The sequence below is a fragment of the Dermacentor albipictus genome, unplaced genomic scaffold, assembly GCF_038994185.2.
Source record: "Dermacentor albipictus isolate Rhodes 1998 colony unplaced genomic scaffold, USDA_Dalb.pri_finalv2 scaffold_26, whole genome shotgun sequence".
Taxonomy (NCBI): domain Eukaryota; kingdom Metazoa; phylum Arthropoda; class Arachnida; order Ixodida; family Ixodidae; genus Dermacentor; species Dermacentor albipictus.
In genome coordinates this window covers 2,140,314-2,212,402 of record NW_027225580.1, presented here as the reverse complement: position 1 = coordinate 2,212,402, position 72,089 = coordinate 2,140,314, and the positions used below count along the sequence as shown (strand labels likewise).

The 72,089-nt window shown below is 44.3% G+C and overlaps 1 protein-coding gene across 1 annotated transcript; it reads right to left on the bottom strand.

The window, feature by feature from the left end:
* Positions 1 to 29,625: 29,625 nt before the first annotated feature.
* Positions 29,626 to 40,264, bottom strand: LOC139052516 (beta-1,4-mannosyl-glycoprotein 4-beta-N-acetylglucosaminyltransferase-like). The gene is made up of 2 exons (XM_070529632.1): positions 39,472 to 40,264; positions 29,626 to 29,832 (listed from the first exon to the last, which is right to left on the bottom strand). Exons 1-2 carry the CDS (start codon positions 40,249 to 40,251, stop codon positions 29,626 to 29,628), a joined length of 987 nt encoding a protein of 328 aa, XP_070385733.1. The 5' UTR covers positions 40,252 to 40,264.
* Positions 40,265 to 72,089: the final 31,825 nt, after the last annotated feature.

The window sequence follows — 72,089 nt, the reverse complement described above, 5'->3', positions numbered from 1 at the left end:
TCCCAACCGATCTACCTGGGGGATCGAGGAACGCCGCAAGGTTCGGTCCTTTCCCCCCTGTTATTTAACATGGCTCTCTTGCCGTTGCCCAAACTTCTCGAATCAATAGATGGTCTGGGCCACGCATTATATGCCGACGACATCACCCTCTGGACTGCGAGGGCAGGGTCGGATGGCTGGATAGAAAACACGCTCCAAAAAGCGGCTGACACGATCAACAGCTATGTGAAGACATGTGGCTTTGCTGTTCGCCTCAAAAATCGGAGCTGACCGTTGTCAGACCACGTGCATCAAGTACCCAAGCAGAAAATATAGAAATCACTTTGGAAGGGAACCGGATCCTCCCGGTACCACAACTCAGGATCCTGGGCCTCCTGATCCAGGCAGACGGCAAGGCAACAGCCATGATTAGAAAAATGAAGCTCACGTCAGACCAAATCTTGAACATGATCAGACGAGTGGCCAACAGGCGGAGGGGTCTGAAGGAATCGGACACCTTGCGCCTCGTTGAGGCCTTTGTTATATCACGAATCGTCTACGCGGCGCCGTACCTGCAGCTCCTCAAGAAGGACGTCTTACTACTTGACGCAATAATCAGGAAAGCCACGAAGCAGGCCCTGGGTATTCCCATAAATTCATCCACGACAAAATTACTTCAAATGGGAGTCCACAACACAGTAGCCGAGCTCGTAGAAGCCCACCTATCCAATCAAAGGGTACGCCTTAGCCAGACCAAGGCGGGCAGAAGCGTCCTCCGCAAGCTAGGATGGCAAGAATCGCACTGCACCCGCCACGACCAATTACCCGAAAAGCTGAGTGAGAAGTTGGAATGCAAACCACTACCACGCAACATGAACCCCACAAGGCATGCCGGACGACGCGACGCCCGCGCAAGAGCCATCTCCAGGACCCTGGAGGAAGACGACACTGTTTTATATACAGACGCCGCTCTATCGAAACGCTCCACGAGGGCAACAGTCATGGTCACCGGGCTAGAAAAGCTGGTCACCTGCGCATCAATCTACACTCCGTCTTCGGAGGAAGCAGAAGAAGCAGCGATAGCTCTCGCACTCCTGCAACCAAACGTCACCAAGATCGTCACGGACTCACAAGCTGCATTCAAGAACTACAGATTTGGCTGGGTGTCCCTTGGGGCACTAAAAATTCTTGGTAAAGCTACGCCTCCTAAACAAGCAATCGAATTAGTTTGGGTCCCGGCTCACTCCTTAGTTGAGGGCAATGAATATGCTCATCAACAGGCCCGAGCGCTAAACTCCCGGGCCAACGAGGAGGAGGCAAGGGGATGGCAACCCATCACAAATTACAGCGATATAGTCAGATATTACAGGGACGGCAGGAAGACCTTCCCGCACCCCCACCACTCCTTGACCAGAGCCGAGCAAACAATATACAGGCAAATCCAGGCAGGATCCTTTCCCCACCCCTGCCTCCAGAACAAAATGTACCCAGAGAGATATAAGAACACATGTCCTCACTGCAATGCATTAGGCACCCTTCGGCACGTCATAGGAGAGTGCAATTTTTCCATAGACCACCCCCCACCTATACCCATAACTAACCCCCCTGCTATCCCCACTCTTTCCGAGCGGTGGGAGATCATGCTGTCCAGCCCCGCCCTGGAAGACCAGCTCCGACTGATCCACAGGGGCCAGGCGGCCCTGGAAGCATATGGAGCCCGCGAAGAGGGAGCCACCCCATCAGACGCTTAACGCGTTTCAGTTCACAATGAACCAGTAAAGTTGTTTCTCTCTCTCTCATATGTGGGTCTATTCTCTTTTAAGTTTGCTATGTTTGTAATTAATTGCTTCTATTTTTATGCGTTGCATATTGCAATCACTCAGTTCAGCCCTTGGGCGCGGCCGGGCAGCCACCATTGACCTTTAGCGCAACCACGTGACGTGACGTCACGACAGGCGGAGGAAAATCTGGGCCCCAACTCGCGCAATATGCAACGCATTCTTGGCTTAACCAAGCTAAGCCTGGCCATTTTTTCTCCTAAATTTCCTTCTAGCCAAGACTGGTCAAAGTAACATTACGCCTTGTCTGGTATGCCCTGCCATTTTTACAGGTTTACAACAAAAAGCAGGTATTGATGCTCTGAAAGGAGCATGTGAGGCTAGGCAGTACATTTTGCAAGTTGTACTCGCAAGTTACAGTGACATGTATTAGTGTGCTCAATCACCCTTTTCTTAATTCACAGATAGCATTGCCTGTAAACAGCATAATTAAAGAAAATTAATAAAAGGCTGTTTTATTAGACTAGTGGGGTGTTTTCATTTAATTGTACCTGATTTTAACTTCTTCATCAGAAAGACAACATGCCGTCGTTCATTTCTGCGTCGTGTGACATTGAAAGTGTCACTTCTTGTTTGCCGAGAGTTGGCAGTTTTCAGCTCATAAGTTAAGAATGAAGGCACACATATAGTTACACAAGCTTTTCACGCATGGATACCATCACAACTACACGTATTTCCACTGCAGTGTGGCTTAGCCTTGCATGATTGCCAAGACTTGGATAGATGATGATGTGGGGCTGCTGAGATCTTCGTGTATATTAACAAGTTACGATAGGGGAAGGGCTGAAATGGCGTGCCCGGCTTAGTAGGTGATGTGGTATAAATCTGGGATTATAAGTTAGTTGTCACATTTGATTTTTTTTTGCATTGGTGTTTTTAATTGTATTTGTCGCCTGGCTTTCTCATATTCATTCCGGATAGCTCGTTGGCATATGCCAAGGGGGCGCACACTAGCAATTGTGAAGAAACAAGGGAGCCCGCTCAAAGGCCCTGGCGGTTTGCGCAGAGACTGCGATCTTCAAGAAGAAATGGAGCTCTCTGAGTCCTTTTTTGTTAATGGCTCGCTGACATCAATAGTGAGTTACGTTTACTGAATTTCATTTTGAGCTCCTCTCATGGCCCAGGACTGGCTGTTTATTTCCCTCAAATACAGTGCAACTGAAAAATGGCTTTCGTGTCTGTTGTTTTTCCAAAGACTATTCTGATTATTCATCTAACCTTTCAGGAGTGTGTATTATTACTGCATGAAAAAGATTTCGTGGTTTTAGAGAGAAAAGGAGAAAGTTCGTCAGCCGAAGTTGAGTTCGTAATACCGATAAAAGAGCCGGAAAGGTGGTTTTATTTGTAATTCGGAGTAACATATTTCTTTGCTAATGAACTCTTGACTATACTAGTTCCACTTTAATTAGATTACCTAACAGACGGCTACAACACTCGGGAATGCTGCACAACACAGAAGGAAAGGAGTCACACACACAAGCATCTGTATTAATCGCTGGTGTTGCGATTCCTTTCCTTCCGTCTATTTATGTTCATGACTTTATGACATTTTCATTATTAATCACAGCTGCTGCATAGCCCAGCAACTATATAAATTGATTATGGTGTCATTATTCACGATGTATCATACGTGACATCCCTCAAGCGTCGGTTACTGTTCCGACCCTGAACTTGCATATTACATTTGTCTAACCGTTTACCGATGGTACGGCATTGACAATTTCTGTAGAGAACTACGGCTTTAAAAGTCTTCGTTTGTGGTAAGGCTTTGGCGATGTTGGGAGGTATTACCGCTTCGGCAGTTGTAATGTTGGTAAAAAGTCTGGCCTCAAAGGTGTTTGCTTGCGGTACGGCATTGGTAACGTTAAGGAGCACTACGATTTCAAAAGTAGTTTCTTGAGTTATGGTATTGGTAATGGTGCTTGGTAACTACGGCTTCAACAGTGTCATGCGTCATTACATTTACTTCCTGGTATCAAGAGTTTGCAAGTTGTTAAACTGTAATGTCACGGGAGATTTCTTAACAGTGTGGGTTAAAATGGCTACTGGGACAGAAATTATTTTGCATGCGCTAAAACCAAGCCAAATGCGATAGACCAAAACAAACAAAAGAAACAAACTGTGTTTTGGTGGCACATGTAGTGGGCGTTTCGAGAAAGACGGTAGTTGAGCTTGGAAGGCGTTATTCACATTATGCGCTTGTTGCGGGCAACAGGCAATCTTAAGTGCGACGCCTCGCGAAGCAGTGTGGTGCTTCTGTGCAGGTGAATCATGAAACTTTGCAGCGTTCTAGACATGCAACTAGACATCTTCATAAAATTACAATGTAGATACAGATCAACACAAATAAGGTAAGAAACAAAATCTTGGCACTTTCGTCCGCATTCTTGACAAGCTATATCAATGAATGGCATGGCAATGAAGGATTTATTCGGTATTTCTGAGTCTAGTAAAAAGTATTCAAAGAAAGGATGAGATGTTTGCATTTTTTTTATGAAGCGTCAGAATATACAGGTATCAGCTTTCTCTACAAAAAGATACCGATGGGAATGCCATTACGACTGATTGCATGGAATGGATGGCTAGAAATAAAATGACGTCTTGAAAGCGAGCATTTGGAATACTCATGCAAAAAAACAAACGTATTTGTCAAAATGTACGCCTGGTTTACGTGACTATAATAGTTAAACAGGTATTAACGAATGTTCAAAAATTTCAAGAATCTAAAACCAAAAGAAAGACAAACGCATAAGAAATGAAACGATCAACTAAACCAATCGCGTAATAGATCGGCACCGTTTAATTCAGTTACATCAACTGCAACCATCATAGCTATTACTCTCCTAAAGTGAAGAATAAAAACATCGCCATCTACATATTGTTCGCAAGATTAGAGTGGTACCTGATTTCTGATGTATCCAAGAAGAATGACGAACCTGGTAAATCAGCGTAGTCATGATTGCGCAGTCATGACTGTCATGACTGCGCGCTCCATGGGCGCAATCCTGGGCTCTTCAGTAAACTAAGACATTTTATTATGCGGATGAATCTTTAGTATTCTCATGGCGGTCCCCGGTTTTATTTAACGCTACAATGAATAATTTGTAAATACTGTAGACTGTATGTCACGAGGAAATACAGACCATGGGAGAGTTCTCCTACCAGCATTGCTTTGGCTGCTCAAGTTGACGCTCGAGCGCTGTGGACCCACCTACTAACCTGCGTACTCCGCGTTATCCTTTTTTTTTGTCTTCCAGGGAGTTCGCGCCTGGGAACGAAGTACATGAGGTGCACTTGGGGTGTCGCTGGGTGCACCGTGCTCAGTGTAACTAAACGGCCAAGCCCACGCAGGGCGCGCCACTATGTTTTTTTCCATTTTTAAGCGCAGCTTTCAGGCGCCTGTTCCTGCGTTTAGCGTCGGAGTGCCTTGGCATTGTACCTTGTAATTAAACGAACGAGCACAGCGAAAGATGAAAGCGAATGCGGAGCCAGCGAGATATGAAAGAAGAGAACGCGAGAAGGAAAGTGGAGGTAGAGGCGGAGGAGAAATGGCCTGCGCATGCGCTGAGTTGCCGGCGGCCACGGAATCCGCAGCAGCCAGGGCGATCTCACCTGCGTTTCCTAGGGGCTTGGGCAGGGTAGCGTTAAGTGGGGAGGGCTAGGCTAGTCCGCGGAATCAGCTCCTGAAGTCAGTCCGCGGTACCAGCGTGTGTGACGGTGATCACTGTTCCTGCATGGGGGCGATGGCGAGCAGCTACGAGTAAGGCTTAATGTGACGCTCCCTTCGGTGTTGTCGGCGCTGTTGCTGGTAGCACGATTGGTGGCACACTGGTGGCACGACTGGTGGCACACTGGTGGCACGAAATCGTGAGAAAAAAAAGCGTAGGGCCGCGCTAGACGAGCTGCGCGATGACGATGGCTACGATATGAAGCCTGAGTAGCGCGCTTCGTCTCTATGGCCACAAAGCACTGCATGAGAGCAGGTCTGTCTGCTGCGGCTGTTGTGAATGGCGCCCACGAGTCACCCCCGCGCTGCCTCTCGCCATCTCCCAATTAGTGAAGAGGCCGCGTCACTCTTGGTTTCGTTTGCAAAGTGTTGCGTAAGACCGACTGTCCGCGCCAGCTGCGCTACTCACAGCGTTCTTTTCGTAATATAAATCGTGTACCTATATGCTCAATTACACAAAATATCTTAATAGGCCAGCCAGCAACAGCGCAGTACGCGCGCCGCGCATGCCGCTGGGTTCCTTTCACCCCCACCAGATGGCGCTCGCCTCTGTGCATGCGCGTTAGCGACTGCGCCGGCGGTGCGAGGCGAAAGAACACGAAACAGAAAGCACGCGTTTGCGCATTCATGGCTGCACAGTAAGGAGGAAGCAGACGCTTCTTGCGGATAGAATGGATTCGAATTACCTGACATAAGTAGGCTCCTGCTGTCTCTCAAGCCATGATGCGTTCAAGGCACCCGTCGTGCTCGCTGCTAGTTGGCAACTCGGCTTAGCAGAACGCTCGGTGTAATTTGTGTATGTGTGTGTGTCTATGCGTGTGTGCGTGCACGTACGTGTGTCTGTGTGTGGGTGTTTGTGTGCTCGAGTTTCGGCTCTCTATACGCTCACGCAGAGCTGCGCTATTAATAGCTTCCAACTCGTTATATCTGCTGCATTTTTTTGCCGCCCTTTTCCTTGCGGCAACCCGTGTTTTGAGGCACCACGTGATAACTAATCGACAACGAGATCATCCTACTTCATCCAGTAACTTAATTAATCTACTCCAGAGCTTGGTAGCATGTGGCACCGCCCGGCTTCAAAGGGCATGCTGATATTATGATCCTCGTCGTCGTGATTAGGTTAGAAAAGCGCAAAGGTAAATTAGTTTTCAAAAAAAAAAATAAACACTCAGGAACATGGATCAGAGTAACTGAGAAGCTAGAGAGCACAAGTATCGGTACCGCAAAAGTGTGCAAGTGAAATCGAAAGAGGACAATAAAAATACAGATCAAGAATAGTGTGACTGGGAGTTCAAGGGCATCCAAACAGTTATTAAGGGTGAAGTGAAAGAAACAGCGCTGGTGTAGAAGGCAGAAGGTAAGCAATGCTGAAGGCTTCATAAATATTGGCGAGAAGGTAGTAACATTACATAATATTGTGACGTAGTACTACAGAAAGTGAAATTCAGAGGCCCGACGCTGCCATGCCGGTAAAATCGCAGGCGGGAGCCACTTACCACGAGGCATGAAGTTAAAGTAACAAGTGGAAAGTAAAATGGAATATTAAATATGGGCTGCAGCTATACATGGCTTGAAGGCCGCCATAAAGTAGTATAAATGTTATGTGAGCGCATTGATTTCCGCTGCAAGCTATAGAACCCGCCTCACTTGCTTACTTTGCGTGCTCTGGTGACATTTCCGCCCTTGCTCAGCAGCCGGAAAATGTATCCGCATCCGCTAGGATCAGCCCGTGTCTGAGTTCGTCAAAAAGGCACCTTCATGTGTGCATGAGTGTGTGGGAAGCAAGGAGTGCTGTCGAGTATCTGAAACCTTTGTTTGACATTTTTTGTTTTCTATTTTATGATTTTTCTAATTCAGAGCTGCCACGCCCATAAATTACAGGTCTAAAAGTTGGTTTGTTGGGCGAAGCGGCGTTCACTTTAGAACAACACATGATGCACCTGCAAAGCATGCTGGTGGTGTAACTAAAGAAAATCGGCTGACGTGGTACAGTGTAAGGAACAACTTCCTAGAGACTTACGAATTATAATAAGGTTGTGCTAGATTGTGCAAGGTGGAGGATTTAAATTAAGTCGATAGAACAATTGCGGCTGTGCAGTTCACGCTCTACAAGTATAATAATTTAATTCTGCGTGAACGCGCGGACAAGATGAGCCTTGCTGAGCGATTTCCTCGTCGTAACAGTAGCAAATTCCGAATTTTGTGTAAAAGCATGCATGTGGCTAACCGCCTAATCGCAGCCAGCGTGAACGTGAAGCAGTGCCTGTCATACTGTTGTTCAAGGTGCTAACTAGGTTTCAGTTACTTTTAACACGATACCGTGAAGGAGCCCGTGTCGCAGAGAATCGGGCGTCGGCGTCGCGCGTCTTCTAAGTAAATATTCCCTAACCAGCCATACCCAGGCTCTCCATGTGACGCAAGGAATTTATTGAATTAAATTTGTCAAGCTAAAATACATGGAAAAATCGTAAAGTATGACTTACACACAACCTAGAGACATGATAGCTCTCTGATTGTAATTTGACTTTACGAGAAAAGATAACTATATTACGCGAAAACTCAAAGAAACCCCTTTTCCAGCGCTTCTACCATTCACAGAACAGCCGCGGCGTCCGCCATTAGCGCGCGTCGGCGCGCGGGCGTCTCGGGGGCTACAAAGCGGCGCGCGCCCGGTTCCTTCGAATACCTCCTGCTGGCGCTCGCCTCCGCCGCATCGCGGCCCAAGCAAGAGGCCGTGTTTCAACCACAAAGCCTGCCATCGCGCATAGCGTTCATGGCCAGTGTTTCCCTGTAAACATTAAGGTTGCACACGCTCCCAGTAGCCGGGAAGCGTCAGAAGCAGTCAGGGATCTTTGAATGCTACCGCCTTCCACTATTAAAGGCGAACCTTAGCAGTCCTCCAAATTTTCGTACTTGCATTCGCTAAATTATTTGAGTGCATCATCGGTAAGCGGCAGCGGTTCTCATATTGTGCCTAAAGCAAATATGCACTCATTGCAACTTTTTATTGCAGCTTTATGTCGTTTAACAGGAGCTTCACTCGAAAGCGGAAGCGTGGAGAAACCACGTATGCTTTACGGGTCGCAAACCTATTCGGCACTGCATGAATTTTCCTTCATTTGTGATGTACACAACTGGTAGGACTCTTGCATATTCAAAAAGTGACAACGCGTTGAAACTGTGGCTATTTGTGTATCGAGGGGACAAGTTCTGTAAAAAAATATAGAAAATAAGAAATAATAACGTGCCACCGGGAAGTGGCAGTTACGTAATGACTGATGTTCCTCGGCCAGAATGTTTGAATTCCTTGGGGGTCCACCAGTTCGACCGCTAATAGAAATTTTTTTCCCACTGAGCATCCACCTCGCCCAAGCTTATCAGCAAGTGTGTTTCTATAATACCGGTCTGTTTCTCATGGTGAACACAATTTGGCTGGTAACGACGACCATTGATTTTGCACATCATTTTTTTTTAACAAACGTGAGGGACTGCGATGGAAATCAAGGACAGTGTCGAAGAGGTTTCAATTGGTATTTCGCTTTTATTAGCAGAGAAATATGAAGCCTCCGTAGGTGACCCTACAAAAGATGATGGTTTATTCGATGACGCGAAGTATGACCAGCACACAGTCACAATACTGCAACATATGCGAAACGTATATTCGCAGAACCCTTGAAGGGGGGGGGGGGCATTCAAAATTCATTGCAGCGCCTTGTATTCATATGAGACATTTATCGGACAAGACAGCGTTGCACCAAGTTACCATTTAAAAAGTATTTCGGCCAACCTCTTTAGCTGACTGTAGTGCGCTCATAGCTTGTGTTACGTAGAGTGAACAAAAACTGCAGAGCGTTTCCTCGCCTAGCGTTCCGCTGATATCCTCACGATGGGACACAGCATGGCGGATGTAGCAGAGTCAAGATAGACTATAACGCACACTGTGCAGTCCCATATTCCTGTGCCAATAAATGTTGTGTGTTAGCTCCATCAAATTTCAAGAGAAGAGCATGCCATACCTTGAACAAACACGCAAAAAAAAAGAAACTCGCAACAAAAGGCAGCGCTCGTTAGCGCAATGCCATTTCGCACGACATGAAAGCTATACAGAGGGTTGCACACTCTGGCTAAATATTGTAACAAAAGCACTAGTCTCTAGTGGTTCCCAAGAGCCACCTATCATATTGCATTTTTTTTATGTACACCTGGCTTTTTAGGACGGCAACATTTTCTCAAAGTGAAATGTTAATTAATTTGGCCAGTATTCTGGCGAATCATTTTTGAACATTTTTTTCCAAATATGGTTTGTTTCCGCGTTTGGCCCCACCTCTCCTAATCGCATTTCAATCGCTCTGCCCAGTACATGATACCTTTAGCAATAAAATTTTGGGGCTGTTTTTCTTTCGAAGTTTCTTTACCTCTGTAGGCAATAAAAAACACAACCTTCAGTTCAACAAATTCTCATAAATATATAGCACAGCGACGCTAAGATCAACAGATCTACCGCGGGCGCATCAATTCATTAGCAGAGGCGCGGCTTTTGTGGTGCCAGAAACCGATAAACGCTGAAAAAAAAAGCGCCTTTGTGACCATGGTTTTTGCAACGCTGCCACGGCAGCGCATCAGTCCTATTGTTAGGATTGATCCTACATGGACGTACCTTGAGTATTTGACAGATTTTAGACACGGAAATGAATTATTTACACAAATTTTTGTAAGTAAATGTCTAATAATGTAGCAGAATATGTTCAAGGAATAAAGAGGTCGAGTGATTGGTAAAGAATTTTTGCTCTCCTCTATTGGAATAAGTTTACGCCATGATATATTTCGTAATTTAATACTTTTCCCACAGCCGTACATGAAACACCATTGGGCCATACATGACACTGAACGTTATCAGCAACCTTTTTATTTTTTCATACTCCCATTTTATGTTAATACTTTTCCATACTGTCTTTCGGTGACTTAACGTTATTTTGCAACCTCATCACGACATTCAATATGGCAGAAAATTTTATTTGTATCTTGACGAAGAAAAAAGTTTCGGTATCGATCAGAATGGAGATATCGCAAAACTAATGTTACAATGGAAAGTGGTGAAGTTTCGTTAGAGAAGTGGCGAAGCCCATTTGATAAGCAGCCAATGAGTTGAGCTTGCTGAGAGCACAAGATAAAATGAAATGCAAGAGAACAAAAAACGAAAGGGGTCGCATTGATTATTTTACCTACATTTGTTTTTCCCTTCACTATCTCGATAGTTTCGTTGAAAATGATGGCACATCAAATTACGCTTTACACAGACCTGTGGGCAATAGTAATACGACACCTGCATATGTTTGCTAAGCACTGATGCGCTAATTTGCAGCCACTTATTCAAGGAAGTCTTCCTGGTCGAATGGCGACGCGAGCGGGAGACTGTGATGTCGATGAAAGCCGTTACGAATAATTGATTTGATTATACTCTTGCAGTTACGGGCTGTTGAGGCCACAGAACTTCCCGCAGTGCTGCCTTAACGGCTGCGGTATGGCGCTGTTAAGCATGAGGTCACTGGATCAACTCCCAGCCCCTGTGGCCGCATTTTAAGGCGGCAAAATGCAAAAGTGTCCACACCCGCTGTGGTTGCTTAGCGGCTATGTTGTTGGGCTCCTAAGCTCCAGGTTGCGGCATGAAAATCCGGCCACGGCTGCCGCAATTCGATGGAGGAAGAAGGCCAAAACAGCGTGTCTTTTTATTTAGGCGCATGTTAAGGAAACCCAGGTGGTTCAAATTATTCCGGAGTCTCTCACTACAGCGTGTCTCATAATCAGATCGTGGTTTTGGCTCGGAAAACCCCATAGTTTATTATTTGTTTAAAAGCGTCGATGTGCCAGGCATTGGGTGCACGTAAACTAGGAAGTCTAAATTAATCCGGAGGATAGATAATTGAGCTTGTTGGTATTGCATTCTCGAAAAAAACCTAGAGTGCAGAAATGACGAGAAACGAACAAGCTGACTCGCAACACAAGCATATTATTGTTGTTGTTGCCTCAAAACATGGCTACAACAAGCGCATTCAGTACTTGTGCTGTGCGTCACCTTCTTCGTGCCTCGTCTCATGCCTGAACTTTAGGTTTAATACGAATCCCCCCCAACCACATCGTAATTTTGGCGCGTGGAACCCTATAAATAAGTTATTTAGGACCATTGCATTCTTCACAATTGACTGCACCAAAAATAGTGCAATCAAACTCACTTGCGTCGTTTGTTCTGCTGGGCGAAGTTTATCTCTGCATACCTTTATTTCCAATATTTCTGGAAGGATATGGCGTACTGTTTGCGTTCACTTGACCAAAAAGCAAGAAAACTGATTTTTTTCTTAGAATTTTCAAGCGTAAGGCCCTCTTTCTAACTTAACAACAGCACCTTCACTTATGATTGCTGTAGCTTGAAATTTATCTGCGATTTTCGAACAACGCAGCACCTGAACTCAGTCTAAAGTATGAAAAGGTTAGATGTAGACACACAACAGAAATGTTCTCTCGCAGTGGCGTTAAACGTTATTTTTGGCTTTCGCGGTACGTGTGCTGCTGAACACAACGCCGCAGGTTCTATTTCTGCCCTCTTCCGCTGTATTTATATGAATAAATGTAAAAAAAAACGCACGTGCACTGGGCTGTTGGTGCACGTTAAAAACAACCTACGTTAACCAAACTATTCTTTTACTTTTCCCTACGCCGTCTCTAATAACCTACGGTGCGGTTTCACGACGGAAAACACTATCTTTTTTTCCTGCCCCGCTGTCTGGCGTTGTTCGGGCCTACGAAAATATGTAGACACCGTTACATGACTGATGTAACATGGCTTTACATAAAATTTGGGTCCGAACACTTTTACTGCGTACGTGCATGAGTCATGGCTGCGCAGTTTTTAATCACACAGGAAACTGGCAGCAATGTCTGCTATTTCGTCAGCAAAGCAAAAGCTGAGGCAACATTCATTTCACATAAGCAATACATTTTAACATTTTTTTACGTCCTGTGTCAGCACCAACGTTCATTACTTTGCGAGCATGTGGAAACGCGAAAATATAAAAACAAATCCTCATGTTTTACACCTGTTCATAAAAACTGAAATCCTCGAGTGCCTCAACCGGATACTATGAGCGGAAAAAACCCGCAGCTGCATTATTCAGTACATGTCGGCTCTCTCTAGGAAGTCTAGGAACAGTAATCTAGGAACAGGAAGTCTAGGAACAGTAGATACGACATAAACTGCAGTTGGAATGCAAATAAATTTTCACTTTTCCGGCCTGTGAAGTTCGCAATCCAAGCCGTTTGTGATTGAAACGCGTGCATAGTTTCATCGATAGGGCTCGAAGATACTTCAAGAAGGCGAGGCAGAGATTCTTTTAGAGGCCTTACGACAAAAAGTCCTCCTGTGATGCTGTCATGTTGGCAAAAATGACGGAATTGCAGTTTCGTTGCTTTGTTCGTAGCCGTGTTGTTCCTATGGTGAAATTGTGCTCATCGTTGTATTCCTCTATGTACTCAGGCGAACACAATATGCAAGGAACACATTGCCGAATTCCTACATGATTGCACTTTCTAATCGTTTTCGATGGGCTATGTATCGCACTCACTTTTTTTCCCGTGGTGAGATATGTCTATACACTACAGACAATCTATTATCTCCATGTTTCTCGTCGCTTTCTTGGGTCCAGAATTCCACGTACAATGCGCAATATCTGCTTTATATATGCCTTCTTTATATATATATATATATATATATATATATATATATATATATATATATATATATATATATATATATATATATATATCTTGAGTGATGCTGCACGGTAAACAGAAAAACTATTTAATTTCAACAGTTCTGACCGGTGGTGGACCGATCTTCTTCTTGGACACCCTGGTGAACATCGCTCCACCGGTCGAAACTGTTAGACATAAATAGTTGTTCTGTTTAGCTTGTCGCATATCTCAAGTTCTTCACGTGTGAAAGTTAGCCTGAAGAATTCTTCTGTACTTACATATACACATATATGCATATATACCGTTTTGCAAGACACTGACCCTGGCAACGTTTAACACCCGAACTCTCTCGAGTGAGGCTAGCTTTGCAGGATTCTTTGAGGAATTATCAGGCATTATTTGGGATATGATTGGCCTTGATGAAATTACAAGCACAGGTGAGGCTTATACAGTGCTAACGGCCACGTCCACTGCTTTGGAGGACTCCCTGATAAGAAACAATACGTCGTAGGATTCCTAATCCCTAATGACATAGGGGGCAACATTGACAAATTCTACAGTAATAATGAGAGGGTGCAGTAATCGCAACAAAACTTTTAAATGTATAGAATAGAGGAAGTAGAAGCCTACAGTCTTACCTCCAGTCAAGATGATGGTGATACAGATCAGTTTTATGAAGAGGGTGAACTAGCGATGAAAAAAGTGCGAACTCAGTATACTGTAGTAATGGGGCAACGTCAATGCAAACGAGGGGAAAAAGCAGGCCGGTGGGCAAGTAATTAGCAACTATGGCGTAGATTCTAGGAACGCTATAGAGTAGATGCTGGTAGAATTCATGGAGAGTAATAAGCTGCGAATTATAAACACCTTCTTCAGCAAGGGCAGCAAAAGAAAGAGCATCTGGAAAAGCCCTAAGTTGAAACAAGAAATGAAACAGATTTCATACTTTCTGCGGTCTCAGCATAGTGCAAAATGTAGAAGTGTTAGGCAGAGTAAAGTGCAGGGATCATAGGTCATTGAGGTCTGGTATTGTTCTCAATTTGAAACGAGAAAGAGTAAAATCGGTCAATAAGAAACGGGTCAACCCAGACGCAGTAAGGGTAAAAGGGGACGCTATAGGGTCGTGCAAACAAATATGCAGCCTGAAAAAGAGAGATAAAGATGACATAGAGGTTATGAATGAAACCTTAACTAGGCTGGCTTAGGAAGCAGCAGTTTAATTGGGAGGCAAGGCATCAAGACAACCAGTAGGTAAACTCTCCCAAGTAACAAATGACCTAATAAAAGAGGACAAAGAATGAAAGTGTCCACCTCAAGAGATCATATAGAATTCGCCGAACTAGCAGAACTGATGAACAAGGACAATATAACGGATATTAGACATTTTAATGTGAGAATGTCTGAGGAAGCAGTAAAAAAACGGCCGCAACATGAAATCAGTGAGAAGAAAACTTGGCATAGGACAAACCAAGATGTATGCACCATGCTAAGCAGGGTAATATCATCAGCAATCTAGAAGATGTAGTAAAAGCAACGTAACAATTCTGTGCTGACCTTTGCAGTACCCAGAGCAGCCACGATACCTCCATTCCAAGTAGTAATGAACAGTTTACAGAGGCTCCTTCTAGAACTAGCGATGAAGCTGGAAGGGATAAAAAAACGACTATGATAGGAGAAGACTGCTCAACACTTATCGCGGTAAAAAAGGAGGTCGACGAGCTCAGGACGCTCGCCGAACAGAGCGCAAATAAGATTGCGTCTATTCAGGCTAAACTTAACGACTCCGAAGATAGGGCGCGAAGATCAAGTCTAGTCTTTTTTGGTTTGAAAGACACTGAAAGAGGAACATGGGCTGCGTCCGAAGCCCTAGTGATTCAACACTGCAGTACACAACTAAAGAGCGCGGTTGAACATTTACACATAGAAAGAGCACGCAGATTACGTAGCTTTAATAGCATCAGAAATAGGGCTATATTTGTCAAATTCGCGCATTTTAAAGTAAAAGAACGCGTGTTGTCATGCGCTAAAAAACTAAAAGGAACGGAATATCGGATCTCGGAAGACTACTCCTCTAACACGCTAACTGCTAGAAGACACCTAGTTCAGTTTGCCAAAGCACAACACAGACCCTTCAAACCACGCTACGACAAAGTGCTAATGGGAAATACAACTTACCTATACGACCATAGTTCCGATAAGGTAGTCGCTCGATCATCGGGTTCCTAGCATCGCACCATCCCAATAACCGTCCCAATAGCTCCCTTTGATTTCTTTGCACCAATATTCGCAGTATTCTTCCCCAACTTGGTGCCCTCCAAAGCCTGCTCAGTACAACGGCATCAAACATTGTTGGTATTGCCGTGCCCTCACAACTGTATTGCTAGTGTCATTGATTGCTGGTCTGCAGTGCTGATGCTTTTGATGTCTGGTGACGTTGAGGAAAACCCGGGGCCAAAGACAGCTGAGATGTTGGAGCAAATCTTACAAAATCAGGCTACATTTGAATCTAAGATAGATGCTATAAAGGAGGAGGTATCCGATTTAAATACTAAAACTGACAAATTGACCGGCTATCTTAAAGTTATTGAGGAAATGGGTGAGCGTATTACTAGCCTGGAAACTATTGTTTGGCAACAGGAACAGAAATTAATTGACTATGAAAACAGGAGCAGACGCAATAACCTTATCGTTTTCGGCCTACCTGAAAGTTCTGGTGAAACCGAATCAGACTTGAGGGGAGCCGTTGTTAGTAATCTGTTCGAAGCAAAATTGGGCGTTGTAGTGAAATCAGTAGACCGAATTCACCGGCTGGGTAAGGAAAAACCAAATAGTTCAAGACCAGTCATTATGAACTGTTATAATCACTCGGAAAAGGAAAATGTTCTCAAAAACTGTGGAAAGCTGAAGGGGTCTACCATTAGCATCAGCAATGATTACGCGAAGGAAACCGTCGATGTCAGGAAGAAGGTGTGGCGAAGCGGTGAAGCAGAAAGAGCAAATGGCGCCAAAGTGAAGCTGGTTCATGATAAGCTTAAAGTAAACGGTGAGCTCTATGAATGGGATCGAAAACGGAACATTCGTTGTCAGTGCAAGCATAAACAAGATAAACCAAAACGTCACAACGGCTCCGAAGCTTCCGCTCATCGCGGATCGCGTATGCCTGGCGCGGTGGATAGCGGGGGCGGGATGCCACCTCAGCCGGCGCGATCATAGCTCAAATTTCTTTTAATAAATTCGCGAAGCATTGTAAGCAAAGTAACAGATTTAGAATGCTTACTTATTACATACAGTCCCCACATTATGGTCATAACAGAGACATGGCTGAATAGTGTCATAACGGATAACTGCATTGTGCCGCCGGGATACAAGATTTTTCGATGGGATAGGGACACTCGAGGTGGTGGTGTAGCGGTGATAACTAAAAGCACAATGGTGGCAATAAAAGTAGATTGCCATTTACCAGAAACAGTGTGGTGCAAGGTGAATTACGCCAACATTACATATCTTATTGGGGCCGTCTACAGACCGCCCAGCACTCCGCCCGAGTTTCTAGAGGACTTAAATATGTTTTTGTGTGATCATGTAAATGGAAACACAAGACTAATAATGGCTGGAGACCTCAACTTACCGCATATTAACTGGGAAAGCTTTTCAACTGGTCATGTAGAAACCCGTAGCGCTGATAGGCTATTAGAGCTAATGTTTTCTCATAATCTCACACAAATTGTAAAAGACTGCACAAGAATCACCCCTACGTCACAGTCATTGTTAGACTTGGTTTTCATATCAAGTAAAGTGGACGATTACGCCGTATCAGTTGAGGATGGCATATCGGACCACAGAATGGTTGTGGTTGACGTGTTCTGTGACATCAGCATTCGAGCAAAGCGTCACGCTCATGCACATGTTAAAGACTACGGTCGTGCTGATGATACGACTATCATTGACTTTTTAGAAACGTCGCTTAGCGAATTTGAGGTGATATCAAGGCTTGAGTCGGTTGAACAGCTTTGGGAACGTTTTAAGAAAACTGTGCAGTACTGTTTAGATAACTACGTACCTACTCGCACTAAAAAAACAAAACGAAGAAACCCATGGATAAACCGAAAAATAATTCAGATGAAGCGCAGAATAAAAAGACTGCGCAAAAATAAAAGGTTCCCGGTGGAAATATCGCGTGCAAAAGAAAACTTGAAGGCAGAGATGGCGCAGTCTAAAAAACAATTTTTTAATAACACCCTCACTAACTTTCTGATGAGCTCTCCACGAAAGTTCTGGCTGTTTTTTAAGGAAACGAATGAAGGAATTGAACAGATTGTAGAAGGAACGGAAGTAATTACGGAAAGGCCTGTTATCGCTGACAGATTCAATCGATATTTCCAGTCAGTGTTCTGTACGGAACAGGATGACAACAAAGAATATGAATCGGCTCCTACATTGCCACTTCAAGCAGGTAATATTAATATTAACCGAGAAGGCATATTTGATCAGCTGCTCCTTCTGGACACGAAAAAGTCATGTGGGCCTGACGGTATACCGAATGAATTTCTGCGAAGATTCGCGGAGTGGTTGTCGTATTACCTAGTAATTATATTTCAGAAGTCTTTAAAATGCCACTCGCTACCTCAAGATTGGCGTAGAGCAATTGTGGTCCCCATTTTCAAAGGTGGCAATAGAACAATGTTAAGCAATTATAGGCCTGTGTCTCTCACATCGGTGTGTTGTAAAATATTTGAGCATATAGTGGCAAAATACATCAGACAATTTCTGGAACAAAATGACTTATTATGTCCGTTTCAGCATGGATTCCGCAGTGGCCTTTCAACTGAAACGCAGTTGATCGAAACGATTTATGATTTCTGTGTTGCTATAGATGCCTGTGTACAAGTCGATGTTATATGCATAGATTTTGCGAAGGCTTTTGACAAAGTTTCACACCGTAAACTGCTCTACAAGCTTCGCAATGTCGGTCTTAGTGAGGATGTTCTCGATTGGATAGGAGCGTATTTAACTGATCGCCAACAAGCAGTCCGAGTGGCAGATACTATTTCAGGAAATCGTCAGGTGTATTCGGGCGTGCCGCAGGGTTCCGTACTAGGGCCACTCCTTTTTCTGCTATACATTGATGATATCTCAGCGGTTGTCCAATCACCTGTAAGAATTAAGCTTTTCGCAGATGATTGCCTAATTTATTGTCCGGTAACATGCAGGGAAGATCAATTTAAACTCAACCAGTGCCTTCAAAACTTAAGCTCGTGGTGTCAAAAATGGGGTATGGAAATTAATTTAACAAAAACCACTTACACACACATAACAAAAAGAAAGGAAGTGTTCTCGTTCACATATAATATTGCTGAGAATATACTGGTAAAAGTATGTAGCTTCAAATATTTGGGTATAACCATAACAGACAAATTGAACTGGCGTCCTCATGTTGAAAATATTTGTCAATCAGCATTCAGGAAGTTGTGCTACTTGCAAAGAAAATTACGCCATGCGACGAAAGAAGTCAAGTTGATTGCTTACAAGACATATATCCGTCCGAGCCTAGAATACGCTGGTGCTGTGTGGAGCCCACATCAAAAGGTTTTAAAACATAAACTAGAACGAATTCAAAGAATGTCAGTTCGCTTTATCTGCTCTAAATATCGACGACGTGACACGGTAACAGAAATGTTAAAAATATGTAACTTGGAACCACTGGAATTAAGAAGGCAGAAGCAGCGATTGAAATTGCTTTTTCAAATACTATACGCAGATGTGAAAATAAACAAGGATGATTATCTGACGCTCTTTCACAAAAGGCTACCACGAACAACACGCAGTACATTCGTGCAACCAATATCAGCTCGAACAGACTTATTCCACTTTTCTTTCTTTCCTGACGCTATTAAAATGTGGAATGAATTACCGAATGATGTGGTACAAAAAAATGCTATGAGTGATTTTGAAGTTGGCCTTGACAAGTATTTCGCTCACACTGTATAGCTTATATTTTTCCTTGCATGTAGCTGTGTGTTCTTTTTCTACAAATGTTCTATGTATTACAAATGTTCTACTACAAATGATCTTCAATATTTGTTCTATGTATTACTGACCCTCCCTGTAACGACCCTCAAGTGAGGGTTAACAGTATGACTAAATAAAATAAAAATAAATAAAATAAAACATCGTCCTCCTTACTGAAACTTGGCTTAATCCGTTCATTAATAATGCAGAAATTCTTTCAAATTTTTCAAATTTTTCTATATTCCGACGCGACAGATCCCACAAAAGGGGGGGGGGGGGAGGGTGGCGTACTGATATGTGCACACAAAAGCCTTCAGTGCGCTGAAATAACAGTAACAACCCCCTTAGAAATGGTCTTTGTGATAGGCAACGCTTCCCGCGCAGCCGTTGTTATCGGTGCATGCTATCGTCCACCCGACGCAAACCGCTCTTTCGTAGCTGACTTCCATGAAGTGCTTCATTTGGTAACAGTGTTTTATTCCCAAACACCTATCTATTCCCAAACACCCAAACACCTATATGAATATTAAACTAGCGGAATGGGCCAGCTCGTTCTTTGCCGGTTTCTTAGAACGTTCTGTTGAAATTAACTGGCTTCTTTTCAAAAATAAAATGCATGAGCTGATCAAAACTTACATACCTGCTATCACTGTAAGGGAAGAGCACTCATCACCTTGGTTCAATACGACACTAAAGCGTCCCAACAATAAAAAGAAAAGGCTTTACCGCGCTGCTAGGCATTCTAACTCCGACTGCGCTTGGCAGAAATACTACACCGCTAAAAAACGTACCTACCCCTTGCTAGTCAAGCAAAACGCTCCTTTTTTTCGACTACCCTATCAAACATCCTGCGAAATAACTCCAAAAAATTCGGGAATATTATAAATCCATAGCGTTCGCAACCACTTGCACTGTGCGACGAGAAAAATAAGCCTATTCCTGATCACAAAATCGCCGAAGCGCTTAATCATGCATTCCCTTCCGTGTTTACGAATGAACCTAAAGGTGAACTTCCTGAATTCCCACTTTTCAGTTACCATACAATGCCCGCAATCACCTTCAGTTCTGATGGAATCAGGAATTGCATTGACTCCTTGAAGCTGTCGTCTTCACCTGGCATCGATGGTATTAATTCCAAAGTCTTAAACATACTAAATATGTTACGAGCGAGATCTTATGTCATATTTTTCAGCAATCTTTATCATCAGGAGTGGTGCCGGACGACTGGAAAGTGGGTAAGGTTATACCAGTCCCAAAAAAGGTCCATCATCATGTAGTAGCTACCGTCCAATTTCACTAACCAGCGTCTCTTCGAAATTAATGGAGCATGTGCTTTACTCCCGCATTGCTACATTCCTAACGTCTGTAAGTTTCTTTCACCCTAACCAGTATGGCTTCCGTAAATGTTTATCTCGTGATAGCCAATTAGCACTCTTTATAGATGACCTAAGCTCTAACCTTGATCGAAACATCCCAGTCGATGCCCTCTTTTTAGATTTCGGAAAGGCGTTTGACAAAGTCCCGCATCAACGACTTTTCCTAAAACTTTCTCGCTTGCACCTTAATCTCCTTGTTTTGGGCTGGATACAAAATTTCTTGACTAACAGACAACAGTTTGTGTATGCTAACAACCACTCCTCCTGTAAAAGCCCTGTTCTCTCCGGTGTACCCTAAGGCACAGTTCTCGGGCCCCTCCCCTTCCTTATATATATTAATGATTTGCCGGCTAATCTTACTTCTGACATTCGCCTTTTTGCTGACGATTGTGTCATTTATCGCCCAATCCTAGCTGATACCGAAAACCACGCATTGCAAGATGATCAAGGCAAAGTTACCATTTGGTGCAACATGTGGCTAATGTCACTGAACACTACAAAGACTTTACTAGTACCTTTTCATCGACGGAAGCTTCACCCTACTCCTAAGTACGTTCTCTGCAACTCGGAGATATCATCTGTGGAGTCATGCAAGTACCTTGGCCTTACACTCTCAAATAACCTTTCTTGGTCCTCTCATATTACGAAAATCACTAACGAAGCCAATCGCACGCTTGGCTACTCCGGCCGCAACTTGCCCTTCGTACCGCCATCCTTAAAGATACTAACTTATCTAACTTTTGTTAGACCTAAGCAACAATACGCATGCTCTGTTTGGGACCCGCACCAAACCATCCTTTCTAACACTCTAGAAGCAGTTCGGAATCGTGCAGCTCGTTATATCTATACTGATTATTCTTACTACACTAGTGTCACTCAGCTAAAATTAAAAGCAGGAATTTACAATCTAGATATAAGGCGTCATGTTTACAGACTGAGTCTTTATCACAAATTTTATCATTCTGCTCCTAGTATTTCAGCCATCACAGTGGGAAGAAACTCCCCGGTTTCGGTGGCAGAGGTAATGGCGCCATCTTTGTATTGGGCGAACCCGAAATCCGTTTCTCTTGCATGGCCTCGTAGATCGTCGCGCGCACGCGCGCCAATCCAGGTGGCCGAGCCCTTCCTCTCCAACTCCTCTCCAATCGCCCTCCCTTGTTACTCCTTCACAACTCTCTCAACTTCGACTCTGTCCGCGCGCACGCCGTGCGGCCCCACCGGCCCGGCGCCAGCTCAGCCCGCTGCATGACGTTTCATGTTTCGTTATCTGCTGTTATCGCGAAGCGTGCGCTGCCGTGCGTTCACCGGCGTGGGTAGTTTCGTCAATTTCGTGGTCCTCGAAAGCTGTGTGCTTGCGCTCCGCGATGTTTCGCCCGTTTCACGACTCGTACCGCTCGTGCATCGTGCAGTGGTGCACAAATACCTCAAAAACAAGCCCTGCAAGGTTGTTCCGGGTGCGTAAAGACAACAGGTAGGCGCTCAGACCCAAGGACATCAGAAGGCGAATGTACACGAACACAGCCCTGTCCATTGGTGTGCTCCATGAGGCTCCGGACGTCGTTGCGCCTTGATTGTGCTACACTTGCCTCTTCCTGGTAGAGAAAGCTGACAAATAGATGTTCCTTCTCAATGTCACCTGGTCTGTGACTTGTGTTTTTCCGTGCCAAGTCTCATTCTGCAACTTCAGTAACTTGCCCAGCTTTCCACCCGCCCTCAGTGCTTTTTTTGTTTGTCACGTTCTGCAAACGTACTAACTGCTGAAAAATTACTGTTCATGTTTGTGTACTATCTCAGTAACAGCCGATGGGATAACCGCGGGAACAACCTTCATGTGTAGGCATGATACGCTTTTTTTTTCTTCTGGAAAGCATGAGCATTGCAAGTGTCCTACATGCAGATTTTGCAGTTCGTGTTTATTATACAAACGAGTGCCCAGTAGATACGCCTTAGTGCCTTAAGTGACGTAATTTTATTGCTAAGCATTGCATTCGGGTCGATAGAAAAGTCGTGTTGTTAGCTTATTTTACCTGGTCTTTGATTTAGAAATAAGGCCCAAACAATGAAACGTTCCTTTCCTTCGAGCGCTTCCTAACTTTACGTGAGGCTTCCTTACAGCGAAAGACCAATGGAGGAAGCGAACGTACTCTGAAAGCTCCCTTCACCCGTCCTTACGTAAGGAGTGGTTGCCGCATGCCTGGGTTCGAGATTATCTCTTAAAATCTTTACGCGAACACCATTATTCAATAAAAAATGTTGTATCGTCGCACAATCTTTAAATTGAAGAGCTAATATAGAGAAGCGTGGACGCTTTCATCTAGTTTTGTTTACTAAACTTAAGAAAAGTAGCGCATTACAGTGCAAAACTTGATGTGCTCCAGCAACGCCGGCACGCCGGCGTCGTACTACTCTGAAAGCTCTCTTCACCCGTCCTTACGTAAGGAGTGGTTGCCGCATGCCTGGGTTCGAGATTATCTCTTAAAATCTTTACGCGAACACCATTATTCAATAAAAAAATGTTGTATCGTCGCACAATCTTTAAATTGAAGAGCTAATATAGAGAAGCGTGGACGCTTTCATCTAGTTTTGTTTACTAAACTTAAGAAAAGTAGCGCATTACAGTGCAAAACTTGATGTGCTCCAGCAACGCCGGCACGCCGGCGTCGTACAACGCCTGGCAACGCTTTCATGCCGCACGCGTGACTGAAAAGAACACGCCTGACAACACGTACCTTGCTCGCGCTTCTCCGCAGGTGGGCGACAGCGCGCATGCGCAAGCAAACGTCACGTGGTTAAGCATTGAGGTGAAGCGCTCGCTCAGGGCCAGGAGCGGCGTAAGGACGCATGAGGGTAGCTTTGGAGCTACCTTATGCTGAGGAAGCACCAAGGAAGCCTTCACCGAGGGCCCCTCAGTAAGGAAGCTTTCAGAGTGACATAAGGTTGCCTCACCGCAATGAAGGCTTCCTTACTGAGGTAAGGCAGATTTCATTGTTTGGCCCTAAGCCTTTCTGCGAATGTTTTCTATGTGCTGCTGCAAAAGCCGACTACCTTCTGTTCCCCTTGCCACCGTTAGTCAAGTTGTGGCCAAGTGCAAAATAATGTGATAATGTGTATTTCAGTTTTTATTACAATGTTATTTTTCTTCTGCCATGTCTTTTTTCAATGAACATGTCACGTATTTCATATACTTTCGTGCAGATTTATAAGTAAGCTCTTCTTTTTTTTTGTATGGCTCCCAATCAAACAATGTTAGCATCTTACTTTATTTTTTAGGTATTTTGCGTGTCATTGTTTTTGCCATTACCAGCAAGTTTTCTCTTTTTATAGTTGTCATGACTATGTCATACATGTCGTCTAGTTTTGTGCAATATATTTGTGCATATGTCAGAAGCTCGTCAACATGTCGTTCTTGAGGGCGTTATATAAAAATCTTGTTTTTTTATGTGTGTGTACATGAAACCGCCTTCGCGTTTTCTAGCGCTTTCTCTTGTTCTTTCACGGTCTGTGAACTTTTGTGTTTAGTACTCTTGTATGTGCCATGCATCTTTCACTTTTCCTCATTTTTTGAACGTGTATCACACCACCTTATAAGAAAGATCTGTTTTCGGAAACGAAGTCAATAAAGCGAGACCAAAGATCAGTTGTGTTGGATGGATGGATGGATGCAAAACTTTATTGAAGGTCCTGAGGTACGTGACTCAGCGCGCTGCGGGCCGCTCCCACGTTGGGACAGTCAGGCCATGCCCGACCGCCGCGTCGTGGGCCCTCTGGACAGCCCATAGTTGAGCCCCGGCATCGGGGCTCTTGATAGCGGAGAGCCACTTGTCCTCGTTGATTTGTTCTGTGCCTCATAACGAGGGGCAACGCCAGAGCATATGGTCTAGGCTAGCGATGTCATTGCAGTGCCTGCAAGAACTAGTGGCATAGGTGTCGGGATAAAGCTTGTGGTTAAAGCCGGGCTGGGATACAAGTCTGTTTGCAATAATCTGAGGGTCAATGCCTGCGCTCTATTTAACTTCTTGTGTGGAAGGGGAAAGTCTCTCCTGCCGAGATAAAAGTGCTGAGGAATTTCATTGTATGTGGTCGGACAGACAATGAAGTGGTCAGTTGATCTCTGTTCACCACTGCGGGCTGGCGTTGGAGTTCCCCATGGTCGCGGAAAACGAGACCTCGCGCCTTGGAGTGGGAAGTGGAATTTTTTTTATGTCCTGGCACATGCTGGTATAATATAAGTATGGGCAAGACTGCGTGCGTGCCAACGCATAGCCAACGGCGCACCGCGCACCAGCTCGCAAGCAATGCCAATGCGCTGCGTAGCGCGCGCATTGCTTGCGAGCTGGCGCGTGGTGCGCCGTGGCACGCGCGCGATAAAAAAAAAACGAAAAAAAAACGTGCCTCGTACAGGTAAAAAAAAAAAAAGGTAAGCGGCATGGGGTAAAGCCCCTGAAACTTCGTAAAGTAGTGCCACTCTCCTCCTCCGCCTTCACTCCTCCTCGTTTCTCCTCTCTTTCACGCTCCTTCCTCGACCATGGCGCCGCCTACGATGCTCGAGCGCAGCAGACGACATTTCGCAGAGTGAATGCACGCATAGCAAGGCAGGGCTCTTTAGTCATTCACGTTGGCTTTCCAGCTCCGCGTAACTTCGTGTACAGCATAGAATTTCTAGTCGGATGCTTATACAAATTCGGTAACGGCAGCTTTTGTTTCATTTTTGATAACTATTTCTTAAAAGTACCTAAAGGAGTGTTAACGCTGTGCGTTGACGACTGCGAATGTATCGCGTGCCCTACAATTAGGTACGCAGCATTTGTCAAGGGCGTGTCGCAAGGTCTTGTTGCGAATGGTTGTAAATAACACGTTTACCATCGAATGACAACCTCTTGGCTTCCAGCAAGCCCTCAGCCTAAAGAATCCGCGCCGCCCTTACCATGTGAATTCGCGGCGCGTATCAGCTATGACGTACAAAGGCTGACGGAGATCACTGCTCTGGAGGTTCGAAAGTGTATTACAAGCTACAGTGCCGCCAACGTGCGTGCTTGCCAACCTAAGCGCGTGCGAAGCCTCAGAGGTGGGCGCTGGTGCTATTATGTTTCTCGTGTCTCAACGCCGACAGAAATACCGCGTGCCGATCATCGAGTCGGGACTGTGCGTACACAAGAAAATAAAATGAGTTTTTAGCATTCGTGCGCGAAGCGGGAGCGCGATAACAATGCTTGGCTAAGTCTCAAACAAGACCACTGTGGCCTTCAGTAATTTTTTCAGGTTAATGACTTATCACGAATAACACTTCATCGTGCGTTGGTTCGTCCGTCTACTAAGTGACGTACGTGTCGCGAACCGAGTTGCACTGAGGTGCATGCATTGAGGACGGTTGCACTCCCCCGAAGTAACATTTGCGAGACATGACTTTATTATTGAAGTCATGATCGCGCGAAAAATCACCCCGCCATGACGCGGCCGAAATTGCGACAAGTGAAATGATGTTTTATCCATAGGTTAAAATGATATGAAACGGCATTCGAGTTGCAAGTTAACAGCTTATTTTCAGCATAGATGCATTACAGATTTGCCTTTGCAGTCACAAGTCCGTGTGCACATTCTATTGTCTCATTCCCTAAATAAACGCACCAGCCTAAGAGTCCTACAGCAAGCGCGTCTCAATTAGGCAGAGTGACTGTAGAAACTAATAGTGGCATAGACGAGCAAGCGAACGACTATATGAGCGCGCGAACTAAACGAGCGAGCGAACGACTAAACGAGCGCGCGAACGAACGAAGCACGAACGACGACTAATCCAGCCAGCGAACGGGCGGGCGACCGCACGTTTTCTTTGCGAGTGCTCCACCGCCGCATCTTAAGCTTCGCACACTTTCAAGCTCACGCGAATTAGCACATACGTCTCAATTACCTATGATGCGGTCGCTCGACGACGAACGCACCGCGTAACACGGTTTCGGGTTTTCATCGGTGCCTCTGTATCGCAAATCCACCGGGCAACCGCCAACGAGGAACACGAACAAATGTGGCAAACAAAGCTAGTCTATCTAAAGAAGGCTAGTAAGTGACCACAAAACGCAGAGAGTTGCTCTCCTGAGGCGCTTTCATGATCGAGACTGAAATTTTATCAAAAGGACTGCGCTGAATCTCAAAATTTCGTAATCACGTTATCGCACGCAACCTCGCGTGCCCGCGAACTCATGCCGGTTGGCATTCAAAACGATTAAGCGCACCAAATATGACTAACACGACCACGTAGTGCGTATATAAGCAAAGTAGACGTTGCATAAAAATCGTGCTAAAGCGTGCGTACAAATGACAATATGCACAGTGAACTGTGCAATATCTACTACTATACGTTATTGCCCGCAGCACAATACGCAAGCCTGGCACATACAATATTCTGAGAGAGCCACAACTTACATCACATAGTCGCGCGGAGGAAGTTGGTCGGAAGTTCTCCCTCCCGATTTGGTGAAGCCATGTCTTTCTTCTTAACCCCTTGCGCTTACCGGACGGTATCGCGAATATAATCTTGCCTTTGCTAAAACTATATTGGCATCCGAACGCGCAGCAGGTCATGGTAATAGAGAATTACGTGAAGCGACGTCGCACTTGCCACAAAACATCCTTCAAGGCGTTCGCAAGATCAAAACAACACAGAATAGGAACGGAAGGAATGTCGCCAACAAGCGCCGCGTCTCGAGAAAAGATGGCACTGAAGCGCGACTGTAAACAAACGAGCCGGCGCAAGGGGCCACGTGATGCCATTAGGCGAATAGCGACGCGGCGTCGGCTTCGGCCAGAGCGCTGGAGGAGGAGGCGGCATTCTTCAAAGCGTGGCACTACTTTACGAAGTTTAAGGGGCTTTAGCATGGGGAAAAGGGGGAAAGTGAGCGGAGGGGGAAGGCATAATAAAACAAAAAGAAAACAAAACGTTTCAGAGAGGAGGCGCCGCGCGGCTGCTCTTCCTGTTGCCATGACAACGTAAACAATCGTGTGCGCCGCCATTTTGCTTCTGCGTCGCCCATTCGTTAGGGCCGTAACTGAAGGGGACCTTGGCGCTAGCGTGGAAGCAGCGTCTGCTCGAAAACAACCAATGGAAGCCATGCGGAGATTCACCCCCCTGGCCATCATTCCAGCACACCGTCAACCTTCCAGATTACGTCACGAGAAATCTGTGTAGCCTCCGCCTGCCCGGACCACTGCGCACCTACATTCTTTCGTTGTGAAGACTACCCAAGACTGGAATGACCTTTCCGCCGACGCCGTGCACCACTCCAATCCACATCATTTCAAGGCTGCCATTGAGTGCACATTCCACTGAAGTGATCACCCATTCCTCATGTAATACCCCACACCGGGGCCTTTGAGGTAATAATAATAAATAAATACCGGGCCCGTTAACCGGCGCCCAGGCGGGGTACTCGACGGCGGAGGCCACCGGACCGTTACTCGCCTGGATAGCAGGCACCGTCAACTTAGCTGGGACAGCTGCAAGGCCTTATGCACTGAACTTGGACGTTTTTTAGTTGAAAAACAAACTGGAGGTAAGGAGGTGTAACAAGTGTGTGACGCCTCCTCGGGCATAATCTTTATTGGCCCGCCAGGCTCGGTGGGCAACATTGGTCACCGCACCAATAAACACCGACGACCACAGCTGCTCGGCGGTCAGTCATCGTTCATCACCACCACGCTGCGGAGCGTCTGCCTATCGGAGGGTTCCTCGAGCCTTCCCTCCTTCACGAACCCGGACGGATCGTGACAATTATCTGACGAAGAATTAAGGCACACTGCACCCATTTATTGCTGATAGTGCAAAATCGAGCTTACAGTACTTCACAACAGCAAAGTCTTTCAAACCGCGTTGCGTAGTTACAGAAATACCCTGAAGCTACTGTTTGGATCTTTGCAATGAAATAGACTAAGTGGTAGTTAACCAGAAATATTATTCATTCAATAATCAACAGGAGCTCTCAGAGCGGCCCTAGTAAAGGTTCAAAACAGTTTTGGCCCCCTCAGGTTTCTTTATGCGGGTGCCATGATATTTGGTACCTATGGGGGGGGGGGGGGGGTCAACACAGCTGAAAAGTGAATACGCAATCTTAAATAAAAGAAAAATTAATTCTGGGGTTTTACGTGCCAAAATAACGATATGATTATGAGGCAAGCCCTACTAGAGGACTGCTTATCAGATTTGATCAACCAGGATTGTTTACCATGCGCCTAAATTGAAGTACACGAGTGTTTTGCAACTCTCCCCCATGGAAACGCGGCCTCCGTGGTATGGACTAAACGCGCAACTTCGACCTCAGCATTGTAACGCCATAGCCTACAAGCATATGGGGCGGCTGACTCGGCGACATCTTGCTCAATAACTAAGTACCATGGCCACTTAGCCAGCGAGTTCGAGCATGGAGGGTCAATAACATGTATATAGCATGTATACATGTACGCGGTTCGCACATCTTGTGCTTCAATTTGGCGCTCATAATATTCGTTAGAAAACCGTCAACGAGACTGCGATGCTTGCGTTTATTTACTTGTATTTGCACTGAGGCGCTTTAGCGTACAGAGGTGACAAATACGACTGGCTGAACTCAGCATACAAAGCTGCATTTCACTCCCAGGAAATATAAAACCTATGTGGCGTGGATGATGTTTTAATAACACACAATAGCTATCTTCTACTACTCATTCACCAAGCCACCCCCAAAACAACACGCCTCCCTCCCCCCACCATACGTGAAGTAGCGCATGCTAATTTGGTCATTTACATCGACTTCTTACTGCTTTCCCTGAATGCTTGTTTTTCTTTTATGCTCCAAAATGCTAGATGAGATTGTACTTGAAAGGCGATCACTTCAGAAATATGAAAACGTGGATTAATTGAATAAGTACGTTTTGCCAATTTTCAGTTTCCATCCCCATGAGCATCGCCCAGAGATGTTCATTGCTAGGCGACCATCAAGTAATGAAAACGGTCCGCATTATTTCTAACGTATGCCGGAGCTGCTTCGTCTGCGTCGCAACTTTTCAAAGGTGGGCTGTCATCAAAATAACGCCCGCTCTTGCGGAGGCCATGTATGTACTCTGTGTCTCTTTTTTGAGCAAAATCGCCCCACCGGATGCCGTCGTCTCTTTGTGCCGCGGTAAGCTTCACCTGCAAAGAGCAAAATCAGAACATGTTTTTCACGCTAGTCACAGTTGTGAGGTAACGCACAAGACGAAAAGGCAATATTAGGTGTGCAAATACCGCGGTATTTTGTTTAAATTGATGAAAGGAAGAAGAAACGTGACAGCACATGCACGGACGGAAATCGCACTACGTCCCTTGCTGCGTAGATCCTAAGCACATTGCAAACTCCGCCGCATGCTTTTTTGCGTTGCCTTACTCTGTTATTATTGCAGTACTTCAATGCCTCTGGGAAGGAGCAAGTTATGGTATCTTGTCATCATAAGTCGCGCTCCCCATCAAGAGATTAGGAGCGAATGCAAATAAATTTTTGTAAATGGTAACCCAACCGATTTTGCTGAAAAAGCCACCTAATTAGTTTTTTGCGGATAGAACTTATGTGTGAATTGGTATAACTACAAATTAATATCAAATAATGGTATTAACATACCAAGACTTTAAGTCGTATTAAACGTGATCTGAGAGCAGTTCAAAAGAAAGTGGAAGAAAATGGTACCGCGATAAGAAAAATTGAGGACACCTTAGCTAAACATTAGCCTTCTTTTTCTATATTTCACAAACCGCGGACAGTTATTCGTCTAAATGATACAGGCACTGTGCTATATAGAAAAGTTGACGATATGGAAAATCGTCAGCACCACAATAACGTTATCATCTTCGGTCTGCCTCAGCAAGAAAATGAAACATAGGCAGATTTCGCGAGAGCGATGCGGGAAAAAATATGTTCTGTGAACATCCAGTGGAAAAAGACAATAGGAATTTCTGTCGCTACTACAGAAATTTCTGTTATACAACAAAAGTTCCTGACATTTCTGCAGTTGCGACAGACATTCCTGACATTAAAACATCAAGAAAGGGGCTGACAAATGGAATAGCACACTGTGGTATAAAGTTTGTAAACAGGGATAAGGTGCCTCAGAAAGGCTGGCCAAGATTTCGTCAAAGGTGGCCTTGTCATCGTCGGCATGTTAGCTTTAAAGGCTATTGCAGTGACGTTACGTGCGGTTGTTGTCGGTGGCGATTGGTTATAAAGGCAGAGACTTCAGAGATAATGAGTGCTGTCGCGTTACGTCTGTGAGCGTGGTTCCCAAGACGAGGGGAGACAAGAGCGGGAGAGTAGGAAGGCGGGGAGAAAAGACGAGAAAGAAAAGAAGAAATAACAGGGGGGGGGGGGGACACCATGAAAAATGAAGAAGAAAGAACAAGAAAAAAATGATAGAAACAAAAAAGTATTGATAGTAATACAAAAGGCTAAAGTCACTCTTTCAACTAAAGTCACTCTTTCAACTCACATTTTTTTTGTAAGGGGGGGGGGGGGCGGATTGTGTTACTCGCGCACTGACCGTCTAACCGGCTCTTCTAAAGCCACAAAAACATGCCGTCAAGCGACAGCCCTGAATGCTCCTCAACCTCTCGCTTCCCCAACGCCCTCCCATGCTCCCTTCTCTTTTTTTTCTTGTTCTTTCTTCTTCTTTTTCTCCTGCTGTCCCCCCCCGTTTTTTCTCCTTTTATTTCTTTTCCTTTCTCCCCACCTTTCCCCTCTCCTGCTCTTGTCCCCTCGTCTTGGGAACCATGCTCACAGACGTCAGGCGACAGCGCTCATTATCTCTGAAGTCTCTCCCTTTAAAACGAGCCGCCAGCGACAACTCCTGCGCATGATGTCACTGCACTAACCCTTTAAAACTAACATGCCAAGGATGACGAGGCCGCCTTTGACGAAGATAGGTCCTCCTATCGAAACATTGGCCAGCCTTTCTGAGGCACCGTATCCCTGTTTACAAACTTTATACTCTAGAGTGACATTACTACCGAAATTCTGGTGCCGCAACAGAAACATTCTTTTCCGAAGACCAAGAGTTCTGAAGCCGCAATAGAAACGTTCTATCGCGTCCACAAGAGTTTATGAAGTCGCAACAACCTTCTATCGCGACAGCCGTTCTGACCTCGCAACAGGAATTCTGTCGCGACCGCACACTTTCTATTGTGGCATTAGAAATGTGCCACTTTCTCTCGCAGCGACTTAAGTTCTGTCGCCGCGACGGAAGCGCTTTCCATCGCCACGCTTTAAAATTGTATGTCAGTTTCGCATCCGTGGCGTACACTGTACCTTTCTCTGGCGCCGTGTTCCGTCGTGCTTCTCTGAAGCAGGTAATGCTGATAGCACCGACACCGGCATTAAAGTTGGCGTGACCAATTGTCATAATTGTGCCCTGACCACGAGGCACCAGCAACGCCCTACCGGCCTCCTCTAAGTTGGCCACTGATCAAAATTATGCGATCTGCGCGAATGGCTGCGTATCCGTTTTGTTTTATTTGGTAAGGTGTGAGACACAGGCTGGTGGACTACCACGTGCCGTTACGCTGACACGTTATTCAATTTCCCAAAAATATTGCATAAGCTTTTGCGAAGCGGAAAAGAACCTCTGGGTTGCTCCACAATGTTGTGTGAAAAGCTGTCTCGCTCGGGTGTCAGTATTGTGGCACAGCGCTGCCATGAGAAACCAGTGTGCCGTCTAAATGGACATCATCCACGAATGTTTATGTAGCTATGCTGCATTGAATACACGAATTGTATGCCCGCTCAAAAGTGTAAAGAGCGAGCAACCTCTGTCAAAACTAGCAGTAGCAACCCTACACAGTGTTCGCGGTTACCGTTGTCTACTTCTGAATTTCTTATTTATTATGGATATCGTAAAGCAAAATCAATGCTCTAGCCATCCACGATGTACTTGTCGATGGTAACAACACTTTTGCTGTTCTAGAGAGGCGCCAGTTGACGCGTTGGAGTAAAAGCGCATCTTGGCTCTCTAAATACGAACGTAAACACCAACGCAGACATTCTTACTGTTGACATAGCCAACATGTACGTGGACAGTAACGTTCGGCGTGGTGCAGGTGTGAAGAAGAGGCTGGTTTGAACGACCACATCTGCGATGAGCTCTGCTGGAAACAGCGCATCAGTCCTCTGCCGAACATCACAACCACCGTCAGCGACTGATTCCAGTAATTATGAAGTCATTCTCCCTCGTCTACCAACCAGCAACACCGTTATCAATTCAGTTTTGCTACATGTTGACCTGGCGGGGCAGCCGTATCAGGCCCTGGACTTTCTCGATGCACTCCATTCAGTCCTAAATGCCACTTATATCCTCGGCGCTGGACAATACCAGATGAGCCATTTGTGGTTAGTGACATGTTGTAACAGCATCGCGAAACGGATACTTCTCGACAAAGGCGGGTTGTTGGTGACGGGCGGCCAGTGCCTTGTTGTAGCCCCGGAACGTAAGAATATCAAGATGAAGCTTCTTTTGCTGCCCCCATACCTGGAACAGAGAAGGATTGTTGAAGCGCTAGAGTCCTACGGCGCATTGCAGTCTATCGAGAGAGAAATGTGTCGGTGTGACGGCATGGAGGGCTGGCAAATGACTGATCGAGACGTAGCATTTACATTGAAGGATCGAGTTTCTGCCAGTAATCTGCCACTTCTATTGAGCATATACGGGCACCAGTGCCTCATCTTGTTTCCTGGCCGACCATCACTTTGCCTTGGGTGCAATAGAGTCGGGCATGTCCGGCGACAGTGTAGAACAACACGCTGCGATAACTGTCACCGCTACGATCCCTCTGCAGATGCATACATCAGAACCAATGCTGACATCACCATCATCATCAGCCTAGTTACGCCCACTGCAGGGCAAAGGCCTCTCCCATACTTCTCCAACAACCCCGGTCATGTACTAATTGTGGCCATGCCGTGCCTGTAAACTTTTTAATCTCATCCGCCCACCTAACTTTCTGCCGCCCCCTGCTACGCTTCCCTTCCCTTGGGATCCAGTCCGTAACCCTTAATGACCATCGGTTATCTTCCCTCCTCATTACATGTTCTGCCCATGCCCATTTCTTGTTCTTGATTTCAACTAAGATGTCATTAACTCGCGTTTGTTCCCTCACCCAATCTGCTCTTTTCTTATCCCTTAACGTTACACCTATCATTCTTCTTTCCATAGCTTGTTGCGTCGTCCTAAATTTGAGTAGAACCCTTTTCGTAAGCCTCTAGGTTTCTGCCCCGTAGGTGAGTACTGGTAAGACACAGTTATTATATACTTTTCTCTTGAGGGATAATGGCAACCTGCTGTTCATGATCTGAGAATGCCTGCCAAATGCACCCCAGCCCATTCTTATTCTTCTGATTATTTCCGTCGCATGATCCGGATCCGCCGTCACTACCTGCCCTAAGTAGATGTATTCCCTTACCACTTCCAGTGCCTCGCTGCTATTGTAAATTGCTGTTCTCTTCCGAGACTGTTAAGCATTACTTTAGTTTTCTGCAGATTAATTTTTAGACCCACTCTTCTGCTTTGCCTCTCCAGGTCAGTGAGCATGCATTGCAATTGGTCCCCTGAGTTACTAAGCAAGGCAATATCATCAGCGAATCGCAAGTTGCTAAGGTATTATCCATTAACTTTTATCCCCAATTCTTCCCAATACAGGTCTCTAAATACCTCCTGCAAACACGCTGTGAATAGCATTGGAGATATCGTATCTCCCTGCCTGACGCCTTTCTTTATTGGGATTTTGTTGCTTAATTTATGGAGGACAACGGTGGCTGTGGAGCCGCTATATATATCTTTCAGTATTTTTACATAAGGCTCGTCTACACCCTGATTCCGTAATGCCTCCATGACTGCTGAGGTTTCGACAGAATCAAACGCTTTCTCGTAATCAATGAAAGCTATATATAAGGGTTGGTTATATTCCGCACATTTCTCTATCACCTGATTGATTGTGTGAATAAGATCTATTGTTGAGTAGCCTTTACGGAATCCTGCCTGGTCCTTTGCTTGACAGAAGTCTAAGGTGCTCCTGATTCTATTTGCGATTACCTTAGTAAATAGTTTGTAGGCAAGGGACAGTAAGCTGATCGGTCTATAATTTTTCAAGTCTTTGGCGTCCCCTTTCTTATGGATTAGGATTATGTTAGCGTTCTTCCAAGATTCCGGTACGCTCGAGGTCATGAGGCATTGCGTATACAGGGTGGCCAGTTTCTCTAGAACAATCTGTCCACCATCCTTCAACAAATCTGCTGTTACCTGATCCTCCCCAGCTGCCTTCCCCTTTTGCATATCTCCCAAGGCTTTCTTTACTTCATCCGGCGTTACCTTTGGGATTTCGAATTCGCCCAGATTATTTTCTCTTCCATTATCGTCGTGGGTGCCACTGGTACTGCATAAATCTCTATAGAACTCCTCAGGCACTTGAACTATCTCATCCATATTAGTAATGATATTGCCGGTTTTGTCTCTTAACGCATACATCTGATTCTTGTCAATTCCTAGTTTCTTCTTCACTGTTTTTAGGCTTCCTCCGTTCCTGAGAGCATGTTTAATTCTATCCATATTATACTTCCTTATGTCAGCTGTCATACGCTTGTTGATTAATTTCGAAAGTTCTGCCAGTTCTATTCTAGCTGTAGGATTAGATGCTTTCATACATTGGCGTTTCTTGATCAGATATTTCGTCTCCTGCGATAGTTTGCTAGTATCCTGCCTAACGGAGTTACCACCGACTTCCATTGCACACTCCTTAATGATGCTCACAAGATTGTCGTTCATTGCTTCAACACTAAGGTCCTCTTCCTGAGTTAAAGCCGAATACCTGTTCTATAGCTTGATCTGGAATTCCTCTATTTTCCCTCTTACTGCTAACTCACTAATCGGCTTCTTATGTACCAGTTTCTTCCGTTCCCTCCTCAGTTCTAGGCTAATTCGAGTTCTTACCGTCCTGTGGTCACTGCAGCGCAACTTGCCGAGCACGTCTACATCTTGTATGGTGCCAGGGTTAGCGCAGAGTATGAAGTCTATTTCATTTCTAGTCTCCTGTATGATGCTGACAAGCTTCGGGGAAATAGACAAGTTCAGGATGAGACCATCCCCGAGCATCTAGTGGACGTGAGCGAAGTTGTGGATGCAACTGGTGAAACACTCGCTAAGACTCATAGACAAGAGCAAATTAAGGCTTCATCAGCTGACAATAGCCTCAGCCAGAAGCCCGTTAGCGCAGATGAGACTAAGGTGCCTGACGACGAACCAACTATGTCATGGGCAAAATCGCCACCAGTTCAAGATCGCCCACTGTGAGGGGAATCTGGATCGATGTGCAAGGCCGGTAAGAAGCGTCCAGCGCCATCTGATAATCCATCGCCCTCGGGAAAGGAGGCTCGCGTTCCCAAAGTGTGAAAGTTGACAAGACTGCTCCGGAGATCGCCTACTCCTGCTGATGTCCCTTGTGTTAAAGTGCAGCAAAAGGTTCCCAGTGCATCACCTCATCAAGAACGGAGTGGTGCACCTCTGGAGCAGCCTTTAATCGCTGCACCTACATAGGTAATCATGGCGGGTACTCTGCCTTCCATTTTGGTACATTAAATGACCGTGGCTTACGCAGTAAGTGACGGCAAGTATAGCTCCTGCATTTGTTACGCAAGAGAAAATTACATATTGCTGCTATGCAAGAAACAAAGATTGAATCCGATGAAAACAGCGGAGTAGCTCTATCTCCATTGCTATCTGACTATATTATTTTTCTAAGCCATGCAGTAGGCGTTTCCGCAGGTTGTATGTTACTTGTTGGAAAACATTTACAATGCGATTTGCTACATTCGTTTACAGATAGGGAAGGGCGTTTAATATGGTGCAATATTGATACCAGTGGTATGAGCTTTAGATTTGTGTGTGTTTATGCCCCGAACAAGTTACGTGAACGCGAATGTTTCTTCTTAACTCTAGAACATCATTACTGTAGGCATCGAGCATTGGTCCTCTTTGGAGACTTTAATTGTGTATGTAATGCGCAAGATCGTTCATCATTGAAGCTGAGACATGATCCAAGTAGTGATGTGTTGCAACACCTGATATTTGATTATCGGCTTGTGGACATTGGGGAAAATGAAAAGGCGGGATGTCGCTATACGCATTTAGAAGGTACCTCGCATGCAAAGCTTCACCGAATTTACTTTTCACTTAGCGCGCTATCTCTTATTTATGGTTCCACTGTGCACCCTGTATTCATTAGTGACCATGGTCTAGCCTCAGCAGCGTTTGGTCGCCGTTGATATCAAAGTCGGCCTATATACTGGAAGTTGTGGAAGTTATATAACCAATTACTTTCGTACGAGTCTTTCTTAAAGCGTGTTACTGAGCTTATAGCTCATGTTTCATGCCGCAACGACTTGCCACTCTTTGCTGTGTCGGAATTATTCAAACACGAAGTTTAAATGATAGCTTTCGAAGAATCATCAATATTGGCCTTTAAAACAAAGAATAAGTACGAAGCATTGTATAGACTTCTGGGTGAACTGCATGAGCTTGAATGTCTACATCCGGGTCAATGTTTTGATTATATTCATAAGGTGAAGGCACAGGTACAAACTTTGTACATAGAGAAATACAGAGGTGCACTAGTACGCGCGCGAGAGCAGCGTTTCCTGGAAGAAAAGCTTTGAAGTAGGTCCCTAAGTGATGAGCGCCGACACGCGCTGTCTAAACAAAACTAGATATGCAGCATGGTGGAATCATTGCTAATGAGCCAACTCTAATAAATGAAGTGTTTTTCGAACATTATCAACAGTTATTTTGGGGCCATAAGCCATTGAATATAGATGCTGCCCAAAAAATTGTATCATTGGTGCCTCAGTTAAATCAGGATGATTATGACTATAAAAATGAAAATATTGATAAAAATGAGGTAACTGCATGCATCAATTCGTTCGCGAAAAGCAAGGCGGCCATCCCGGATGGCCTTACTCTCGAATTTTATTAGTGTTCTGGTTCCCTCTTATCACCAATATTACTTCAGCTATACCATGAGTCCTTGGAAGCAGGATACCTAATGGCCACAATGTTCGAAGGGGAACCGTTTTTATAGCCAAAAGCGATGATGAGACTAAATTGCAAAAACTGGACGGATATAGGCCTTATCTCCTTATACAATGGGGACTATAACATGTTTGCAAAGGTATGAGCTAGCCGTTTGCAAGTCGTAATAAGATCTGTGGTTGGCGATCATCAAACACGTGGCTTCAGGGGCCGGTCCATTCAGACCGGTATTCATGCTGCGAGATTGGCACTAGAGTCTGTAGCTAAGGGGCTTGGTATAGCTAGATCTGGCTAAGGCGTTCGACAGGGTGAATCACTCATTTCTGTTTGCTGTACTAGAGCATATACGTATCGGATCCCTGCTCCTTAGAGATGTCAGAATATGTTGTGCTAGTGGCTCAACGAGGCTGATAGTGAATGGCGTTTCCTCCGATGCGATTAGGCTTCGAGATAATATGATCGGGTGTTGCTGGTCCAACGTCAAATGGGTCGCCTAAATGCCGCCTTTACGTCTCAATAAGGTCTTTCTTTTTTCTTAAAACGCTTGGCATTCGCATATTGTCGGCATCTTTTCCTGCTTGCTAAATTTTATGCAATTCTTTTGTAAGATCAACATTCTGTTCTTGCCAAAAAAAAAACGGGTCTCCATGGCAAGCGTTTCTTCCCCTCTGAGTGGACCATCGACCTTGTCTCGTCGGACATAATTGACGAAGCCTCCTATTGCTGGAGCCCCCATTAACATGCAGCTTCCGCGGCCCGGATCCGACCAGCGACCTGGTACTTAGCACCGTAACGCCATCGCCACTAAGCAACCTCGAGGGGTATAGACTTAAATACCACCTACTTGTTACACTAAATAAAAGAACGCCTAGAAATCACCTATGAAGGATAGCACTAGTAAATTCAGTTCACCTATCTTGTATTCGGAGGCGCAGATTGTTTATTTGTGGTACTAATAACAAAGCTTAATTACCGAAATATAGAAGTGATATTTAACATTTTAAATAATACTTTCACGTCGTTAGAATGCAAAAATTTCAGCATCATATTGGTGAAAACGTGTTCGTGTGTGTTCAACGCTTCCTCCGGTTTCAATATATTCGTCTCAAATCTTCCGCGAATGAACATACATTATGAAAGTGAATGTTGTCTTCGTCCCGAACGTTGCAATAAGCTTAATGAAGAAGAACTCTTGTGCACCACAAACTAGCTTAAGCTCTAAAAAGTATTTACAATTCCGTGCGACGCTCGGGATGACGACAACATTCATTTCATAATCTATGTTCCTCCCGAATGTTTCACGGTATCGCAAAAACTTTTTAGAGCTTCGAAGCTACTTTGAGGTGGAGGAGAGTTTTTATTATTATTATTATTAGGCTTGCTGCACGAAGAAGATTATTGCCGAACTAATTATTTCCAGAAATAAAGTTTCACGCAGAATATTTTTTTAAATCCTTCCTTAGCTCATCGTGGCAAAATTGAGAGAAATGTCATAGTATTGGGTAGCGTAGTTTGAGGAAATAAATAAAAAAGAAGCTCCCAAAATTAGGGTTTAAAATTTTCTTTGTTTCGATTGTGCCTAGTGCCTCAAAACGTTTCTACGAAATCAGGATGCTGATAAATTATTGCGTTTATGTGTTACATTAGGAACAGGTGCGTAGCGAAAATACAAAAAAAGAAGCTAGGCATTCTCAACTTTTATCAGGTGAAGCGCGCTACCAAAAACATAGTATACCTGAATCCCGTGAACGTCAAAGCACCACGAGCAATGCCAGCCAGCGTACCGCGGCCACGTTCCCGTGATGATCCAGTGCTCCTGGGATGTTCCCGTGTAGGGAAGGCGCTTAGAGATGTAACCGTCTGCTTTGCGGAGTCTTAGGGCGTCATTGTCATACACATAGCGCAAGAACGCCACCGTGCAGGCGCCACCGACCTTTACCGGTCTCGCGTTCTCCCAGAAGAAGCCGTAAAGGAACCAGCGCAGATTGACGCCCACCGGTTCGCCGTACCCGTCGTGGTGCTTCAGGAAGAGCAAGACTTCGCGGGTTGGTATTTCATCAGCGTCTGCTATCATGAATAAATCGTCGTCTTGGAGGTTCTTCAGATGACCCTGGCCTTCAAGCCATATGGACCTGCGGAAGTAGTTCTCGGGTGCCCACGGGTCGCCGTCGGCGTAGTTGTAAACCCCTATATTGAGCAGGATTATCTTGTGCGCATGCTCACCCAGGAATCCGGCGCTTAGGTTGGACCGCAGGTGAAGTGGCTTCGGTGTTCCAAAGAAAGTGTAGTTCGACTCACACACAATGTAGTGATCGACGGCGTCGCCCAGCTCGTTGATACGGATTTCCAGTAAGTTTAGTTCGTGGTTGAACACCAAACCGTTGATGATGGCACGTGGTTTCGAGCGGCGCCTGATACGTCCTTCGGAGTACCAAACTCGGAACATCTTTGTGTTCCACACGGCGTCAGGAACGGAACACTCGGCACCGTTCCAACCCCTGCGACAAGCGCACATGGTCGTCGAGAAGCGAGGAAGCGTTCCCTCCGGAAAGCATGAGAGTGAACGTTTGGAATTCGTGGTCGCTGCCTTCGCAGCGACGTCCGTTATGCGTGTTGTTGATGTCTTCGATGTTGTGAAAATACCGGCATTTGCATGGCCGGCATCTATATGAGGACTAATTTTAGCTGCCCCGTCAGTGAGCACTGCGCTGATAAACTTCGAATAGTTCGTTTCTGGTGACCATCTGAAATGGATGGCACAAAAAAACACTGCACTTGGAACTAGTCCTATTAGGCACGAGAGAAACACAACCATACGAAGCCTTCTGGACATGGCACCGAAAACGTGTGAAACGACATGGACAGAATGCCGCGTGATGCTTTCTGTTTCAAAGGTGGTCGCAGAGCAAAATTAGGAAACAGGTGCTCTACCTGAGCGCTTGTGTGCAGCTATGACTGCTTTCAGCAGCTGTTTTGAGTACACCGCTCCCGCTCATGCCAGCACGGGATTACGTTCTCGCGCGCAGCGAGAATATTCAGTTAGGCGCCCGCAGCAGCTCTGCGTAAGCAGGATACCCGCCGAGGCGACAGTGCACATGCACAGTAGGCAGGAGCTCGCATGGTCTCTTCCGTGCGCCCGCAACTTTTCAAAATCTGCGTGGCGACCGTTGTGGGCTTTGCGGGACGTTCTCGCTTGTTCTGGCGTGTCTACGAAAGCGCATTTTTCGACATGGCCCTTGCCAAAGATATGATTTCGGCTTGCGGTTTTACCAGTGGGGGGAAACTCCCCGGTTTGGGTGGCAGAGGTAATTGGCGCCATCTCTGTATTTGGCGAACCCGGAAATCCGTTTCTCTTGCATGGCCTCGTAGATCAGTGCGCGCACGCGCGCCGATCCAGGTGGCCGTGCCCTTCCCCCCGAACTCCTCTCCAATCGCCCTCCCTCGTTACTCCCACACAACCCCCTCAGCTTCGACTCTCTCCGCGCGCACGCCGTGCGGCCCCGCCCGCCCGGAGCCAGCTCATCCCGCTGCATGACGTTTCATGTTTCGTTATCTGCTGTTATCGTGAAGCGTGCGCTACTGTGCGTTCACTGGTGTGGGTAGTTTCATCAATTTCGTGGTCCTCGGTAGCTGTGTGCTTATGCTCCGCGATGTTTCGCCCGTTTCACTACTCGTACCCCTCGTGCATCGTGCAGTGGTGCACAAATACCTCAAAAACAAGCTCTGCAAGGTTGTTCCGGGCGCCTAAAGACAAGAGGTGAGGGCTCAGAGCCAAGGACATCAGAAGGCGCATGTACAAGAACACAGCGATGTCCATGTGTGTGCTCCATGAGGCTGCGGACGGCGCTGTGCCTTGATTATGCTACACTTGCTTTTTCCCGGCAGAGAAAGCTGACAAATAGATGTTCCTTCTCATTGTCACCTGGTCTATGACTTGTGTTTTTCCGTGCCAAGTCTCATTCTGCAACTTCAGTAACATGCCCAGCTTTCCATACCGCCCTCAGTGCTTTTTCTGTGTGTCACGTTCTGCAAACGTACTAACAGCTGAAAAATTACTGTTCATGTTTGTGTCATCATCATCAGTCTGGCTACGCCCACTTCAGGGCAAACGCCTCTCCCATACTTCTCCAACTACCCGGGTCATGTACTAATTGTTGTCCCTGCAAACTTCATAATCTCATCCGCGCACCTAACTTTCTGCCGCCCTCTGCTACGCTTCCCTTTTCTTGGAATCCATTCCGTAAATCTTAATGACCATCGGTTATCTTCCCTCCTCATTACGTGCCCTGCCAATGCCCATTTCTTTTTGTTGATTTCAACTAAGATATCACGAACTCGCGTTTGATCCCTCACCCAATCTGCCCTTTTCTTACCCCTCAACGTTACACCTATCATTCTTCTTTCCATAGCTCGCTGCGTCGTCCTTAATTTAAACAGAACCCTTTTCGTAAGTCTCCAGGTCTCTGCCCCGTACGTGAGTACTGGTAAGACACAGCTGTTATAAACTTTTCTCTTGAGGGATAATGGCAATCTGCTGTTCATGATCTGAGAATGCCTGCCAAAAGCACCCCAGCCCACTCTTATTCTTCTGATTATTTCAGTCTCATGATCTGGATCCGCAGTCACTACATGTCCTAAGTAGCTGTATTCCCCTACCACTTCCAGTGCCTCACTACCTATCGTAAACTGCTGTTTTCTTCCGAAACTGTTAAACTTTACTTTAGTTTTCTGCAGAATAATTTTTAGACCCACCCTTCGGCTTTGCCTCTAAAGGTCAGTGAGCATGCACTGCAGTTGGTCCCCTGAGTTACTAAGCAAGGCAATATCATCAGCTAATCGCAAGTTATTAAGGTATTCTCCATTAACTCTTATCCCCAATTCTTCCCAACCCAGGTTTCTGAATACCTCCTTTGAACACGCTGTGAATAGCATTGGAGAGATCGTATCTCCCTGCCTGACGCCTTTCTCTATTGGGATTCTGCTGCTTTCCTTATGGAGGACTGCGGTGGCTGTGGAGCCGCTATAGATATCTTTCAGTATTTTTACATACGGCTCGTCAACACCCTGATTCCGCAATGCCTCCATGACTGCTGAGGTTTCGACTGAATCAAACGCTTTCTCGTAATCAATGAAAGCTATATATAAAGGTTGGTTATATTCCCCACATTTTTCTATCACCTGATTGATGGTTTAAATATGGTCCATTGTTGAGTAGCCTTTACGAAATCCTGCCTGGTCCTTTGGTTAACGGAAGTCTAAGGTGTTCCTGATTCTATTTGCAATTACCTTAGTAAATAGTTTGTAGGCAACGGACAGTAAGCTGATCGGTCCATAATTTTTGAAGTCTTTGGCATCCCCTTTCTTATGGATTAGGATTATGTTAGCGTTTTTCCAAGATTCCGGTACGCTCGAACTCATGAGGCATAGCGTATACAGGGTGGCCAGTTTTTCTGGAACAATTTGCCCACCATCCTTCAACAAATCTGCTGTTACCTTATCCTCCCCAGCTGCCTTCCCCCTTTGCATAGCTCCCAAAGCTTTCTTTACTTCTTCCGGCGTTACTTGTGGGATTTCAAATTTCTCTAGACCATTCTCTCTTCTATTATTGTCGTGTGTGCTACTGGTACTGTATAAATCTCTACAGTACTCCTCAGCCACTTGAACTATCTCATCCATATTAGTAATGATGTTGCCGGCTTCGTCTCTTCACGCATGCATCTGATTCTTGCCAATTCCTAGTTTCTTCACTGCTTTTAGGCTTCCTCCGTTCCTGAGAGCATGTTCAATTATATTCATATTATACTTCCTTACGTCATCTGTCTTACGCTTGTTGATTAACTTCGAAAGCTCTGCCAGTTCTATTCAAGCTGTAGGGTTAAAGGCTTTCATACATTGGCGTTTCTTGATCAGATCTTCCGTCTCCTGCGATAGCTTACTGCTATCCTGTCTAACAGAGTTACCACCGACTTCCATTGCACACTCCTTAATGATGCTCACAAGATTGTCGTTCATTGCTTCAACACTAAGGTCTTCTTCCTGAGTTAAAGCTGAATACCTGTGCTGTAGCTTGATCTGGAATTGCTCTATTTTCCCTCTCACCGCTAACTTATTTATCGGTTCCATATGTACCAGTTCCTTCCATTCTCTCCTCAGGTCTAGGCTAATTCGAGTTCTTACCATCATATGGTCACTGCAGCGCACCTTGCCGAGCACGTCCACATCTTGTATGAGGCCAGGGTTAGAGCAGAGTAAGAAGTCTATTTCACTTCTAGTCTCACCGTTCGGGCTCCTCCACGTCCACTTTCGGCTATCCCGCTTGCGGAAGAACGTATTCATTATCCGCATATTAGTCTGTTCTGCAAACTCGACTAATAACTCTCCCCTGCTATTTCTAGCACCCATGCCATATTCCCCCATCGCCTTTTCTCCAGCCTGCTTCTTGCCTACCTTGGCATTGAAGTTGCCCATCAGTGTAGTGTATTTTGTTTTGACTTTACCTATAGCAGCTTTCAACTTCCTGGACATGATGTCTGGATGTAGGGGCTTAGACCTGTACCTTCTTTATTTTGTACCTCTTATTGAGTTTCACAACAAGGCCTGCCACCCTCTCGTTAATGCTATAGAATTCCTGTATCTTACCAGCTCCGACTCCTAGGAAACGAGACTACGAGGACTAGTCTCCTAGTGCGACTCCTAGTTCTCGTTTCTCCGCTAAGCCCCGGTAGCACAGGACGTGCCCGCTTTTTAGCACTGTATGTGCTTCTTTTGGCTTCCGAAATTCACTGAGCCCTACTATATCCTATTTACTGCCCTATAATTCCTCCAATAGCACTGCTAGACTCACCTCACTAGATAACGTTCTAGCGTTAAACGTTGCCAGGTTCATATTCTAATGGCGGCCTGTCCTCTAAGCACCCTCGGCTGGGTAGCAGGTCTGACCGCCGCCGTGGTCAGTTGCTTCGCAGCTGCTGGGGACTGAGGGCCGGGGTTTGATTGGTGCGTTCATTTAGGAGATGGTGGCCAAGTACTGCACCAGGGTGGCGAATCCTGCTCTGGTGAGGGAGTGCGTTCGGGATCAGGCCACACTCCAGGCCTGTTTTTATGCAATTTCATCAACATGTGGATTTTTGTTTTTGTTTAAAATCCGGTGGAAAATTGCGCGGCACCGGGATTCGAACCACGGACCTCTTGCACGCGAGGCGGGTGTTCTACCTCTACGCCACCGCTGCGCCTTGTGTACTAACTCAGTAACCACCGATGGGAAAACCGCGTGAACAACCTTCATGTGTAGGCATGATATGCTTTTTTTTTCTTCTGGAAAGCTTGAGCATTGCAAGTGTCCTACATGCAGATTTTTGCAGTTCATGCTTATTATACAAACGGGTGCCCAGTAGATACGCCTTAGTGCCTTAATTGACGTAATTTTATTGCTAAGCATTGCATTCGGGTCGAAAGAAAAGTCGTGTTGTTGGCTTATTTTACCTGACTTTTGATTTAAGAATAAGCCTTTCTGCGAATGTTTTGTATGTGCTGCTGCAAAAGCCGACTGCCTTCTGTTCCCCTTGCCACCGTTAGTCAAGTTGTGGCCAAGTGCAAAATTGTGTGATAATGTGTATTTCAGTTTTTAGTACGATGTTATTCTTGTTCTGCCATGTCTTTTTCAATTAGTTCAGCAGTAATGAACATGTCACGCATTTCGTATACTTTCGTGCAGATTTATAAGTAAGCTCTTTTTTTTGGTATGGCTCTCAATTAAACAATGCTAGCATTTTATTCTATTTTTTAGGTATTTTGGATGTCATTGTTTTTGCCATTACCTGTGAGTTTTCCCTTTTTATAGTTGCCATGACTATGTCATACATGTCGTCCAGTTTTGTGCAATATATTGGTGCATATGGCAGAAGCTCGTCTGCATTCGGTCTTGAGGGCGTTATATTAAAATGTTGTTTTTTTATGTGTGTGTACATGAAACGGCCTTCGCGTTTTCCAGCGCTTTCTTTTGTTATTTCACCGTCTGTGAACTTTGGTGTTTAGTACTCTTGTAGGTGTCATGCACGTTTCACTTTTCCTCATTTTTTGAACGTGTATCACACCACGTTATAAGAAAGATCTATTTGCGGAAACGAATTCAATAAAGCGAGGCCAGAGATCTGTTGTGTGTGAAGTGGAATTTTTTTTATGTCCTGGCATATGCTGGTATAATATAGGTATGGGCAAGAATGCGTGCGTGCCAACGCATAGCCAACGGCGCACCACGCGCCAGCTCGCTAGCAATGCCAATGCGCTGCGTAGCGCGCGCATTGCTTGCGAACTAGCGCGTGGTGCGCCGTAGCACGCGCGCGATAAAAAAAAAAAGAGTGCGCCTCGTACAGGTAAAAACAAAAAAGAAAAGGTAAGCGGCGCGCACGGCATGGGGAAAAGGGGGAAATGAGAGGAGGGGGTCAGCATGATAAAAAAAAAACACCTTTGGGAGAGAAGGCGCCGCGCGGCTGCTCTTCCTGTTTTCATGACAACGTAAACAATCGTGTGCGCCACCATTTTACTTCTGCGTCGCCCATTGGTTAGGGCCGTAACTGAAGGGCACCTTGGCGCTAGCGTCGAAACAGCGTCTGCTCGAAAACAACCAATGGCAGCCATGCGGAGATTCACACCCCTGGTTTCACTTAGTGATGGTTGATATTGGCTGCGCAATTTCAGAAGCTGGCATACGGCGGCGTTGAGTATTACACTACCGGCTCCTGCACGCGCAAGTCAGCAGCCACCTTGTCAATGTTTGCGTCCGGCCTATTGCCCTTCCAAGCGCGCGCGCTTCGCTATCTACGCACGACCTCGTGCGTGGCGTACGTGGGCGATTGCGGACGCACAATTAAAACTGCCTAATGATGTCAGGAACGGAGGAAGCCTAAAAGCAGTAAGAATTCTTAAATATAAGACTAAGATAGGCAAGAATCAGATGTATGCGTTAAGACACAAAGCCGGCTACATGATTACTAACATGGGTGAGATCGTTCAAGTGGCTGAGGAGTACTATAGAGGTTTATACAGTACCAGTAGCACACACGACAATAATAGAAGAGAGAATGGTCTAGAGAAATTTGAAATCCCACAAGTAACGCCGGAAGAAGTAAAGAAAGCTTTGGGAGCTATGCAAAGGGGGAAGGCAGCTGGGGAGGATAAGGTAACAGCAGATTTGTTGAAGGATGGTGGGCAAATTGTTCTAGAAAAACTGGCCACCCTGTATACGCTATGCCTCATGACTTCGAGCGTCCCGGAATCTTGGAAAAACGCTAACATAATCCTAATCCATAAGAAAGGGGATGCCAAAGACTTCAAAAATTATGGACCGATCAGCATACTGTCCGTTGCCTACAAACTATTTACTAAGGTAATTGCAAATAGAATCAGGAACACCTTAGACTTCCGTCAACCAAAGGACCAGGAAGGATTTCGTAAAGGCTACTCAACAATGGACCATATTCAAACCATCAATCAGGTGATAGAAAAATGTGGGGAATATAACCAACCTTTATGTATAGCTTTCATTGATTACGAGAAAGCGTTTGATTCAGTCGAAACCTCAGCAGTCGTGGAGGCATTACGGAAGCAGGGTGTAGACGAGCTGTATGTAAAAATACTGAAAGATATGTATAGCGGCTCGCCAGCCACCGTAGTCCTCCACAAAGAAAGCAACAAAATCCCAATAAAGAAAGGCGTCAGGCAGGGAGATACGATCTCTCCAATGCTATTCACAGCGTGTTCAAAGGAGGTATTCAGAGACCTGGATTGGGAAGAATTAGGGATAAGGGTTAGTGGAGAATACCTTAGTAACTTGCGATTCGCTGATGATATTGCCTTGCTTAGTAACTCTGGGGGCCAACCAACTGCAATGCATGCTCACTTACCTGGAGATGCAAAGCAGAAGGGTTGGTCTAAAAATTAATCTGCAGAATACGAAAGCAATGTTTAACAGTCTCAGAAGAGAACCGCAGTTTACGATAGGTAGCGAGGCACTGGACGTGGTAAGAAAATACATGTACTGCGACAGGTAGTGACTGCGGATCCGGATCATGAGACGGAAATATTCATAAGAATAAGAGTGGGCTGGGGTGCGTTTGGCAGGCATTCTCAGATCATGAACAGCAGGTTTCCATAATCCCCCAAAAGAAAAATGTATAACAGCTGTGTCTTACCAGTACTCACGTACGGGGTAGAAAGCTGGAGGCTTACGATAAGGGTTCTACTTAAATTGAGGATGACGTAACAAGCTATGGAAAGAAGAATGATAGATGTAACGTTAAGGCATAAGAAAAGAGCAGATTGGGTGAGGGAACAAACGCGAGTTACTAACATCTTAGCTGAAATCAAGAAAAAGAAATGGGCGTGGGCAGGACATCTAATGTGGAGGGAAGATAACCGATGGTCATTAAAGGTTACGGAGTGGATTCCAAGGTAAGGGAAGCGTAACAGGGGGCGGCAGAAAGTTAAGGGGGCGGATGAGTTTAAGAAGTTTGTACGGACAACATGGCCACAATTAGTACATGACCGCGGTAGTTTCAGAAGTATGGGAGAGGCCTTTGCGCTGCTGTGGGCGTAACCAGGCTCATGATGATGATGAATGGTGCCCTCCAACATGGGACGAGCGAATCCTCGATGCGGCACACAGTCTGAAGACATAAACAGGCCTTGAGCAACCAATATGGATCGAATAAAATGGTCTTCATTTCCACTTTTGTGCAGGTGCCTTATCGGCTGAGGCGATGAGACATGCGATAAATAAGGCATTGCATTTTCTTTAAGCTCTATTTAGGGCGAAGAGAATTTGGCGGTGGATAGCGATGACTGCTCGATGACGTTTAGCGATGACGTATTTGATCATCCCCTGCCTTTTTATTCTTACGGCCTATTGATGTCTTCGGTCTGCACGCAGCGTCAATCCTGCGTTGGTGGCATGTTTGAGGGCAGTAATGTCGCTACGCGTAAGCGCGTAATCATGTGGTACTCTTTTTAAATATCTCGGGCCTTACTTGCAGTCAGAAAAAATTGAAACCATAGGAGCTATAATCATGAAACTAAATTATTTAGATATTTTTTAACAGGCTATAATAGCCATACAATTATTATTATTATTATCTTCCGAATAAATCAATGCTATAAAATTTGCTCAATTATTTGTTTTCAATATTTACCTAAGCTTGCAGTAAAAATACTCTGCATTGGTCAAAAGGAGAGTAAACCTTATTAAGCTTGTATTTTTGTAAAGCGCAGGAGGATATCTTAAAGCTTGGCCCGACGTAGCTGCCTAAGCGCCTGTCTGCGTAGCTGTCTGCGTAGCTGTCTGCGCCTGTCTGCGTAGCTGTCTAAGCGCCAATCACTGTGCTTTAGGCATATACCGGGTGCTTGAAGTAGCTTAAACAAAGGATTTAAAAAAATGTGTTTAACCCTAACTGAATGAAACTAACGACATATTGTTTGCCGTCTTATAGCACCCCTTAAGGGATTTATGATATTAGCTTAATCAGTTAATTAGCTAAGATCAATTATGTAATCTTTTGATATTCACTTTAGGTTCGAGTACGTTTCGTTACGTTGTAGAGGACATTCGGAAACGACCGAGTGAATTTTAGGGCAATATACATTATTTTCTCCGGCGTTTAATGAAATCCCGCGGAACATGAAACAATATGATGTGACTGCGCTCTTGCGCTACGCATTGCAGCGCGCTCAACCGCGCTTCCTTCGAAAGAACCGCGCCTGCGGACCGTGGTGAAGTGAGCGGCCGCGGCTCTAGACATCGGCTTCACAGTGCGCCAGCACCTTTGATGGTGGCACAGGGAAAGAAAGCACCGTCTTCCCTGATAAGCGATAGGCTGGACGCACGGTTGAGCGCCCTCCAATGCGATAGCGCGCGAGCACAGTCACGTGGCATTATTTTATATTTCGCGGGCGTTGTTAAACGCCTGAAAAAATCGCCACGCTGCATGTACCATCGGCCTATCGGCGTTGAATAAAGCGCGAACAGCGGAACACCTAACTGACGGTATAGTGCGCACCACCCAGTCATCACCATCGGCAGGCGCGCCCATCCGGGTTGAACGCATTGCGCGATTATCTATCCCTTTAGTTTCTGTTATGGCTCTCTTTTATTTGGAAGCGACAAAAGAAAAAAAAATGAAGAAAACAGAAGCTAAAACATCACAGTATACTCTAAAATAAAGTTTACACCCTTCGGGATGTATATCTGCCACACAACAATAATTGGCATTTGCCTTACTTGCATTTTTTTTCGAAGACGGTGCGCCCGCTACTTTCCTGTCAGGAATGCTATTTCATGATGATAGCGCTCATGCCGTTCGGTACTGCGAAGTACCGGGCTCGCAGCGTTAAAGAAAGGAAATTTCGACAAGACAGATTGCTTTTATTGTTGTGTAGCAAAATACGTCTCAAACAGTGTAAACTTTTCTTATGGTATCTCCGACTGGTCAACTCCATCCCCCAAAGCAGAGTGGGGCAGATCTGTGCGTGCCTCGAACTCGCAGGCCGAGAACAAGCGCTCAAGCCGAACGTGTGACTCGCTCTCGGAGGAGAAAACGGCAAACGTGGAACCACGTGACTATAGCAAACATTCGTTTCGAGTCGAAGCCGTGTCGAAGTCTAGCTAATGCTCCCGACGCTTTCAAGCAAAATGGCGGACGAGTGGACGTTCGGCGGGACTAGCCACCATAGCGGGACGCTGGAATCCAGGGGATCGTCGCTAACACCGCAGATTCTTTTGGCCTCGATAAATAAAATATGCGGTTTTACGTGCCAAAACCACTTTCTGATTAAGAGGCACGCCGTAGTGGAGGACTCCGGAAATTTCGACCACGTGGGGTTCTTTAACGTGCACCTAAATCTAAGTATACGGGTGTTTTCACATTTCGCAAGAATTTCTGGGGTTTCACGTGACAGAGCCAGGATATGGTTATACAGGATTCTGAATGTGGTGGGCTTCGTATTGTAACCACCTGGGGTTCATTAACGTGCCTGCCATTAGTGACTAGCCTCTTTCCTTATCAGTGCACAAGGCATACTGCCGAAACACTTGTGTTGACAGAGAACCTGCATTAAAACAATCAGTTTACTGAAGCCGTCTAGTGTAAACAGTTGATTCGTGGGGATGCAGCGGATCGGTGAAAGTTACTGGCCCAAACTACGTTGCGCTGGCATGTTCTTGCTAGCTGGACTGGCGATGGTTGCCAAAATGCTGCTTTTATCAGGCGTGTGCGCTTGATATGTATATGTCATTGTTCCAGAAAAATAAAACAGCCGAAACAACCGAAGACATAATCATAAGTCTAGATTTTGCTGCAATGTGCTTATGTTCTACGGGGCATTTGCCTTGCAGGCTGAAAGTTATGTTCATCTGCCATAATAGCCATCTTCGTAAAATACATGCCTTTTGAGGGAGCGTTTACCTTTTCAAGTCGACATGTGTAATAGCTGCTTTGTTAGGCCTTTTGTGTATCTTTTGTGTATTTATTATTGCAATCTTCTGCCCATCCTCTGCGGTGGTAGGCATGCATGGCATTTCTCCATATGGCACCCAATTATATTAATTGCAGCACTGTAATTTCAGGTTGCAGTGTGCTTACAATGTGACTCCACGAAAAGCTAAAGGCCAGGATCTATCCAAAGCCATCCTAAGTATTAGGGATGATCCTTTTCGCGCCGTTTCTGAACACGGACACTCCGTTTTGATTCTATAGCCATTTGAAGCCGAACATCTGGCAGAGCAGGTATGATACGCAGTGCACTACATTGATGTGTGTGTAACTTCAATGTGTCTGTAATTCAGCACGGTTTGCATAAAACGGCTGTTTGAATTAGTTAACATGGCAAAATAGGGATTGTTCTCTCACAGCCATCTAGGCTTGCAAACGGAATACTTTGGTGCATGTGGTTCATTGCACAGTGCTACGCCATGGATTTTTTAATGACTCAGAAAGTCATATCAATTCACAGTGCAACAGTAGCTTCTCATGTTCCCCAACTGTTGTGAAAATACGCTGCATATATACCACATCTTCCGCATAACATCATGCGGCTTTAGCAGATATTCACGGTAACTCGCATATTTAAATGCTAAATGTTGCTAGGAAAAACTACTCTTTCTAGGCGTAGCATCAGAGAAGTTTGTATTGCCTGGATTATCATAACTCTTAAAAATAAGGTTTAATATTCACCTTCGTTGTACTGAAGGCTTGTCATTAAAGAAATTTTTTTGGCGTGAATATTGCCTCTACAAACAAGGGTAAGGGCTTTCTTGTGCTCCATATACAGTTCTAGATTAAAAACAATGAACTCTTACTGCAGACACTATTTCAGTGAATGCAATAGCCTGACATTTGGTTACGAGTATCGCAGCGTAGTAGAGGACGAGCTAAAGGAAGTAAATTGGGCGGGCCCCCTTGCTCTTTACTTCCTTTTCTTGTCTGTCACACTTTTCATGAATCGGTGCCAACTAGCCTTGCTGACAATTCTGTTCTGTTGTCTGTGATTTGTAGAACCCTGGCCTCCTTCATATGTGCTAACCTTGATAAGCACCCGTCCTGCTTAGCTTCTTGTTCTCATCTCGTGTTGCGCTGCCGTACTTGCAATGAATCATTGCGAACTAGCCCAGCTGTTAGTTCTATATTCTGGCATTGGTTTGTATAAGCAATGTGAAGCAGATTGCTCGACCTGCCAATTCATTTGAACTTGTTTAGAGATGAAGTAGCTATGTATAAAGTTGTGCATGTTTTTGATTTGTGCCACAGGCAGTGCAGCAACTGATGGCCTGTCAGGAGATCGTGCAATAGAGCAGCATCTACAATCTGGGGGTTCCTCATATGTAAATAGCATGTAAACATTTCCAACTCGTTGGAATAGCAATTGTATTCACAACTTCAGGACATTTTTTTCAGTTTGAACTTGAAAGGGTGTTTACCGTTCCTGAAAGCTTTCCTTGTTGAATAAGCAATGAAGTCACTTGCGTGTGTATGCCTTCGGCTACATCTTTTTCATTGTATTTACTGATGACTCGGGTAATGCCACATTAATGTGGAAAACAGCAATGCAGCTACAGTAATTACCTAAACATTTCAACATCACCTGTACTGGTGCTGCCTGCAACATAAATCATTCTTGTCATCACATTGCAATGCACTGTACGCAGATGAATTAACACTAAAAATAATTGTGAAAGCATTGTAGCAGTAAAATTTTATGTCGACATTCATTATTGTAGCAAAATGCAACCATTTGACTAAGCCATCAGAACTGTTACCACCTCATCTCTGCTGCCCTGATAAAGCATTTAAAATTTGAAATGCAATATGTGTCAAGGCAATTATAACCAAGCTATTGGATGCCCACTGCAAGGCATTTGGCAGTTGCACGTATTGTGTCAACTTATGTCTTTGTATCCTTGCAGATTTCCAATACTTATCATACCTAATTTTCTGTCATCCTCAACGTGTTTCCCTTGGTGACTATCTGCTGTGCACATTACAGGGTCTCCAAAACTCAACCTCTGTTTTTTATCTCAACAAAAATGGGCTATAAATGGTTTGTCTCGAAATATAAGCTAAACCTGTTTTCACCTGTTCAACCTACACTAGGCTCTTCATATTCCTTAAAATCTCTTCTATGCTTTTTAGTTCATTGCTTGCTGCTAGATAATCAGTTTTTGAACATCCTTGACTCAAACATACTTTGATTCCATAAACAATGTTCATAACTGCAATTTTTCTTCCAAAGCAAAACGTTAAAAGGGGCGCTAAAGAGGAATAAATTAGACTGGCTTCGTTAGCTGCACTACTACAATACCAAAAGTGCCCATGTCACCGTGAGTGCAGCCGTGAGAAAATCGGCAAATATACAAAAACAAATGAAATGATAATGCCACCTTGTAAGTTCCCATACAGGTCTCTCATGACATGATTCTTGATGGCATCTACTCAAGGTTAGTTCCCTGTTTATTTGCAAGCAAAAACACATTGCTAAAAGGACTTAACTAGAAGTCACTTACCTCTTCGCACTGAATTTTCGATATTGGTCTTGCCAGTAAGTCATACAGCGTAGAAAAATTGATTTCCTGAAGAATTATCACCTACTGCGAGATATACTGTATTCTATTTAATGTGCAGTTCAGCTTTGGCCACTTTAGATCTCCAACACATGCACTCCTGCACGCCTCGAACCAAAACAAAATACTGCAGGGATTTGAACGTAAAATACTGCTAATCAATCAATCAATCAATCAATCAATCATTTTATTTTCTTAAATAAGGAGGAGTACAGGACTAAAAGCTTGGCCAGCTTGACGAGGTCCCGACCCCTTGTAAGTTGGCATAACAGCAAGATGACAGCCAGTCATACACAAGACATGAAAAAAAAGCATCACAGTGTAACGGGTAATACAGAGTGAAACAAGGCGGCAAGAAATAATCAACACTCATAAATAACAGTGGGAACAAAATTAGGAGAATAAGAAGGCATGGTCTAGTCTTGCAAATAAATAAGTTGACAAAAACGTTTAATGCGAGAGTTTCGGTTTCTGGAGGGATCAAAATTTTGTCGGTCTAATAGGTTTAAAAGCGAAGGTAATGTACGAGATAAAGATTGCTCATCATAGGAGGTTCTTGGGGTAGGTACGAACCACATTTCTTTATGTCGGGTCTGTCGAATATTTGTATTTTCTCGAAGTTTTGCCAGATGAATTGTATCATCAATGCCAAATTTTACGAAATCTTTGTAGCACAACACCAACCTATAATTGTAAAAACAAAATACAGGAAGAATTTCATATTTAGAAAAAAGTGGTTTTGTGGAGTGCGTATAATGGACATCAGCTATGTAACGCACAACCCTTTTTTGTAGCAAATGTAGTTTGTGCAAGTTTGTTGCACCAGTTGTACCCCACACCATGACGTAGTACTGCATGACAGATACCACCAGAGCATTGTGTAGCATTATTTTTACCTTGGTCGGGAGTAAGCGACGGAGACGAGCAATAACACCAATGGCAGATGACAGTTTAGATTGGAGATGATCAACATGCTCATTCCAGGTAAGGTCCTTTGTAAAACGCACTCCAAGGATATTAACGGAATCCACTATCTCTAACTGCTCACTGCCCAGACACAAATTCATATTAGTTGTCAACAACTTTCCTCTAGGCGCGTACAAGATAACTTTTGTTTTCTTAAGGTTGATTTTTAAGCAGTTTATCACGGACCACCGTTCTAAGTCAGACAGCGTCTTATTAGCCTTTATTTCTATATCTGTTTCCACGTTGCCTGTAATAAAAACGGTTGTGTCGTCGGCACACGAAACGAATGTAGCGTTATCTGTACAGCGCACAATGTCGTTTATATAAATCAAAAATAAAAGTGGGCCCAAAATGCTGCCTTGCGGCACACCAGTGATAACTGCCTTCCTTGAAGATATTGTGTTACTGGCATCTACGAACTGTGATCTGTGGGACAGACAAGATGTCATAAGCGAGTGGGCAGTTCCACGTACACCATACATTTTTAATTTGTTAAGAAGGATGGAATGATTAATTAAATCAAAAGCCTTAGAGAAATCTATGTATATGCCTATTGCCATATGCTTCCGGCTTAATGCATCTAAAATTATTTCTTTTTGGCTCAGGAGGGCTGTTTCCGTAGAGTGGTGCTTTCTAAAACCATGTTGAAAGTCCGCAATCAAATGGTGACGGTTAAAGAATGAGAGTAATCGCGCATGCATTATTTTCTCAATGCCCTTAGAAAATACTGGAATTATTGATATAGGCCGATAATTATTTAATGCTGTTTTATCACCGCGCTTGAAGACGGGAACAACGCGGGTAATTTGCATTCTCTTAGGAAAGGCACCTGTTGATAATATTAAGTTTTAAACAAGGGCTAGAATAGGGCTTATAATACCGAGCACATACTTTATAGGGCGAATCTGGATAACGTCGGCGTCTAGTGACTTGCTGTTGCTTGTAGCTCTAATAGACGAAAAAACTTTAGGAGAAGTAGTTGGAGCAAGGAAAAGCGATGCTCCATTCCTGTTTACTGGTAGAAACTGAGCGTGGTTAGTTAGGCTATGTTCTAGGTCCTGTTGCGGTGCTAGAGTAAAGACTTCATTAAATGCATTTGGTACTGCATCTCCAGAAATTTGTTGCCCATCATGTTCCAATATATCAGGAATAGCTGAGTAAGAGTTAGGCTGTAACAACGCATTCAATTTGCACCAAAGCACATCACTTCGTTGATTAGCAGGGTCACTAAATATTCCTAAAAAATAAGCATCTTTGGCTGTTCTAAGTTTATTTGTTAAACTGTTTCTGTATTTTTAAAACGCCTTAAGCAAGGGTTCATACCTAGATTTCACAAATTTGGCATATAAAACATGTTTTTGTTTAATCATGTCAAGAAGCCCAGGGGTCAGCCAAGGTTTCCGCGCTTTAGGTGCCCTCGTAATTTTTTTGCATGGAAAATGCGTATCATACAACAGTTTAAAAATATTAATAAAAGCGGAATATGCTGAGTCGCTGTCTTGTGCACAATAAACGCTGTCCCAAGTTTGCTGAGCAATGGCATGGCGAAAAGCCTCCAGATTTGATGGCGTAATTGATTGAATATAAACTGGTTCCTTAGTTTTTTGAGTCACACGATTGATTTTACTCACTAGCAGAATAATGCCTAGATGGTCACTGATATCAGTGTACAGAACGTCGGCCTCTAATGAATGAATATTTATATTTAATATGAATACATCTATAAGGAGGCGCTGTCAACAGTTATGCGTGTTGCTGTAGAAATTGTATTTGAAAAACCGCAAGTTGTAATTAGTGTCTGGAAATCATTTTGCAGCGGAGAAGATGACAGCATGTTTATATTGACGTCACCACCTAAAACAGGATTCATTTTTTCTTCTGTTGCATAACTGAAAAGCTTTTCAACGAAAGCAAGAAAGCGGGTCGCATCACCTGATGGTGGTCTGTACACAACAAGAACAAGTTTGTATGGTTTGGTAGTGTCAGTACCTCATAATCGGCAATTATACCAGTGAACTCGTCGACTGCTTCAGCAAAAATATTATCTTTGAGCAAAAGTGCTACACCGCCCCCTCGCTTATCCTGTCGACTACAGAAGAACGACTGATAACCAGATAGCTGGAACAATTGGGATGTGGGCGTTAACCACGTTTCGGTTAACATTATGACAGTAATCGGTATTCCGAAGCGGTGTATTAACATGGTAAGTTCATGTGTCTTACCAGTACTCACCTATGGGGCAGAAACCTGGAGGCTTACGAAAAGGGTTCTACTCAAATTGAGGACGACGCAACGAGTTATGGAAAGAAGAATGATAGGTGTAACGTTAAGGGATAAGAAAAGAGCAGATTGGGTGAGGGAACAAACGCGAGTTAATGACATCTTAGTTGAAATCAAGAAAAAGAAATGGGCATGGGCAGGACATGTAATGAGGAGGGAAGATAACCGATGGTCATTAAGGGTTACGGACTGGATTCCAAGGCAAGGGAAGCGTAGCAGGGGGCGCCAGAAAGTTAGGTGGGCGGATGAGATTAAGAAGTTTGCAGGGACGGCATGGCCACAATTAGTACATGACCGGGGTTGTTGGAGAAATATGGGAGAGGCCTTTGCCCTGCAGTGGGCGTGACCAGGCTGATGATGATGATGATGATGATGAAGTTCATCAGTCTTATTTGCGAGCGATCGAACATTTTGATGAAACAAGGTCATTGCTGGTTGCTTATCTGATATAAGATCCATTACCTCGGATGGTACATAACCCGTATTTTAGATAAGAAACTACCAAAAAAATGGACCCAACTGTTGTTCCTACGTCATCTTCTGCAAGTCATCAAGATGGCAAATGGGGACAATGGGGCTGCCGTCTGATTTCCGGGCAAAAATCTTGCCATTACGATACCAGGCATATTTCCAGCCGAGTTCTTTCTTTTTGCTGTTCACCGCTCCAAACAAGCGTTTCATGGGAGGAGATAAGTGTTCATTGATATAAATCGGAGTGCTGGGCTCCAGCTGAATATCTTCTGTTGTCAGCTGTTTTTTCCTTCCTTTCTCTAGAAAAGAATCGCGCTTGGCCCTGTGTCTGAACTGCACCACAATATTAGGGCAATTAGCGTTACCGCTTGTCCTAACTCGGTGGCAAACTTCAACATCAGAATCCTCGAAAGGTACATCAAGTGAACCTGCAAGTTTTCTGGTTATATCCAGGGTGTTTTCTTTTGGCTTCGTTGGTACACCTTTGATTTCTATGTTCAAACACCTGGTATGCTGGTCATTTTGCATGAGCCTTACTTCATGATCCTTGAGTTTTGCGAGCAGGGCATCTCGGTCCTTTTCCAGGCCATCCACTGTGTTCCTTAGATCAGAGTTTGCATTGTTCAGCTCACTCACAGATGTTTTCATTTCCTCATAGTTCTTGTTTGAAAATTCTAAGAATCCCTTCATTTCTCTAATTTCTTTCCTTAAGTCTCTTTCCAGGCATTCGCGCAGTTCTCTAAATTCATTCTTCAACTCGCGTTTAAGTTCTTCGAAAAGTTTAGATAGCTCTTGCTTGCCTGTCATTGCTACCAGAGCGAGGGACAAAATGGAGATAAGTGAACAAGAACGCGAAATAAATAACGGAAATAAAAGTAACAGGAATGTGGCAGCAATGTGGCATGAACAGGAATGTGGCAGCAGCAGCTACGGCCGAATGTGCATCCCACTATTTAGGAGGGGCATAAAAATCACCAACCTGTACAGGCGGAAAGAAGTGGTTGAGTATGCGTGCACGTAGCCGTAACCGCTGCTGCCAACTGATGCGAACGTGCTTCTTGCAGGGCTTTTAAACCAAGGGGCTTGGGGTACCGCGCAGGCGCGCTGTGGTAGACGGTAGGCGGCAGACACCGCCACTGTCAAGATGCTTTTTCTTGGGGCGATAAGCGGCGCAGCCTGGGTAGATGAAGTCTTCTTGCCGGCAGTTCCTTGCAGCTGTGATCTGTACAGGCGGAAAGAAGTGGTTCAGTATGCGTGCACATAGCCGTAACCGCTGCTGCCAAATCATCATCATCATCATCATCATCATCAATCATCATCATCATCAGCAGCAGAAGCAGCAGCAGCCTGATTAGGCCCACTGCAGGGCAAAGGCCTCTCCCATACTTCTACAACTATCCCGGTCGTGTACTAATTGTGGCCATGTTGTCCCTGCAAACGTCTTAATCTCATCCGCCCACCTAACTTTCTGCCGCCCCCTGCTACCCTTCCCTTCTCTTGGAATCCAGTTCGTAACCCTTAATGACCATCGGTTATCTTCCCTCCTCATTACATGTCCTGCCCACACCCATTTCTTTTCTCGATTTCAACTAAGATGCCATTAACTCGCGTTTGTTCCCTCACCCAATCTGTTCTTTTCTTATCCCTTAACGTTACACCTATCATTCTTTTTCCATAGCTCGCTGCGTCGTCCTCAATTCAAGTAGAACCGTTTTCGTAAGCCTCCAGGTTTCTGCCCCGTATGTGAGTACTGGTAATACACAGCTGTTATACGCTTTTCTCTTGAGGGATAATGGCGACCTGCTGTTGATAATCTGAGAATGCCTGCCAAACGCACCCCAGCCCATTCTTATTCTTCTGATAATTTCCGTCTCATGATCCGGATCCACGGTCACTACCTGCCCTAAGTAGATGTATTCCCTTACCACTTCCAGTGCCTCGCTACCTATCGTAAACTGCTGTTCTTTTCCGAGTCTGTTAAACATTACTTTAGTTTTCTGCAGATTATTTTTAGTCCCACCCTTCTGCTTTGCCTCTCCGGGTCAATGAGCATGCATTGCAGTTGGTCCCCTGAGTTACTAAGCAAGTCAATATCATCAGCGAATCGCAAGTTAATAAGGTATTCTCCATTAACTCTTATCCCCAATTCTTCCCAATCCTGGTCTCTGAATACCTCCTGTACTGGGAAGAAATACTGCTAATAGGTATGTTTATACATTTATCGCATTGTTCCAATATATTGAACCATCTTACATTGCCTTCAACACCTGAGCAATATGGTGTCTATGGTACTGCTCTAAACTTAATGTCAAATACTTAATCATCACATCCAATTTGTAGTAATCAATGAAACCAACTATGAATTCCTAATAATAAAGGCAGAAGTGGCTCAAAGAGCCATTTTAGGCCCGTTATAGTTCCATCTTTATATCAACAATTCTATAATAAATTCAGCATTGACATTTGCTGTATAGGTAACATTTTTCTGAATGCAGTTATTAACAAAGAATTCTCTTGTCTATGAGTGCCAAATTAAAAAACCTTCAAAATTGAAGCACTGTGAACTCACTCGTCATTAACACAGAGAAAACTAAAGCTATTGTCTTCATAACAAGAAATACAATATTAAAAGAAACTGCAAACCAAATTTTCGATAATACAATTATCCCCCCATGTAAGTGAGATAAAATATGTCAGTGATATTTAACGAACCTTTTGTCACAGAATTCACAAGTCAACCATAAAAATAGCAAACTTTCCAAAGCCTGCGTGGTAATGAAGTTAACTCCAGCCCAGGGAATCAGGCTGCTTGTTTACCACTTTTTTTTCCTGTCACCTTGGATGCACTCAACTTGCATGGTGTCCCACTGCAGCTTAAGCCTAATGCAGCTTTTCCAAAAGAAAGCGATTCGCATCATAGCCAGCATTCTTTATGGTTAACAGTAATCGCTTGCTACAAAAATTTAGGATAATTCCTTTTAAATACTTACCTATATCTGTAATTCGTCTTACGTAAAAGACGGAGAGAGAAATTGTGCACTACTAAAGAAAATTTCTAAACTAACGAAAATCCACACACATGCCCCGTTTGTCGGTCTTCACCTTCGCACATTCTCTTTAGCACTATCAACTATGGATGCCGAAAACTGCAGTCGCAGTTACCGTCCTTCATAAATATTTTGCCCAGCACTTTGCATTGACCGTGATGCTGTTATACCTATATCCCAGAAAGCACACTTCATTCAAAGTATACTTTACCAGCATGCGCATATGACTGGATTTATTACAGCTTCCCTTTTATTTTCGCTCTCACCCATTATGTCTCGTGTTCTCCACACTATAAAGAAGCGTTCATTTGATAATTTTTCTTCTGAAATAACCAATTGCAGAGTCATTGGTGCAATAAATTATTTTTTATGCGTGCTATATACGTAAACACAGTATGCTTTTTTCTCACTAGTTTCTACTTTATGATATTGCATTTCCATTATTTTCATGCGATTGTATTTCCATTATATTCTAGTAAACATGGCTTCCTTTCAGTTTACAGTACCCTCTGTTAGTGCCTGATAGTTGTGTTCGATATGTTACAACAGATGCCTGGAAATGAGGCATAATACGCATCAAGCCCACATAATTGTTGCATTTCTGACTCCCTCCTCTTAAGATGCAAAATAACCTTAGTCTTCAAAACACTTCCTTAAAAAAACTGCTGAAATGTTGGCAAACACTTTGAGCGCCATGGTCTCCCTCATGTGCTGACACCATATTCAGAAGAATAATATTTTTTAGGGAAACGTTAGATTACGTTTCTTCAGTTAGCAACCAATATACTCTGCAGAACCAATGCAGATACGTTCTTCCAGACAACACGTCAGGCTAAACTGATGTTCTTTAGTGTTATTTTGTATTTGTTCCGTTACCACCTCAATGCTTAACCCCTTCATTGTATTTTTGTTCAGGGATGTAAGGCAAAGTGACTACACTGTTGATCTTAAATCAGAGCAGCATTATGTAATGTTGCTGTGTGGTAATTTTTCTCTGTTCGAGGTTGTCTGGTAGCGCACCTGACAGAATGCTGGAGCAGTGCTTTACACCTATTCAGGTCACATTACAAATTTTAGCTTTGTATTCGGCCCCTTTATGCAACAAACTAAGTTTTATACAATGGTTCATTTACAATTATGATTGCTGCTTGTCTGATATTTTATGTGAAACATTTTCCATTTTATTTACAGCTGCCTGGAGTGATGGAGAGACAAAGCTGCTTCTCGATTATTATGCCAAGTATGCGCCATATCTGAGGCATATGAAGAAGTTTAAATGCAAAAGGGCAATGTTTGAGCAAATTGCCCGCAATATTTTTGCTTTACTCAATGTTGTACGAACTGGCATTCAGTGCGAGAGTCGTTTTAAGACCATTGCGAAGCGCAAACGCAATGAGCATCGCAGCAATCGCACGTCTGGCCATTCACGCTGTAATGTGGCATTTGAGGAATAGTTTGCATCGATTCGAGCTACAGATGGCACCCTAGAACAAGAAGTTCTTCGGGGAGTTAGGAAAATGATGTACAAGGGGCTACCTTCTGCTGCCCATGCCACTGCAAAGGACCCAAATCTTGAGTCGTCAATATCATCAAACTCGGGTGAAAATAGCCAGGGCTCCATCAACACAGCACCTCCAGAGAAAGTAGGAAATGGCAGGTTGGATTGTGATGGTACTACACCCTGGGGTATAAAGTTCGTAAACAGGGATAAGGTGCCTTAGAAAGGCTGGCCAACGTTTCGATAGGAGGACGTATCTTCGTCAAAGGCGGCCTCGTCATCCTCGGCGGGTTAGTTTTAAACGGTTAGTGCAGTGACGTCACGTGTGGGTGTTGTCACTGGCGGCTGCTTTTAAAGAGAGAGACTACCAGAGGAAAGAAGCGCTGTCGTCCGACGTCTGTGAGCTTCGTATCGCCATTTCTGGATGCCGAGTATCGCCATGTCTGGATGCCGCCGTAACGACACCTACGTTGAGCGACTCGGGCAATGCTCCTTGAAAGACCATGCCGCTGCCTTTCAGTCACCAGATACATTGCACCGCAGACTCCGCGTCGCCATCTTAACTATTTCAAAATTACTCGACGTATTCCTGCTATGCTACTCAAGTCACTTATTCAATTCATTTTTTTTTCTGCGTGTGTGTGTGCGTTTTTTTGTCCTTTGTGTTACTCGCCCACTGACCGCCTGACCGTCCCTTTTAATGCCACAAAAACATGTCGCCGACGACTCCCCCTGAACGCTTCCTAACCTCTCGCATCCCCAACACGCTCCCTAACCCCCATCTTTCTTAAAATTTTGTTTTTATATTTCTTGTTCTTTTTCTCTCCCCCTTTTTTTCTTTCTTGGTGCCGCCATGCTTCCCCCGCCTTTTTTCCTTTTCTTCCTTTTTCCTTTTTTTTGCATTTGCTTCTTTTATCTTCTCCCCGCGTGCTCACTTTCACGTTCTTGTCCCCTCGTCTTGGGAACGAAGCTCACAGACGTCGGACGACAGCCCTTGTTTTCTCTGGTAGTCTCTCTCTTTAAAACCAGCTGCCAGCGACAACACCCACGCGTGACGTCACTGCACTAACCCTCTAAAACTAACATGCCGAGGATGACGAGGCCGCCTTTGACGAAGATAGGTCCTCATATCGAAACGTTGGCCAGCCTTTCTGAGGCACCTTATCCCTGTTTACGAACATTATACCACAGTGTGCTATTCCATCTGTCAGCCCCTTTCTTGTTTTTGGACTTTTATGCCAGCTGACGATGATGGAACAGGGTAGGTGCCCCTTGTTATCCTTTTCCCATGTGGCAGTCCTTGGAGACAGTAAGTACAGATACCTGAAGGAACATTTTCCACCAGGCCCACACGCGCCATACATAAGACACCTCAGCGGGGCACAAACATCAGATATTCCACCGCTAGTTTGTGATACGCCAGTTGACACCACACACTTTATTATCAATGTAGGCGCAAACAACCTAAGAACACAAAGCACCGCGGACACGATAGAGTCCATGAGCGACGTGAGTGAGTGAGTGAAACAACTTTATTTAGTGAAACAACTTTATTTTTGAGCGACGTAATAAGAACCATTCAAGCCGCTCGCCCAAACGCACATATAACCCTAACGACTGTCGCTCCCCGCCTACAAAGCAAACAGCGCACACTAATCTACCAAACTAATGCACTCATGAAACACAATGAGGAGATTAACAAGCTCGACTAATTAATTTTCAACTTAGAACACGTCCATAAGAATGTTCACACCATGCACCACGCAGAAATACACGAAGCACCACATGAACACCTAGCTTGGGACCGCTTCCACTTGAACCGCAGTGGAATAAAGCTAGTTTCCCAACACATCAAGTCCTTTATTAAGGACAAGTACAGAAAAACTCTTTTAAATTCCACCTCAAATACCACCCCCACCAACTCTGCGGAGCGTGCCACCGCGAACAACACAACTGCGACAGTCACTTCGAGAACACAGGGAACACAGACAGTGCAATGTGAAGCAAGCCACTGCACAAGTGAAACAGTCACCTCAAGAACAGTTGGAACACACATAGCGGAATGTGAAAAGAACCACAAGGCGCACACTACACCAAAAATGACATCAACCACAGTGCAAACAGACACAACTGCAACAGACAACCGAAAACCTACCACCGAAGTCTTCACACAGACCCCGACACGCCTACCTGCACACACACAAAGTCAAACAGACACCGAGATCGAATTAAGCCAGGCATACGATAATAATACGTAATAAACTATCAAATATCAAATATCAAATATCAAATAATAAACCAGCAAACTATCGCAGGAGACGAAAGATCTGATCAAGAAACGTCAATGTATGAAAGTCTCTAACCCTACAGCTAGAATAGAACTGGCAGAACTTTCGAAGTTAATCAACAAGCGTAAGACAGCCGACATAAGGAAGTATAATACGGATAGAATTGAACATGCTCTCAGGAACGGAGGAAGCCTAAAAACAGTGAAGAAGAAACTAGGAATCGGCAAGAATCAGATGTATGCGTTAAGAGACAAAGCCGGCAATATCATTACTAATATGGATGAGATAGTTCAAGTGGCTGAGGAGTTCTATAGAGATTTATGCAGTACCAGTGTCACCCACGACGATAATGGAAGGGAAAATAGTCTAGAGGAAATCGAAATCCCAAAGGTAACGCCGGAAGAAGTAAAGAAAGCCTTGGGAGATATGCAAAGGGGGAAGGCAGCTGGGGAGGATCAGGTAACAGCAGATTTGTTGAAGGATGGTGGACAGATTGTTCTAGAGAAACTGGCCACCCTGTATACGCAGTGCCTCATGACCTCGAGCGTACCGGAATCTTGGAAGAACGCTAACATAATCCTAATTCATAAGAAAGGAGACGCCAAAGACTTGAAAAATTATAGACCGATCAGCTTACTGTCCGTTGCCTACAAACTATTTACTAAGGTAATCGCAAATAGAATCAGGAACACCTTAGACTTCTGTCAAGCAAAGGACCAGGCAGGATTCCGTAAAGGCTACTCAACAATAGATCATATTCACACTATCAATCAGGTGATAGAGAAATGTGCGGAATATAACCAACCCTTATATATAGCTTTCATTGATTACGAGAAAGCGTTTTATTCTGTCGAAACCTCAGCAGTCATGGAGGCATTACGGAATCAGGGTGTAGACGAGCCGTATGTAAAAATACTGAAATATATCTATAGCGGCTCCACAGCCACCGTAGTCCTCCATAAAAAAGCAAGCAACAAAATCCCAATAAAGAAAGGCGTCAGGCAGGAAGATACGATCTCTCCAATGCTATTCACAGCATGTTTACAGGAGGTATTCAGAGACCTGGATTGGGAAGAATTGGGGATAAAAGTTAATGGAGAGTACCTTAGTAACTTGCGATTCGCTGATGGTATTGCCTTGCTTAGTAACTCAGGGGACCAATTGCAATGCATGCTCACTGACCTGGAGAGGCAAAGCAGAAGAGTGGGTCTAAAAATTAATCTGCAGAAAACTAAAGTAATGTTTAACAGTCTCGGAAGAGAACAGCAATTTACAATAGGCAGCGAGGCACTGGAAGTCGTAAGGGAATACACCTACTTCGGGCAGGTAGTGACGGCGGATCCGGATCATGAGACGGAAATAATCAGGAGAATATGAATGGGCTGGGGTGCGTTTGGCAGGCATTCTCAGATCATGAACAGCAGGTTACCATTATCCCTCAAGAGAAAAGTATATAATAGCTGTGTCTTACCAGTACTCACCTACGGGGCAGAAACCTGGAGGCTTACGAAAAGGGTTCTACTCAAATTGAGGATGACGCAACGAGCTATGGAAAGAATGATAGGTGTGACGTTAAGGGATAAGAAAAGAGCAGATTGGGTGAGGGAACAAACGCGAGTTAATGACATCTTAGTTGAAATCAAGAAAAAGAAATGGGCATGGGCAGGACATGTAATGAGGAGGGAAGATAACCGATGGTCATTAAGGGTTACGGACTGGACCCCAAGGGAAGGGAAGCGTAGCAGGGGGCGGCAGAAAGTTAGGTGGGCGGATGAGATTAAGAAGTTTGCAGGGACGGCGTGGCCACAATTAGTACATGACCGGGGTTGTTGGAGAAATATGGGAGAGGCTTTTGCCCTGCAGTGGGCGTAACCAGGCTGATGATGATGACGATAATAAACCGGCGGAACAGAAAAATACCCCACGCAAATCTGCCCGCAAAAAGACAAGTAAATGACAGACATCGCAAACCAAGAACTCTTCACTGCCACGAAGCGCCGAATTCCTGCAGGCTAGAAAACTTACCAAAAAACATGTGAGCTACACCTCCCGTCTGAAAACCTACACAATCTGCACACAGAAAAATATAATTCCCAAAGGTCTAACACTGAAGGCTTTACCAGCTCTAGGAACACTCCCACCACACTATCGTGCAAACTGGCAAACAACATTGCACAATGCTTCACTTTCACTTTTGAATATCCTCAAAGAACACTGCGAAGAGCAAATCGAAACTTTTAGCCGCAGACTTCGGAACATCACCCTGACACCAGATGAGAAGAGAGATTTAGAACATTACGAAGAAAAACAGACTAGAAAATTGTTTCAAAAACAAATAAAAAAACCAATTTTAATCAAAAAACAACCTTCCAGCCTAACAGCCACCACACGCCGACAAGAGGGACCTCGAGTTTAGAAGTACCAGCCCGGAAGGAAACTTCCACAGAACTAAACTGCTCCAATGTTATAGACATTTCAAAAACATTAAGTCAAGAAGAAATAGACGCACTCAGCAAGGGCCTAAACTTTTGCCCCACGAACAACACAATAAATGAATTTGAGCTTCACAAGGACCTCTCAGAATTCTCCCGACGAATGCGTACCCGACATTTTTTCGCAGACACAGCAGAAACCGGGACGACACCACCACTTAGAGACCAATCCACTTGGACTCCCGAACCAGGACAAGCCATAGAACTTGACATAGTCCTTAAAACTGTCACTAAAGAAATTATAAGCCAACCCAAGACATCTAAGCGACCTAAATACATAACTGCGTTGGAGAGTCACATGAACTCTTGAACTCTTACTGCAGACACTATTTCAGTGAATGCAATAGCCTGACATTTGGTTACGAGTATCGCAGCGTAGTAGAGGACGAGCTAAAGGAAGTAAATTGGGCGGGCCCCCTTGCTCTTTACTTCCTTTTCTTGTCTGTCACACTTTTCATGAATCGGTGCCAACTAGCCTTGCTGACAATTCTGTTCTGTTGTCTGTGATTTGTAGAACCCTGGCCTCCTTCATATGTGCTAACCTTGATAAGCACCCGTCCTGCTTAGCTTCTTGTTCTCATCTCGTGTTGCGCTGCCGTACTTGCAATGAATCATTGCGAACTAGCCCAGCTGTTAGTTCTATATTCTGGCATTGGTTTGTATAAGCAATGTGAAGCAGATTGCTCGACCTGCCAATTCATTTGAACTTGTTTAGAGATGAAGTAGCTATGTATAAAGTTGTGCATGTTTTTGATTTGTGCCACAGGCAGTGCAGCAACTGATGGCCTGTCAGGAGATCGTGCAATAGAGCAGCATCTACAATCTGGGGGTTCCTCATATGTAAATAGCATGTAAACATTTCCAACTCGTTGGAATAGCAATTGTATTCACAACTTCAGGACATTTTTTTCAGTTTGAACTTGAAAGGGTGTTTACCGTTCCTGAAAGCTTTCCTTGTTGAATAAGCAATGAAGTCACTTGCGTGTGTATGCCTTCGGCTACATCTTTTTCATTGTATTTACTGATGACTCGGGTAATGCCACATTAATGTGGAAAACAGCAATGCAGCTACAGTAATTACCTAAACATTTCAACATCACCTGTACTGGTGCTGCCTGCAACATAAATCATTCTTGTCATCACATTGCAATGCACTGTACGCAGATGAATTAACACTAAAAATAATTGTGAAAGCATTGTAGCAGTAAAATTTTATGTCGACATTCATTATTGTAGCAAAATGCAACCATTTGACTAAGCCATCAGAACTGTTACCACCTCATCTCTGCTGCCCTGATAAAGCATTTAAAATTTGAAATGCAATATGTGTCAAGGCAATTATAACCAAGCTATTGGATGCCCACTGCAAGGCATTTGGCAGTTGCACGTATTGTGTCAACTTATGTCTTTGTATCCTTGCAGATTTCCAATACTTATCATACCTAATTTTCTGTCATCCTCAACGTGTTTCCCTTGGTGACTATCTGCTGTGCACATTACAGGGTCTCCAAAACTCAACCTCTGTTTTTTATCTCAACAAAAATGGGCTATAAATGGTTTGTCTCGAAATATAAGCTAAACCTGTTTTCACCTGTTCAACCTACACTAGGCTCTTCATATTCCTTAAAATCTCTTCTATGCTTTTTAGTTCATTGCTTGCTGCTAGATAATCAGTTTTTGAACATCCTTGACTCAAACATACTTTGATTCCATAAACAATGTTCATAACTGCAATTTTTCTTCCAAAGCAAAACGTTAAAAGGGGCGCTAAAGAGGAATAAATTAGACTGGCTTCGTTAGCTGCACTACTACAATACCAAAAGTGCCCATGTCACCGTGAGTGCAGCCGTGAGAAAATCGGCAAATATACAAAAACAAATGAAATGATAATGCCACCTTGTAAGTTCCCATACAGGTCTCTCATGACATGATTCTTGATGGCATCTACTCAAGGTTAGTTCCCTGTTTATTTGCAAGCAAAAACACATTGCTAAAAGGACTTAACTAGAAGTCACTTACCTCTTCGCACTGAATTTTCGATATTGGTCTTGCCAGTAAGTCATACAGCGTAGAAAAATTGATTTCCTGAAGAATTATCACCTACTGCGAGATATACTGTATTCTATTTAATGTGCAGTTCAGCTTTGGCCACTTTAGATCTCCAACACATGCACTCCTGCACGCCTCGAACCAAAACAAAATACTGCAGGGATTTGAACGTAAAATACTGCTAATCAATCAATCAATCAATCAATCAATCATTTTATTTTCTTAAATAAGGAGGAGTACAGGACTAAAAGCTTGGCCAGCTTGACGAGGTCCCGACCCCTTGTAAGTTGGCATAACAGCAAGATGACAGCCAGTCATACACAAGACATGAAAAAAAAGCATCACAGTGTAACGGGTAATACAGAGTGAAACAAGGCGGCAAGAAATAATCAACACTCATAAATAACAGTGGGAACAAAATTAGGAGAATAAGAAGGCATGGTCTAGTCTTGCAAATAAATAAGTTGACAAAAACGTTTAATGCGAGAGTTTCGGTTTCTGGAGGGATCAAAATTTTGTCGGTCTAATAGGTTTAAAAGCGAAGGTAATGTACGAGATAAAGATTGCTCATCATAGGAGGTTCTTGGGGTAGGTACGAACCACATTTCTTTATGTCGGGTCTGTCGAATATTTGTATTTTCTCGAAGTTTTGCCAGATGAATTGTATCATCAATGCCAAATTTTACGAAATCTTTGTAGCACAACACCAACCTATAATTGTAAAAACAAAATACAGGAAGAATTTCATATTTAGAAAAAAGTGGTTTTGTGGAGTGCGTATAATGGACATCAGCTATGTAACGCACAACCCTTTTTTGTAGCAAATGTAGTTTGTGCAAGTTTGTTGCACCAGTTGTACCCCACACCATGACGTAGTACTGCATGACAGATACCACCAGAGCATTGTGTAGCATTATTTTTACCTTGGTCGGGAGTAAGCGACGGAGACGAGCAATAACACCAATGGCAGATGACAGTTTAGATTGGAGATGATCAACATGCTCATTCCAGGTAAGGTCCTTTGTAAAACGCACTCCAAGGATATTAACGGAATCCACTATCTCTAACTGCTCACTGCCCAGACACAAATTCATATTAGTTGTCAACAACTTTCCTCTAGGCGCGTACAAGATAACTTTTGTTTTCTTAAGGTTGATTTTTAAGCAGTTTATCACGGACCACCGTTCTAAGTCAGACAGCGTCTTATTAGCCTTTATTTCTATATCTGTTTCCACGTTGCCTGTAATAAAAACGGTTGTGTCGTCGGCACACGAAACGAATGTAGCGTTATCTGTACAGCGCACAATGTCGTTTATATAAATCAAAAATAAAAGTGGGCCCAAAATGCTGCCTTGCGGCACACCAGTGATAACTGCCTTCCTTGAAGATATTGTGTTACTGGCATCTACGAACTGTGATCTGTGGGACAGACAAGATGTCATAAGCGAGTGGGCAGTTCCACGTACACCATACATTTTTAATTTGTTAAGAAGGATGGAATGATTAATTAAATCAAAAGCCTTAGAGAAATCTATGTATATGCCTATTGCCATATGCTTCCGGCTTAATGCATCTAAAATTATTTCTTTTTGGCTCAGGAGGGCTGTTTCCGTAGAGTGGTGCTTTCTAAAACCATGTTGAAAGTCCGCAATCAAATGGTGACGGTTAAAGAATGAGAGTAATCGCGCATGCATTATTTTCTCAATGCCCTTAGAAAATACTGGAATTATTGATATAGGCCGATAATTATTTAATGCTGTTTTATCACCGCGCTTGAAGACGGGAACAACGCGGGTAATTTGCATTCTCTTAGGAAAGGCACCTGTTGATAATATTAAGTTTTAAACAAGGGCTAGAATAGGGCTTATAATACCGAGCACATACTTTATAGGGCGAATCTGGATAACGTCGGCGTCTAGTGACTTGCTGTTGCTTGTAGCTCTAATAGACGAAAAAACTTTAGGAGAAGTAGTTGGAGCAAGGAAAAGCGATGCTCCATTCCTGTTTACTGGTAGAAACTGAGCGTGGTTAGTTAGGCTATGTTCTAGGTCCTGTTGCGGTGCTAGAGTAAAGACTTCATTAAATGCATTTGGTACTGCATCTCCAGAAATTTGTTGCCCATCATGTTCCAATATATCAGGAATAGCTGAGTAAGAGTTAGGCTGTAACAACGCATTCAATTTGCACCAAAGCACATCACTTCGTTGATTAGCAGGGTCACTAAATATTCCTAAAAAATAAGCATCTTTGGCTGTTCTAAGTTTATTTGTTAAACTGTTTCTGTATTTTTAAAACGCCTTAAGCAAGGGTTCATACCTAGATTTCACAAATTTGGCATATAAAACATGTTTTTGTTTAATCATGTCAAGAAGCCCAGGGGTCAGCCAAGGTTTCCGCGCTTTAGGTGCCCTCGTAATTTTTTTGCATGGAAAATGCGTATCATACAACAGTTTAAAAATATTAATAAAAGCGGAATATGCTGAGTCGCTGTCTTGTGCACAATAAACGCTGTCCCAAGTTTGCTGAGCAATGGCATGGCGAAAAGCCTCCAGATTTGATGGCGTAATTGATTGAATATAAACTGGTTCCTTAGTTTTTTGAGTCACACGATTGATTTTACTCACTAGCAGAATAATGCCTAGATGGTCACTGATATCAGTGTACAGAACGTCGGCCTCTAATGAATGAATATTTATATTTAATATGAATACATCTATAAGGAGGCGCTGTCAACAGTTATGCGTGTTGCTGTAGAAATTGTATTTGAAAAACCGCAAGTTGTAATTAGTGTCTGGAAATCATTTTGCAGCGGAGAAGATGACAGCATGTTTATATTGACGTCACCACCTAAAACAGGATTCATTTTTTCTTCTGTTGCATAACTGAAAAGCTTTTCAACGAAAGCAAGAAAGCGGGTCGCATCACCTGATGGTGGTCTGTACACAACAAGAACAAGTTTGTATGGTTTGGTAGTGTCAGTACCTCATAATCGGCAATTATACCAGTGAACTCGTCGACTGCTTCAGCAAAAATATTATCTTTGAGCAAAAGTGCTACACCGCCCCCTCGCTTATCCTGTCGACTACAGAAGAACGACTGATAACCAGATAGCTGGAACAATTGGGATGTGGGCGTTAACCACGTTTCGGTTAACATT

Bases quoted from the DNA above. Each gene is read 5' to 3' on its own strand.
- LOC139052516 (XM_070529632.1), bottom strand. From the start codon at position 40,251: ATGTGCGCTTGTCGCAGGGGTTGGAACGGTGCCGAGTGTTCCGTTCCT. The intron at 29,833-39,471 runs GTATACTATGTT...TGCTCTTTGCAG, and splicing joins TTGACGTTCACGGGATTCAG to GTGAAGCTTACCGCGGCACA.